The sequence below is a fragment of the Micromys minutus genome (assembly GCF_963924665.1).
Source record: "Micromys minutus genome assembly, chromosome: 8".
Classification (NCBI taxonomy): Eukaryota; Metazoa; Chordata; class Mammalia; order Rodentia; family Muridae; genus Micromys; species Micromys minutus.
The window spans coordinates 29,122,451-29,194,539 of record NC_137977.1 but is presented as its reverse complement, the minus strand read 5'-3'; the positions used below and the strand labels follow the sequence as shown (position 1 = coordinate 29,194,539).

General features: G+C 39.6%; 2 protein-coding genes across 6 annotated transcripts; one reads left to right on the top strand and one right to left on the bottom strand.

The window, feature by feature from the left end:
• Positions 1-17,509: 17,509 nt before the first annotated feature.
• Positions 17,510-18,766, top strand: GPR151 (G protein-coupled receptor 151; the record flags this gene model as incomplete). The annotated part of the gene is made up of 1 exon (XM_080920062.1): positions 17,510-18,766. The coding sequence occupies one exon, from the start codon at positions 17,510-17,512 to the stop codon at positions 18,764-18,766; it is 1,257 nt and encodes a 418-aa protein (XP_080776188.1).
• Positions 18,767-21,486: 2,720 nt separating this feature from the next.
• On the bottom strand, positions 21,487-70,004 carry TCERG1 (transcription elongation regulator 1). Of its 5 annotated transcripts, none has more exons than XM_080919942.1 (23): positions 69,936-70,004; positions 63,349-63,574; positions 61,737-61,889; positions 60,477-60,906; positions 54,131-54,373; positions 50,082-50,144; positions 48,855-49,055; positions 48,271-48,383; positions 47,371-47,459; positions 42,008-42,168; positions 40,587-40,643; positions 40,376-40,442; positions 39,360-39,410; positions 37,872-38,007; positions 37,009-37,098; positions 34,675-34,793; positions 32,425-32,575; positions 28,870-29,034; positions 28,278-28,460; positions 25,888-26,067; positions 25,181-25,264; positions 23,685-23,785; positions 21,487-22,508 (listed from the first exon to the last, which is right to left on the bottom strand). In XM_080919942.1, the coding sequence occupies exons 1-23, from the start codon at positions 69,992-69,994 to the stop codon at positions 22,307-22,309; spliced, it is 3,324 nt and encodes a 1,107-aa protein (XP_080776068.1). In that variant the 5' UTR covers positions 69,995-70,004; the 3' UTR covers positions 21,487-22,306. The 5 variants fall into 5 exon arrangements, 4 of the variants coding, with proteins under 4 accessions (XP_080776068.1, XP_080776066.1, XP_080776069.1 ...); XR_013975101.1 differs by lacking the exon at positions 39,360-39,410 and adding an exon at positions 22,772-22,865 and having other exon boundaries at positions 22,409-22,508; XM_080919940.1 differs by lacking the exon at positions 39,360-39,410.
• Positions 70,005-72,089: the final 2,085 nt, after the last annotated feature.

Below are 72,089 nucleotides of genomic sequence, written 5' to 3'. Positions count from 1 at the left end.
GTGAGTTCTCACACCTTCCCCTTTCATTCTTCTTTATTACCTGCCTGGTCCCTGGGGACGATTTGCCAGCATGGCCTTCAAGAACCCTGCAGCATCTCTGTCCAGATGAGTTCCTTTGCAGCGTATGGCTTGAACTCCAATTGAAGAGAGCCCCCACCTGGCCAACTGTAAAATAGCACCCTGGAGGGCCCGCTGTTGTTATTTATATTCTGGCAGACAGGACAGTTAAGAGTGCTTTTCTATTCAGGATACCACAGCGCTGTGTTCGAGGTAATTAGTTTGGCTCTAAAATTAGCAGTTACATAAATGTTAATGAACAGCTGTTCCCAATAAACAGGATAAATTGAAATTAATAATTGCCGTATTCATTTAACAAATGAATTACCCACTTTTTAAATACACTGACATAGCACGTGGGATCGGCTGCCAAGGGGATCACACTAAAAATGTATTTTAGTGACAAAGAAGGGCAACCTGGGAGCTGAATGGGCATGTGCCCGGCCCACCTGCTCTTATCCCTTTAACTATAAAAAATAAATAACTGATTGTGCCCAAAACACCTTAAGAGAAATGGAATTTGAGTTTTCCCCAGGGTAGGATGAAGCAATGCTAAAAAAGTATTTTTTAATAGATGATTGATGACCTCACACCGTTTACAGCCTATTTTTTATTTGGGATATTATTTTTTAATTTAAGAACTTTATTTTAAAAAACAAAGATAAATGTACAAATTTTAAGCATTTTTGCATAAAAGTATACGAATACATTTTTGTCATTGCTTGGCTTTTTTTAATAAGATTTGATAGTGTGCATTAAGATCTTACTAGTTACAATGAGCATAAAGTACATGTAAAACAGGATGTAACCTGGAATTAGTCAAGGTTTTCTTGGTGTGTAAAGATTAAGCATAATGGTTTTTTCTTTTCTTTTTCTTCTTGAACTTCACATAGTCTGTGAGTTGTTTCTGGGGTGTTCAGAGCTTTCTGGGGTTAGCATCCTACTATCAGTGACTGCATATTATGTCTGTTCTTTTGTGACTGGGTTATCTCACTCAGAATGATATTCTCTAGATGCACCTATTTTCTTAAGAATTTCATAAGGTCATTGTTTCTGATAGCTGAGTAGTACTCCATTGTGTAAATGTACCACAATTTTTGTATCCATTCATCTACTGAAGGATATCTGGGTTCTTTCCAGCTTCTGGCTATTATAAATAGGGCTACTATGAACATTATGGTGCATGTGTCTTTGTTGTATGTTGGAGCGTCTCTGGGGTAAATGGGGATATTATTTTTAATGGATATTTAAGACACCAACCTATGAAGTATTCCTGAGGCAAGACACTACTAGAAAAGCTAAATGGTCAAGACCGGGGGAACGGCATGAACGTTAGAGGGGCATATGGTGGGGGCCAGACTCTGAGAACAGGAGAAAGAAAAAAGACTCCAAGGAACCATGCAGTAAAATATAAAAAAATAAAATAAATCTTAAACCTTCCACAATCCCATGCCTTGAGCCACCGCCAAAGCAACATCCTCCCCTTGTACAGCTTACACGTTCATGTTCTTGTACAAGTCTGCAGGTGATGTCAAGGGACAAGAGGACAACCGGAGAGTCACTGGCAGCTTTACTACAGAGCCAGAGACATTTGTAAGGACAACTTCCAAGAACAATTTTAGCTGGCACCCGGATGTGATTCTAAGCCTGCTGTGAGATGTCACAGGAGACCATTCTGGAAAAGAGACAAATGTAAAGATACTTAGTGGGATAGAAAGTAGCTTATTCCAGCAAGAGGCTCAACATAGTACAAGCCTAGCAACATTATAGCAACAGTATCTGGGTTTGCTTTTAAAAGCTGGCAGTGCATGCCAAGCCAAATAAAAGTGGAAGGAAGATAAATTAGGAAGCTCTTACAGATTGTGGCTTCCTAGTAAATTGTCTCTGCCCAGACAGGGGACCCTCCCACCCTAGGATTTCCAATAGCATTTGATGTTGATCGTGAAAGGCACCGTCATTACTGATTAGGTGAAGCCCTACATACCCCTCCAGGGAAGACCTGAACCTTGAAGGTAATGTGTAGACCAAATCTATAACAACTTAGCCCTTCTCCATTGGCTCTTTGGTCTCTTTGTCCCCATTATTACTTGGGACAATACAGAGTTACCAAGATGCTTTGCATATGGAAAGATCCAGTATTTGTCATAAACCTTGATAATCTATGATATTTCAGATTAGTGGACAGATCCAGGTCCCAACTTTAACATTTTCTACTTCAGCAACCTAGAACATTTACTTAACCACCTTTATGTATCAGGTTTTCACGTCTGGATACAGAAAGAATACTTCACCTGAACAAATTATACCTCTATAACATGCATGCTGGGTAACAGTGAGTGAAACAGAACTATGCATACGTATGTTAAGATCAAAACACACATTAAACTGGGGAGGGGAGTTGTAAAATCATATTTTATATAACAAAACAATACTGTGCCCTTCTATGCACATTTTCACGATGGCTTCACGTCTCTATTTAACAATAGGTAGATTATTTGTAGGAATTATTTAGTGCTCAGCATCTCTTGAAGCTACGTGTGGCTTTTTATTACTAAATTCTGCTAAATGAGATGTAATCAGGGGTGTACACAAGTGAGAGTCTTGTTCCTTTGTTTGTCTGGTTGGTTGGGTTTTGGTTTTCTGTGTTTTGTTTTTTCTGCTGTATCTGGTCTGGTGAACAAGAAGAATGGCAAGATCTTTTATCATCATATTGGAGATGCTTTATCATCATATTGGAGCAGATGACCTACAGGATGGAGCCAACAGATAAAGACTGACAACCCGGACCTGCATTCCTTATAACAAGATGAAGCTACCATCTAACCGTGGACCTCCTGTTTGCACATGCTCCTTACATCTGGCAGAAACTTCTAATTTGCTTGAACTGTTGTTTGAGATTTCCTCCACTCCTGCAGCCACATGTAAACATAAGTAACAGAGTAGGTAAATCTCTCAGTCTGCAAGGATACACACTCATCATGCCTAACCCTAACCCATTAAAACCCTAAGACAATTTGAGTCCCTAGTCTTAAATGCCATTCTACTATTTTAGAACGACCGGGCCCTAATTTGTCCCACTAATTCAAAGCATCCACTATGTGTCCCTCCCCCCCCCCCACATCATTTGATGGCCTCACCTCACATCCCATGAAGAAAGCACAAGCCATATAGCAATTCTCATATTTTGTCACTTCCCCCACATAGATCCCTTTTGATGTTCAATCTCCTTTCCTACATCTGCTTTTTTGTCACAGAACGGCTATACTCTCTTGTTTGAGGCTGGACCACACACACATGGCCCAAATCCCCTTTCTTTTCTTTTCCCCAAAGTTTTCCTGGGATTAAATCCCAACCATTTGAGGTCTGAGGGTGTACCCTAAATCAGAGAAACACGTTCTCCTGGATGCCTTGATAAAGAACATGGGAGAACGAAGCTTTTGCTCTTTGCCTGCTGGCCCTCACTCTGGATTCACTGCCTGCTGGCCCTCACTCTGGATTCACTGCCTGCTGGCCCTCGCTCTGGATTCACTGCCTGCTGGCCCTCACTCTGGACTCACTGCCTGCTGGCCCTCACTCTGGATTCACTGCCTGCTGGCCCTCGCTCTGGATTCACTGCCTGCTGGCCCTCGCTCTGGATTCACTGCCTGCTGGCCCTCGCTCTGGATTCACTGCCTGCTGGCCCTCACTCTGGATTCACTGCCTGCTGGCCCTCGCTCTGATTCACTGCCTGCTGGCCCTCACTCTGGATTCACTGCCTGCTGGCCCTCACTCTGGATTCACTGCCTGCTGGCCCTCACTCTGGATTCACTGGCATTAGAATGTACTCCAACATATACTAAAGTCGTCCTGAAACATCCAGCCTAATGGACTAAACTACTGGATTCTTAAATGTTGTTAGTAGACGGCCATTTTTTGGAGTGGGTAGACTACAGCCACTCTAATAAATACACACACACACACACACACACATACACACACACACACACACACACACACACACACACACTCACACACATACACCACACACACACACACACACACACACTCACACACTCACACACACCACACACACACACACACACACACACACACACACACACACACACACATCCTATCACCTCTATTTCCCTAGAGACCTGACTAATATACCTTCCCAGTCTCTCTCTACCCATTTAACGAGAATATTTTAAAAGTCAACTTTACGGGCTAGAGAAATGACTCAACAGTTAAGATAATTTGATGCTCTTTCAAAGGACCCAATAGCAGTTTCCAGAACCCACACTGGGAAGCGACAGGTGTCTGCAGCTCCAGCTCCAGAGTATCCAGAATCATCTTCTAGAGCACATATAGCACATATACACAAACACATTTAAAAAAATAAAATATATCTTTATATTTCAACTCTATGCTGGGTATAGTGGTACGCACCTGTTATCCTTGCACTTGAGAGGTAGAGGAAGGAAAATCAGGAGTCCTAGGCTAGCCTGGGCTACATGAGACCATGTCATTAAAAGTCAAAAACACAGAATGAAAAAAGAAAGAAAAAAAAACAATAGCTTTATGTTTAACAAGAAAATTGCTGAGTTAGTTCAGCTCTTACGTTGCCTGGTTTATCAGAGGTCTCTCTTCCTTTTCCTTGATTGTCTCCAAGCAAAACATAACCCAAGTCAACAACACCCGCATCAGCGGTGTCCTATTCCATACCAGCCTGTGACAGCTCAAGCTTCACCCAAAACCCTGTTGGTATCCCTGGAATAGGTTTGTCCCAAAGCTCTTAGGACAGGGAAGACAAAAAGGTCTGCAGAGAAGAGAAGTGGTCATGATAAACTGGAAGACATACCTTCCCCCTCCTCCTCCCAGATTCTCTCCACCCACCTAACTCTACTCACCTTTATTTCTTAAAAAAACGGAAACAAAACAGGAAACTTATATACACACACACCCCACAAACCCACACAGAAACCAAAATATACAAGTGTAGTGATTTAAATTCGTATGCCCCCAGGCATGGCCCGCAGGGAGTGGCACTATTAGCAGGTGTGGCCGTGTTGGGGGAAGTGTGTCACTGTAGGGGGGCTACACTCAGTGGGGTACACAGTCTCCTGCTGCTTCCTGTGGAATAAGATGTAAAACTCTCGGCTCCTTCTCCAGCGCCATGTCTCGCTGGGCACTGCCATGACAATAATGACCAAACCTCTCCATCTGTAAGCCAGCCGTAATTGAATGCTTTATAAGCGTTGTCAGAGTCACGGTGCTACTTCGTTACAATGAAACCCAAAGACTAGGAGCAAAAGACCAGTAGACCAATCGGAGACAAAAAGTTTACAAATCTACCACTGAGTTCATTTTGTGTTGGGCCTGGTGAGTAGGCCCTGGAGTGTGGTTAAAATACCCAGTGAGACTCCACTGGAGAAAAGTAAGTTTTCCTTTGCCAGTAGGTACCAATTAGACATAGTTTCTAGGTTAGTGGTGGGAGCCTGAGTCCTCTTCCCCCTTTCAGTGCCGAGACCCCCTCAGGCTTGAACCTGTGCAAGGCAAGTCTTATGTGTGCTGTCAAGGTCTCTATAAATTCACAGGTGTCTGAGGGGGGCACGGTTCCCTTGGAGTCATCTGCTACTTCCTACAACTTATCTACCTTGTCTTCCACAAACCCCTGAGGGGTGGGTTTGATGAAGACATTCCATTTAGAACTGAGTGAGTCTTCAGGCTAATATTTGAGTCACGGAGGAGATGGGGAGCGAAGGAAGAAATATGGAGGCAAGAAAGACTCCATCAAACCTGCGTGTTGGCCCGCTTGCACCGTGGAAATACAGACAGAACTTTCAGGGGTGACATGGTCATGGTTGAAAGCAAGCTCATGGAAGATGCAGAGGTTCACTGTAGTCCCCGGATCAAAAGTCAAGCAAGCAGGTTGAGAGTGTGCACACTGGGAAACAGGAGTGTATAAGTTAAAGCCCCTGACAACGGCTGGCTGCTGTGTGCAATCCCTGTCACACAGTGACACTTACAACTGCCCACAAAATAACATGTTCTTGATAAAAGGTTCTTATCCAACAGGCAGGCTAGATTACTAGATAAATCCATCATCATCTTGAAATTTCAATCTCGGTGGTGATGAGGTTACTTCCCCTCCCCCAAACTGCTGAAACGCTACTGCCTTTGTCTTCTGTATCCTCGTCCTCTCTGTGAAATATTCCATTCTGAAGAGACAAATGACTTGAAAGGGCCACATGGCAGAGAACAGGACTTCGGTACATTATATACACATGCAAAGGCCATTATTTTAGAAAACTTCAGATATACTAATAAATGTATAGAAACTGATTTTTTATGAAGGAACAAATTCAGGCCATATGCAACATCTCCAAGGAGGGTCTAGATCTTGGCAGACCACAGGACAAACTCAACACACTAGCATAGTTTTGTTTTTATTCTTAGCCTTAGAATGATGCTTTTTTAAAAGTTAAGAAATGCTTTTGAATTTGATAATCAGAGATACTTTGATGTTTTCTTCTCTCTCTCTTTTTTGAAGATTTATTTACTTATTTCATGTATGTGAGTACACTGTAGCTGTCGTCAGACACACCAAAAGAAGGCATCAGTTCCCCATTACAGATGGCTGTGAGCCACCATGTGGTTGCTAGGAATTGAACTCAGGACCTCTGGAAGAACAGTCAGTGCTCTTAACCACTGAGCCATCGCTCCAGACCAATGTCTTTCTCTCTTAATGTGTCAGAAGTACCAGCAACTACATGCTTCCTTCCCACAGACAACCATGAGCTCAGGCCCAGGGGAGGCTGATGTTCTTGTTTGTTTGTTTGGTTGGTTGATTGGTTGTGTCCACCAGTGGGAGGCACTCATATATGGAAGAGTGGACCACTGGAAAGTCTTCTGTACCCAGTCAGACTTCATTTGCTCTCACCTCCACCCCATCAGGGAGTCAGTCTTCCTGAACCCCCGTTTCCCTTGTGAGGCTGATCTTCTTAGGCTGGCAGCACCTCCTATCACAAGGATGCTTGCACAGCATCGGCCTTATCCTCAGCAAGGAGCAGAATTTACTCTCCTCCCCTCCACCGGCCAAATCCCTGCAACTGCAGAAAAGTGCCCAAGTACTCGGGCCTGGAAGCAGCAGATCTTTGCTACTGGGGAAAATTCATCTCAGTTCCTAACCTTTTTCCAGAAGCAGCTGACACAGATCCAAAAGATGCAAATGGGAATTTGACAGACCACCATTTTCCGAAAATGAAAAGGAGTGCTGAATGCTAACTTCTCTCACACTCCGCTATACATATATGAATCAAAATTGCTTGCAAATTTCGCTTTTCCCCTAAACGTTTAAAATATTAAATCATTTCATCGCCATGTTTCTAAATATGATGAAAACATTTTTTGAGATAAGGTCTTACTATGTAGCCCTGGCTGGCCTGGAACTCTGTACATAGACCAGATTGGCCTTGAACTCAGAGACCTACCTGCCTCTGCCTCTGAGTACTAGAACTAAAGGCATGTACCATCATAGCTAGCTGACTAAAATATATTAAGACAATCAGATAGGCACAAGAATTATCCTGTATTTATCTGGGATTGCAATATTAGACTCCTTTTCCCAACATGGTTCTCATGGTATCCATGGTGGGGGCAAAGAAGATAAGAGAGAGGGGTGATGGGAGAGGAAAAGAAGAGAGAAGGGGAGGGGAAAGGAAGGGGGAGAGGAGAGGAAGAGAGAGCGAGAGAGAAAAAAGAAGAGAGAAAAAGGAAGGAAGAGAAAGGAGGGGAGAGGAAGGAAGGGAGAGAAAGGAGGAAGGAAGAAGAGAGAAGACTGGGAAACAAGGAAGAGGAAACAGACAGCAACCAGCAGCACTCAGGACAGCTTCCATCACTGAGTTTCTGCAAAGAAAACGGCCCGTGATCAAGAAGTCACCACCTCATGAGCACTCCCAATCTGCCTGCAGAGATTTTATAACCACAACAATTCTGTTCGTGTTGACCAGCGTATCTTGGCAGCTACATCCCTGCTCTGTTTTTTGATCCCCATTTCCCCCATCTAGTTGCAGGAGCAGCCCAGATGAAATGCACCATGCACATTTTCTGCAGTTCAACTGGAAAACAATGCTTGCCAACTGCACCCAAGCAAAGCATTGTTCTTCTTACACACATCCTGCCTCAGTCATTTCAAACACAACTCAGAACCCCAGCAGAGTTCTCACCCACTAAGCAATTCATGCAAAAATTAGAAATGGTTTGTGTTTATGCACGTCTTTACAGTGAAAACGTCTGTAGTCTTTTGAATGTTCTCAGTTTAAAGGCAGACCCCTTGGGCCCTTCCAGGGAAGTTGTGAAATAAAACTATTTCCTAGTAGTAGCAAAATTATCTCTGCTTTTTTCATATCTCTCCTGTATATGCAGTAAAATTTCTACAGGTTGCATGATCTGTGCTCTTACAACAGAAGATGCGGTAGACAGGCTTTGTAAACATTTACAAGGACGCAAAACCAGTTGACTCCTCCATATTTTGTCTATTTGTCCTTAATATTTGTCCTCTATATGAAAATCTATTTTTTACTTAAAAAATCATTACTTGGGTTAAATTGTAATGGGTAGGTTGTTATTGTTTATTGGTTGGTTTGTTTTGGATTTTCAAGATGGGGTTTCTCTGTTTTGCCTTGGCTGTCCTGGAATCACTCTATAGAGTAGGCTAGCCTTGAACTCAGAGAACACCTTCCTCTGCCTGCCGAGTCATTGGAAACAACCAGCTTGGTTTTGTTGTTTTGTTTTGTTTTGCTTAATTTTTAAAAACTGTGTATTCATACATGTCTGAGCATTCACTGTGCAGTGCCCTCAGAAGCCAGAAGAGGGTGCCCGTGCCCTGCAACTGAAGCTACAGGTGAGTCGCCTCCCTTAGGTGTTAAGTGAATTCAGATGTTCTAGAGCAGCACACACTCTTAACCGCTGAGCATCTCTCCAGCCCTTTGGGTTACTTTCTAACGAACCCACACCTCCAGCTTTGGCCTCCAATCAAATATTAGGAAATCTAACCTAAGCCAAGTGTAGAGGCATAGAGACAGAGGATCCAGGGCAGAAAGCCAGCTACATACCAAGTTTAAGGTTGTAAGAGACCCTGCCTCAGGAAACAAGAAAACCAAAAGCCTTCGTTTTTCACAAGGACCCAAACACAGCACCAGCCTAGAAGCCCCACAAACAGGCAAAATATTGCAGGTTTTCTCTCATATACAGAATCTAAATTTCACCGTATTAATTCGTATGTTTGTGTATGAAGTGAAAGGGGGGAGGGGACCAGTGAAGACAGAGACACTATAGAGTGGAGGCCAGTGCACACGTTATGTGCCACAGAAATAGTGTCATTTATTACTGTCTATGCTAGCTGAAGGAAAAACTATTGGGAAGGACATTGATTATATTAAGCACTAATTAAAATACCAAATTAAGGAAGTGAAAAATACTTCACGTTTGTCCAGGATGTAATAATTCCCCATTAAACCTTGAAGACAATGGTGGGCTGGTTGTCCGCCAGTGGTTCCAGATGCTAACACTCACCGCTCGCAGTTACAAAAACCGAGGCGCACATGTTAATTTCCCATAGCTGGGAAGTAGGGACAGAGCCTGACCCAATGCTGAGTCGAGAATCCATGCAGCAAGGCAGCAAGCGCTTCGGCAGTGCTGCACCACAGTGAACGCCTGCGCTGATCAAATTTGGGTTCTTAACTCGGGAGATCTGTCTGGGATCTGTCTAAGCAGCTGGCACGCTAGGCTGCTCCTCACCCTCGAACCATAGCTGGAGATTGTACACCTCTCCTCATGGATGTTGTGAATCTTCTTTAAAACATGTAAAAGGCATGGAAGGGATGTGGGTTTGGGGGTTTCCCGGGTGATGGTGAGGTGGGAGTGTGGGAGTGTGGGGGTGTTCGCCACACTTGTCGCGGTTGACTCAAGAAGCCAGAGGAGAGCTTTTGGAAGGTCATTCCTTTCCTTCACCGTGTGGGCCTCGTTTTTTAACCCATGTGTTCATTCTCCTGTTTATAAATATTCAAATATTCTCACGATAATTAAAAAGTTCAATAGCTCTATTCATGTCCCATTCAATAGCCCTTTGTCCTCCCTCTGGACCCCTACTTAAAGCTGCCTTCTGTCCCAGCTCGGCAGTAGTATTTTAAATTGACACAAGGGGGCGCCGCTCACTAATCTCAGGCGTCGCTGCAGCGCTGTCTGGGATGCTGGTCGATTGTGTAATTGCTTGAACAAAGTAACAGTGGGTGGAAGCTGGAAAAAACAACAACAGGGAGAATGCTACGTGAGTCCTGCCAAGAATCTCGGGCTGCACGCCCTGTTTCGCCGCTATCTTTTTTTTCCTCCATCTTTAGAAATGGCAGAATCATTGAGATCGCGTGACAAGGCGGAAAGAAAAGCTACAGCAAGCCCTTAACGCCAGAGCGTTGATGTCAGAACATCATTTGCAGTCTGAGGACAGCGATGCTGCTTTCTAGAAACAATTGCTGTTTCTGTGCAAACAATATACCCAGTACTGCTGTGGAGGGTTTGGCTTACTTCAGTAACATGAAATGCTTGAAGAATACACACATCTTCCCTGGCCACCTCTTGTCCCTCACATTTAGGAAAGAGAACACTGGCCGTTTGTGCAAACTGTACGACAGTATGGACAGCATTAAAAGTCACTTATGTGAGTGTGGTGGTCTGCATCTGTTGTCCCAGTACTTGGGAGATAGAGAGTGAAGACTCTGTTAAAGGTAACCCTCAGCTACATAGCAAGTTTGAGGTTACCTATCTTTAAAAAAAAATAAAAAATAAAAGTAACCTATGACATAATAGGAAGAGAAAAGGAAAATATGGGGACATGAGGGAAAAGGGACCTTCACCCTTCAGTCTGTCTGAGCCGTCAGCTAAGAAGCAAAAATTCCAGCACGATTATGAACATTTGCTGTGAAGATCACAGACACAGAGTCATTTTATGTATGGATATATTAAAATAGCAATGAAGCAGGCCTTTCTGAGAGAGGATTGTCACTATTGTGATGAATCACCACCAAAAGCAACTTGGAGAAGAAACGAGCTAAGGTGGCTTACAGATCCTCACTCACCACCCTTTGAGGGAAGCCAAGAAGGAACTCAAAATGGGTAGGAGCCTGGAGCAGGAGCTGATGCGCAGACCACAGAAGGGCCCTGCTTACTGGCTTGTAAGAATACTTTCTTATAGGATCAGCCCAGAGTGGTCCATTCACTATGGACTGGGCTTTCCCCCATTACTCACTCATTTTAAGAAAATGATGGCAGGGCAGTGGTGTCCCAGCACTAGGGAGGCAGAAGCAGGTGGATCTGGAGGCCAGCCTGGTCTACAGAGTGAGTTCCAGAATAACCAGGGCTACACAGAGAAACCCTGTCTCAGAATAGATAGATAGATAGATAGATAGATAGATAGATAGATAGATAGATAGATAGGCAGGCAGACAGACAGACAGACAGATAGATATCAGGCAGGCGGGCAGAAAGACAGATGAAAAGAAAGAAAGAAAAGAAGAAGTCCTATAAGCTTGCCTAAAGCTCAGCCTCCTCTCAGATGACTCTCACTTGTGTCAAGCTGACATAAAATTAGCAGCATAGCTAACCCCTTGTCAAGTCAACCTAATACACAAGCACATCATCGTTAAGTCACAACCTGTCCTCTCTTGCTCATCTCCACCATCACATTTCAATAAAGACATCATGATACAGAACATTTTACAAATATAAAAAGTCCCAGCTGTACAAAGCCAAACACTTTTAAAAGCTGTCTCTTTAAAAATATCGTTTCTCTTAAAATCCAAAGTCTCTGTAAAATTCTTGAATCTCTTAAAGTCTCTTAACTGTACTCCTGTAAAATCAAAAATACTTTCTTACTTCAAGAAGGAAGAGCCAGGGCAGAATCAAAATTAAAACAATCCTCACAGTGTAAATAACTCAATGGTCAGTATCTGGGATTCATTCATAATCTTCTGGGCTCCTCCAAAGGGCTTGAATCATTTCTCTGGCTCCGCCCTCTGCCACACACAGAGCTTATCGTTCAGTCTGTGGCAGGCTCCACCCTACCACTGTTACTGATCTTGGTAGTTATCCCATGGTACTGGCATCTCCAAAAATGCTGGGGTCTTGATGGCAACTAGCCTCAACTTTTCTCTACACCCCCTTGAATCATCGGCCTTCAACTTCTACTTAGGCTGCACCTTCTCCAGTGGCTTACTGTGGCCTCTCACAGTGCCAAACCTCAGCTGTTTTCTATGACTCTTCATGCCTTCAAAACAGATTCCAACTGGGTGACTCTTACCCTACTGAGATCATAGGCCAGTGCAAGGTACAACCTTGGCCACCTATGGAACACAGCTGTACACAAACTCTGAGGAAATACTTTCCAGACCTACACCTCAGTGATACCGGTTTCTTCTTAATTATTGTTCATCTCTTAGCTCCAGCTGACCAGTGAAATAAAGGCTTTCCTTCAGTGTTTCTGGCCTCTTGTTAATCACAGCAAATTCTTTAGTCCCAGCTAACCAGAGCCACTGATTCTTGACTCAAAATAGTCAACAGCCCTCACGAGAGTCTATGTGTCTCTCAAACTTCTCTCTGGAGCTTCAGAAGCAAAATGTCTATTGTCTGCATTTGTTCTCAACATTAGTATCTTCCAAGAACAGCTCACCAAGCTTTAAACACTCCATGGCAATGTTAGCCCAAAGTTCCAAAGTTCTTCCACAAATCTTCCCAACCACAGCATGGCCAGGTCTCCCTCAGTAACATCTATTGTCCTGTCTCCAGCTTCTATCCAGTTTTGATGCTATGACCTATGATGAGATACCTTGACCAAAAGCAACTTGGAGAGAGAATACTTTCTTTGACTCACACAGTCCATTGAGAAAAACAAAAGAGCAGGAACCAGGAGGCAGGAGCTGACACAGAGGCCATGAGGGGTTCTGCTTACTGGTCAGCTCCCCATGGCTTACTTACCCTACTTTCTTATGCTGTCCAGGACCACCTGCCCAGAGGTGGTACCACCCCATGGGATAGGCCTTCTGTCAATCATCAATGAAGAAAATGTACCACTAGTTTGCCCACAAGCTTATTTAGTAGAGGCATTTTCTCCATTGAGGTTCCCTCTTCCAAAATAACACTATCCTGTGCCATGTTGGCATAAAACTGGCAAGCACAGGGCTTCTTCCTTTCCCAATGCACAAGCAACTGTTGACAGTAAAGCCACCCAACTTCCCTGCTTCCTTCTGATCTAAACCTTTGCCTTACTGATTACATTCATGTCTGGTGGCCTTCAGGGAGTGACGTGTGACCTATTTTAGTTTCCTTAGCAACCTTTTGAAGATAACTTCAAACTCTCCCAAATGGTCTCTGTGGCTCTTTGTAAAGACAGCGAGATGCCCCTGAGAAGCCCACACCCATGATCTCAGCTCTGTCTTGTTTTCTCCCCAGGAGTCTTCATTTCCTGAAACCCTGTGCTTCAAAGCCCTGTTTCAAAGTGTCTTTTAATAACCTTCAGATCTACTTCCTGCTGATTTGTCCTGAAATTTCCTTCTGCATGGAAGCTAAGGATCTGGTTTGACCTGAGTCAGGGTCCCTGATTCAAGGAACCTGTCAGGCTTGTAGGGGACAGCTGTGTCTCTGTCCCTGCCACTTCCCGCAGTACATCTTTGGATCCCTTCAAAATCATATATGGGTGTAAATGTATTTGAAAATATGCAAATATAGATATCTGGAAGGCAGGTCTCACCTTTCCCACAGAGCCTCTTCTGATAGACCCAGGTATTCTCCTGTCTCAGAGAATTTAAAACTGTCTTTTTCTTTGTATTGTATCTTTAAAACATTTCTTTTTGAGACAGGTTTCATCTATCTCAGGCTAGAACTTCTGCCTCGGGCTCCTAAGTGCTGGGATTCTAGGATTTACCACCAGGTCCAGCCGCTTTTCCAGATTCTATGATTCATTCGGCCCATTAGAGTCTCAGAGGGACTGAGGGCTGCAACAGTAGATGAATGAAACTTTAAAACAGGGGCGATGGCTCCACATCAACACTTGCTTCATGTTGTCTAGACACACACAGAGACACACATACACACCTGCTTCATACTGTCTAGACACAGACACACACACACACACCTGCTTCATACTGTCTAGACACAGAGACACACACACACATCTGCTTTATATTGTCTAGACACAGACACACACACACACACACACACATGCTTCATGTTGTCTAGACCCCCACACACACCTACTTCGTGTTGCCTAGAAACACACACACACATATACACACATATGCTTCATATTGTCTAAAGCCACACACACCTCCTTTATGTTGCCTAGACACACACACATAAACACACTTGCTTCATGTCTAGACCCCCCACACACCTGCTGCATGGTGCCTAGACACACACACATACACACATTTGCTTCATGTCTAGACCCCCATACACCTGCTGCATGTTGACTAGACCAACTCCCCACCCCCAGATCTGCAAATTTGATCTGGGAAAGAAAAAAATAGCCTCAGTTCAGCAACTAAGCAGTTTTGTAACTATAAGCAGGTCATCAGGTCTGAAGCACTTTGGCTTCTTCCTCCTCCTTCTCTTCATCCCCTTCTTTCTTTCTCCTCCTCTTCCTCTTTCTCCTCCTTTTCCTCCTCCTGCTCTTCTTAAAGGTTATTACAGCCTCCCCTAATTAAAAAGTTGCAAGATAAAAATTGGAGATATTTCTATCTCTTGGTCGATTGGGATAGAACAGTGCACACAGAGGAAGGATGTCAGCGGAAACTGTCGGACTTTGTCCGTTTCAGCGCACCCTTGCATAGGTAGGTATTTCAGAATTTGTTTTATTTCAGTGTACTCAGCAGAAAGAGTGTGGAACACTTTGTTCCCGGGTGGAAACATTGAGCAGGAGTTTCTACAGTTTTCCTTCTCTATGAGAGTAGTAGCTGTTTATTTCCTTCTGGTACATTTTGTTATTCACGATGTTGAAAAATAGTGTTAGCAATGTAAAGGAATGCCAATCAGTAAGAATAGTTCTGAAAAATTATATATTCATGAGGTGGCCACAGGCAGAGACGGCAGAAGTGCCACATCTTCCTACTGAGCATAGGGTTTAGAGTCATTTTGAGGTCCTGAGAAACCTCATCAGTTGGTATCCATAGTCTGTATAAGGCCAATGGTATCTGTAAGTCATAAATAAAATGCACAGTCAAGTCTCAAAGAAGGCAGGGAGCTTCTCTTCCTGTGCCACCAAGAAACCAAGGTAGTGAACACTCGACACTTTGAGTTAGTTATGTCTAGGAATGCTGGAAATGTGTGTCAAGATGCCATGTGCCCCACAGGGTTTCGTAACCATGGAAACAGCTCCAGTTTGTCGAAGAGATCACCACACAGGTGGTCACTGTAGCTAGAAAGAATAGGAGAATGTAGCATCACTAAATCTGAAATTACACAATGACTGAATGCTATAACATGCAAACTATAACTCAAAGGAAAATGGGCAACAGTTATTGTACAATTGTGACTCTCTCTCTCTCTCTCTCTCTCTGTGTGTGTGTGTGTGTGTGTGTGTGTGTGTGTGTGTGTGCTTGAGACAGGGCTTGCTATCAGGGCTGACAAGATGGCTCAGTATTTTAAAAAGTTACACCCCAAGCCTCAGTCTGACCCTCAGAACTCCCATAAAGATGAAAGTAGAGAGCCAACCAGGAAGTTGTTGTCTGACCTTCACACATGCTCCATAGAACTCAGTACCCACCACCACACTAAGGGTAAAAACTAAACTACATTTTGAAATTTACCTTAAAAATACAAATAGAAACATTTTTAAAGGGGACAGTGAGAGGTCTCAGTGAGTAAACCGCTCTCTGCACAAGCCTGAAAACCTGAGTTTAATCCATAGAAGTCACATTAATGTGAAGGGAGAAAACTCCACAAAGTTACCCTCTGAACTCCACACTTGTACCATCACACACACAAATAAACACACATAAACATACATATACACACACTACACACATGCATACACACATCATAAACACCACGAAACACACACATATACACACACATAAACACATCACATACATATACATACCACACACATGCATACACACATCATACACACCACTCAACACACACATATACACACACATACACACATCACATACATATGCACACACATCATACAAAGACATCGTACACATACATACCTGCATATCATGCACATACATACATGCATATCATATAGACACACACAGGGTGAAATCCTCAGTAACAACAGAAACGGCAGGCATGCACATGGAATGAGGTCTGCATGGAGCTGTTGAATGGAGCACACACTAGATGCGTATCATCAGACATACTCAAGAGGGACAGTTCTTCCTGCTCCCACCTGCCGCTGCCCTATAGGCCTTGGACATTCTAGTAAATCATTCTCAGGATAAACTGTACTCTACTGGTTATTCAAGTCTCAGCGACACTGGCTCTAATCCCTGCCCCTGTCCACACTGCCTGAGGAATTTCATGTATCTGACTTGCTCTTCTCCCAACCTCTTTGTTATTGTGCTTTAAGCAACAGAGGCATGTGTGTCACAGTGCCATAAAATTTGGCCATGTCATCACCATTCATTGACGTCTTATTAGTTTACAAACCAGTTCAGAGTCCCGAAAGTACCTCAAGAAAACTCATAATAAGCGTAAGTCATCCATAATCAGATCTAAAGATGCTTTTCCAACCTTCTCACTATCCAGCTGTGCTCCCTATCCGCCAGTTGTTCGTGGAACTGATGTGGTAGCGAGGGTTGGGAAGAGGAATGCTCCTGTCTGCAAAGAGAACAGAGGCAGCACTGGTTTTTAAAGTGTGGTCTCCCAGAGGCAGCAGAAGCACCTCTCGGGAACTTGGAGAACAGACTCTTAGGCCCTGTCTACACAGACTACATTAAGCTATCAGGAGATCCTGATGCATGTAAAAACTCAAGGACTTGGATTAGCTGTAGTCACTGAATTAGACTGGCCTTGTCTGTACTTAAGATATCCAGTCAAGATCTTAGAAATAACTGATAAGATCCTGCCTACCCTCACTCCAGGGGACCATCCATACTGACTTGTTTCTTCTCATTTATCATTTATGGGGATGTGTTATCACTTTATGGGGCTGGTACTTAGTATTAGACTTGCTAATGAATCCTTCCAACACACTCCCGCTGCCTGTCATTCCATGCAGCTACAGGTATATTGTGTGCAGCACAAAAAAAGCTCAGCAGCCAACTTCCCACCGTCAGCCAACCAGCAAAGAGAGGGTCCAGGGGTGTCTCCAGTGTGGATGACGACAGAGGGTTTTTTTCTTATGCAAAAGAGCCAGAGAGAGAGAGAGGAGCCTAAACATCTGCAGGGAGGAGCTGGATGGGCAAAGAAGGCAATGCTGGCAGCTGCCTTTGCTGACTCCAGTTCCAGCAACATGAATGAGTCATTCGCTCACCTACACTTTGCAGGAGGCTACCTGCCATCTGACTCCAAGGACTGGAGGACCGTCATTCCGTCTCTCTTGGTGACTGTGTGCCTGGTGGGCCTCATCGGAAACCTATGTGTGATTGGCATTCTCCTGCATGGTATTTGGAAAGGAAAGCCATCCACGATCCACTCCCTGATTCTGAATCTCAGCCTGGCTGACATCTCTCTCCTGCTCTTCTCTGCACCTGTCCGAGCTACAGCGTACTTCAAAGGTGTCTGGGATCTAGGCTGGTTTGTCTGCAAGTCCTCTGACTGGTTCATCCACATGTGCATGGCAGCCAAAAGCTTGACATGTGTTGTAGTAGCCAAAGTGTGCTTCATGAATGCAAGTGACCCAGGGAAGCGAGTGAGTATCCACACCTGCACCATCTGGTCAGTGCTGGTGGCCATCTGGGGTGTAGCCGGCCTACTTTCCCTGCCAGAGTGGTTCTTTAGCACCACCAGACATCACGCAGGTGTGGAAATGTGCCTCATGGATGTGCCAGCTGTGGCAGAAGAATTCATGTCAGTGTTCGGTAAGCTCTACCCTCTGCTGGTGTTTTGCCTTCCTTTACTTCTGGCTGGCTTTTATTTCTGGCGAGCTTATAACCAATGTAAAAAACGATGTACGAAAACCAAGAATCTTAGAAACCAGATGCGTTCGAGGCAACTCACAGTGATGCTGCTAAGCACCGCAATCACCTCTGCTCTTTTGTGGCTCCCCGGGTGGATAGCCTGGCTGTGGGTATGGCATCTGAAGGCTGGAGGTCCAAAGCCACCACAGGGTTTTATAGCCCTGTCTCAAGTCCTGATGTTTTCCACCTCCACAGCAAACCCTCTCATTTTTCTAATGATGTCTGAAGAATCCAAGGAAGGCTTGAAAGGCATATGGAAATGGATGAAAACCAAAAAGCCTGCAGTTACCTCCGAGGTTCAGGAGGTCCCAGCTGGAAACACAGAGACCCTTCCTGGTAAGGCTCCATCTCCAGAGACCCAAACATGCATTCCAGACACAGACAGATGTGACTCTCCTGACTCCGGCAAAGAGAAAACTGACAAGGTGGTGGCTCCCATCCTCCCTGATGTCGAGCAGTTTTGGCACGAGAGGGATGCTGTCCCTTCGGCACAAGACAATGACCCTATACCCTGGGAACATGAAGGCCAGGAGACAAAGGGCTGCAATTAGCAGACTTAGGTTTCAAAGAAAATTGTTATTATTGTATTTGCTTGTACTGCTGCTTAGCAATATTGGTAACATAACCGCCAATAGAAATTGCAAAAGATTGCTTTTCTTCTACATTTTCAAACCATAGAATCTGGTAAGTAGAATGGCATGTAGTAACTATGCTTCAGAATTAGCCTGTTAATGTAAAGAAAATTATTTCAGTGATTTAGGGCTCACAGTGACTCTCCCCGGGAACCCCTAAACAGCCTTGTACCGCGCTGGCTGGAGTAGTTCATCAGACTGAGCCCAAGCACTGTTTCCTCCTGAAACCGCTGCTCAGCGTACCGGCAAGTTATACCTCACCTAAGCATAACTCAAAACCTACATCTCCTTTGGCTTCTTAAAACTGTAAACTTCACTTGTAAGCTCTCTTTGCTTGCTTAATAAATGTTAACTTACTTGACAAAAAGTTTACATAATTTTTCTGAGTAAAATTCACAGAACAATGAATACCTCCTTCTATTCTGCACTAATTTCAAAGCACAGCTATATGTGGGCCACATCTGAGTAAATTCAAGTCTTACAATATAAAAGCTGTTTCAATCTTTAAGAATCCACCTGAATAAATGGGTGTTTTAGTCAGCGTCTGAGAATATTAGTAATCTAACGTGGCATTCTATGCTCTAATGGAGAACTGTAAAAACATTTTCTACAAGCTCAAGTGTATTCTCCTTGATCTCTGTTTCCTCAAGACAGACTAAGTGGAAGCTAAGGATACAGATATCAAGTATTGATTAAAGAATGATGGGGACCTTTCTGGTATCATTGAACCTAAACATCCTCATCTTTCTAAAATATTACCAGGGTTCCATGGTATAAAAACAAATCAAGCATAAGAAGGTATGGGGAAAGCACACAGACAAAGAGAAAGCTAACAGACGGCCAATGTGGGATTTAGGTAAGAACAGAATAATCACAAGGACAATGCAGAGCAACCAGCATGAAATACGAGCATTTTGAGTTCCTAGATGTGGAAAATTTGACAGCAGAATGTAGCACACCCAGTAAAATGTGACCACACATTTCTCTCCCCTGAACATAAAAGGCATTATATACACTCATGATTCTTAACTGCTTCATTAATGGTATTCTGGGAATTCCCACTGCTCACCCAGGTGAAAAATGCCTCTAACAAAGAAATGGAGAAGATTGGAGGATATTCTGTATAGTACAAAGAACCGTCACTTATGATGCTCAGTCTTGGCACTAGTTTACTTTTAAGAGATTGTGGTTTTCTTTTTAACAGAGCAAGACAAAGCTGCCTTCTTGTTCACTTGTTTTGCTAGAAATTGCATTTGAAGCTCTCACATTTAAATAAATTGTTTAGCCCCATATAACTGCTTGGTTGAATCTAGTTACATGAGGGGTTGCCACTGAACCTGAAAATCAGAAAATCAGAGGAGGCAAGCTTTTGTTTTATATATACATAAAGTACAGTGTACGCTTCAAGTATATGACAGCGTGTAAAGATAAAAGCAATGCTTTAGTTCTGATTAGAGACTTAATGCTGCTTGTGTCTGGAGTCATCATCTCAAAACCATCACTCAGAACAAGAAGGCTTTATGAGGTGGCCTGATGACAATACCCCAGGTTTCTAGGTAAGCTGCAGATACTGGAACAACATAAAATGAGTCATTCATTAAGAACATGAGAGTCCTGATCTAACTGATCGCCTTAGAACTGTGCAAGGGAAAGGTTGACTCACTCTTATGAACAATCCACACAGACAACTGAGGTCAAAGTGGGAAGGAGATCTCCATTCTCTGCACTCTTTGCTGCTACAGGATGCATTAAGCATACAGATGCTACCATGTGGAACTCAGAATAATAAAAGGCTTTAGGGAGGTCAGAAAGCTTCTGATTTGACTCCTTTAAAAAAGTAAATTTCTAAGAGAGGGTGGAAGGATAAATATTGCCAACGTTCACAGCGTTCAACCCTCGAATGTGGCATTAATGCCGGCTAACATGTCATGTAATTTCTATGACACCTAAAAGATTTATACTAATTAGTATGTATATAGATGTTATTTGTAACAAATGCAGGCTCTGTTGCCATCCTTGGGTGGGGGACAAAGGGGAAGATAACTAACATTTGTACCTTCTCACGCGCCTTATTTATGTGGCACTTTGCTCCTGGCCACCTGTAAGAACAATCTAGGATTTACACATGTTCACATCCCACGCAATGGGGAGGGTGTAAAGCCAGGAAAACTTCACTGAACATCAAAGGTCAGTTCACGGAGTGACATATGACAGGTACAAAGAATGTCCGGAAGGTACAAACCTTTGATGTGTCAGAAAGACAGAAGTAAGAAAACAAAAGAATTACAATAGTATTGCTATTAGGTAACAGGCAGCATTAAAAGACTGACTATACACACAAACTAACATATACACACATACAGGCACACAAAAGGGAGAATAAGCTTTCTACAAAATTTGTCTTTTATATTAGAAATGCAGTATTATAGTCAAGCCTTTAAAAACTATATTTCAAGATTTAGTTATCTCAAATATCACATGCTTTTCCAAAAAACAAAACAAAAACCAATGAAACAACCAAGCAAGCAAACAAACAAACAAACAAAAAAAAACAGGTCTAAGAGTTTTTTAAAAATATATTGTGTAATAATAATAATCATTTACAATCCACATATATAAAAGGGTTGGTTTATTTAAGTAGTTCAAATACATAAATTCAACATTCAAACATCTTAAAATTAAACTTTATAGAAACAAAAGTTCAAACATTCCAACAGGAGTAGTTTACAGGGAACACCCAGAAAGGGAGTTTTGTTGTCTAATTGAGAATATTGGTAGAGATCATTCAGTAAAGAATAAAGAATGTTTAAAACCAGGATTCCATTCTGGCCGACATGTTAGTTATGAGTGTGGTTCATACCTGAGAAGAAATTACTAAATACATCTTCTCCTGGGCTAAACAAGACTTGGCCTATAACTCAAGGGGAATCAAAGCACATACGTGAACAAACACAACTAAACTGTTCTTTAGAGACAAAGGTAAAAGTATGTCCATTATAATTTCAGTCTCTGGAAGAATTCAATTCAGTGTTTTCTTTTTTCTTTTACCCGCTTAAAAAACAAAATCAAAAACAAACTCCAACTTCAGTTTTCCTGGAGTCTGTGGTATTTCCAAGCTCTACCACAAATTCTCCTGTCTTGCTGAGTAACACTGCTAGTAAGAACATCACCAAAGTTACTGGCTTCCACACCGTATGAAAGGATAATCTTTAGCTTCAAGGTCTTAATTTACTAGAGACGGCCTAGGTTTGAGTATGTATGTCAGTCATGCCACACAGATAAAAGCATTAAATATTTTCAAAGTGTTCTGTTCAGAGACTGCCCGCAATTGCTTCTCCTTCTGTTCGTCAGGTGGCTTTGCAATAGGTTGACTAATGCACATATATATGTAAAAACCTGAAAATTTGGCTCATGCAAGCATTTTCCATTAACAGCGTCCCCTTGGAAAGGTGTTCAGAACTATTTTGTTGATCGTCTAGTGGGCTCTGATGCTGTGGGAGGTGGAGGTGGGCCTCGGCGGTCCAGGTCATCAACATAGGCCACGATTAGTTTCCTCCTCTCCTCTGGTACACAGTCCAGCACCAGATACCGTTTGTCATTCTGCAAGATCTTTTCTACATCTTTCAGGTGCTGATCAGATTCTTGGATTAGCTTTTTGGATCTGAAATTAAAAAAAAGCACAAGAGTTACTGACTGCTGTTCACTGGTCTTTCAGAAATGAGCTGGAAATGTCCATCTAGTTCCTAATTGTGTTTCCACTTTTTTAAAGAAAAATTTCACTGCAGCAGTCACCTTTGTAAATCGCCTCAGCAAAGACTCCAGGGAGTGAAAGGGCCTCAGAAGCTGAATTACCCTCCCACCCCTACTGGTGGTCCCTCCAGATCAGGGCTGAGGGTGGGTAGGTAAATCTTGCCCGTGCTGTACCTGTTCTGTGGATGAACAGAGGACTTCAGTCTGCGGGGCTGCCAATCCCAGCATCTTTCACAAGCTTTCACTTTCACATCTTTCACTAAATTAACTATAAAAATGTAGAAAGAAGTCTTACTTCACATCTAATTTAAAAGCCCAAGCTGATGCAAAACATTAAGGATCCTGACCAAAAAATCCAAATGACAAAACGCCTACGAAGCACACCCTCAGCACTATCTATCCTCCCGTGCACACCCTTCCTTCCTTCCTTCCTTCCTTCCTTCCTTCCTTCTTCCTTCCTTCCTCAAAGCCGTCTTTAAAAGGAGGAAATGCTGGTGCATGCGCAGAGCTGGTCTCCTGCACAGGCTGCAGTCCTGTGGTGAAGATTACAGGTGGTGATGGACTATGGGGTGTGCCACACCAAAACCTTTTTTAAGGGGTCTTGATTTCTAATCTTTTAAAAAAATAACTGTACACAGCAAACTTCTTTCCTGATGGAGGAAAATTGTTTTTCTGCCTTAAGAAAATGAATTCAGGCATTCATGTCTAACCCTACTCAGCAGTCTTCAGAGGAGGCAAAGATACGTTACAGTGAAGATTCAGTTTAAAGTCTCTCTGTGAACTACAATTCTTAAAGAGTCGAGGGTCCTCAAAAGAAAAAAAAAAAGAAAGAAAAAAAAAGCAGTGAAGTAAAAATAAAAGTGTATTTTAAAAACTGGATGTACATAACACAAAATGAGAATTGACATCTGGGCCCTTTCTTAAAAAAAATACTGTGGAATGGCCTGTATCTGCCCTTGAGGAAAGCTGACATCTTCTGACTCCTAAAATTAACAATGTCAACATGTGTGTGAGTGAAAGTATGCTCTGCCATTAGAGTACAGGCTAGGAGACAAGAGCTGCAAGTGGGGCACCGGGCTGCACCTACCTGTATGTAATGAATTTGGTCTCTTTCAAAAGTGTCCTGAAGTCAGCTTTGGCAGTGATGTATTTGTCTCTGATGTATTCTTCAAACTCCCTTTGCTTCTTCTGCAGGGATGGGAAAAAATATGATTAAAAGGAAAGCCCACAAATTCTAAAAGCCGCAAACCCTGGAATCCTATAATAAAATTCAATAGAAAAAGACAAGGCAAGGATATGTCCTTTCTGTAAAACTTACTGTAGTGTATATCATGCAAAGTACATCTTTTAGGAAAAAGAAAGAAAGAATATGAAATATTCTAGCTGAATAGAAAGCTTGTCATATGCACTCCTCTGCTCAGTGGTCTATAGTGTCCTTAGGAGGGAAGCGCAATAGAAAGGAGAAACTAAGGATCAGGCACCTACTTCCTATAGAGTCTGTATCTTCCAACACAAAGATAGCAATGAGACATAAGGTGTGGACATACAAAGCAAGTACAAACATACTGAGCAGTTAGCTTTCTGGTAAAAAAATGGCAATGACTCTTGCCTATACAGACTTTGCTATCAATTCCCTGGAAGTCAGGTACATTAGAGACTGACAGGGGTCCCGAGCTATCAGTCTATCTATCATCCCTTCCCACTCATACAGACTTTATAGTCCACACATTAAAAATTCAACTAAGTAGAGTTGAGCAAGGCCTAAGAGAGGCGGTTTTATGGGCTTTTCAATGTCAGACCTAGAGATGCCCATCAGGGACAAAATAACAAGTGAAAGCCAAAGGGACAGAACAGATTATAGTAAGCTATTATTTGGTATTATTCTCTATATATCAGGTAGATTTGTTTTCTACACAGAAGTCAGAGTACAAGAACTGGACTGTACTTTTAAAATTCCATGCATTAAGAGATCCTGCTACTCTAAAGTCTCCTCTCCAGCGTGACTTAATAGGATGGTGCTTTGAAAGCTTAGGAACAATCGCCAGCTGAAACGGACTACAGTTTCATTCAATTGCTAAAATCCTTAAATACAAACTCAACACTTAAAAGTCTAAGCTTTAGATTACTACTTCCTTACTACTACAAGGAGCACAATTTTTAAAAATATGTTCTTAAAAGCAAGACATGATGCATGTCTTTAATCCCAGTACTAAAAAGGCAGAGATAGGGGGATATGTGTGAGTTCAAAACTAGTCTGGTCTACAAATCAAGTTCCAGAACAGCCAGGGCACTTACAGAGAAAACCCTGTCCTGAAAAACAAAACAAACAAAATGTACTTAAAATCCTGGTTTGCATTTAATATATTTTAATGTAATTCACTTAAAAATGACCAGCCTCTTGGTTGGTCAAGCCACTAGTGATGATTATGCACCTATGAATATTCAGACATCAAAACATAGTAGTGCACGTATGTATGTACCTAACTCTGTAGGCTAAGGCAGGAGGTTTATTAGGAGGACAACCAACACTACTAAGTTTCACGTCTGCCTAAACTCGACAGGAAATTGCACAAACCCTCTTACCCTGTCACTGGAGGAGAACTTAATGCACCGAGGATCTTCCTTAATTATTTTTTTCACTTCTTTCCATGTGGATGTTAAGGTAATCTTTGAAAAAAAAAAAACAAGTGAAGAAAAGACATAAATACAATGACCTTTTTTGCTGGGAGTCAAACTGCAGCACATACGGTACATAGTATTACACACTGACCTGCAATCTCTTGTAATGCCCAAGCGTAACTGGACTAGTTAGGGACAGGGAGCAGCTTTAATGCAATTTCTTTTTGCTGGCTTGCCACAAGTTATTTTCATGGCCATACTTTCAAGGTGGCCTAAGACAATCACCTGCAAACCCTGTATTTACATGGGCAAACATCATAACTTCTGAAGAAACCATCACCGAAAAGAGCAAATAAAGAGGAACAAAACCTGGATAACAAAACATACAAACTGCCAGAGAAGGGGCTTTAGCACCACACTGCAAACCGAGGGGGAGGAGAGCCCACTGATAATGCACAGCTAAGGGCATTCACCAAAGCAGCTGCAAAAAGAACTAAGTCCTGACCAGGGAGAATATCCTGACATGTTTAAACGGGGGGGAAAAAAATCAGAAGAGGATGTCATAAAACCTAAGAATTCAAATAACAGGTCTAAACAAAACACTAAAAATCATGTATTTTACATCAAACTAAAAATGAAGAGTCCAGAGACAGGGACAATAAGAGACTCACCGCAGAAGTTTCATCCAGAAGCTGCCTAAAGTGCTCCCTTTTCTTTTTGGTAAGTGCTTCAATATGTTCATTAAAAAGTTTCTCTTTCTCCTCTCTTTCCAATAAGGACCCAGATTCCCAGCGGTGGTCTTTCCGGAGGGTCCTTCTAGTATCAGACCAGGACACATCTGAAGAACGTACCTAAAATAATAATAATAAAAAAGGAACCAAGTGGATTTTGCATATTTCACAATAAGAAGCTCAGCACTGTAGTCAGGAGGTAGTCAAATTCAAACACTAAAAAGTATTTCCTAAAATCCTAAAACATAGACTCCTTCAGCTAGACTACATCATAAATAAATCCTAATGTTAAAAGACAAGACCATTCTAAGTATAACTTTCAGTAAGTAAAGGAGATTTTATAGGATAACAACTAGGCAATGTTTATTTTCAGTATCTTAGGCAATAGGCAGTGGTAATACCATTTTAGTTCAGAAGTCTCCTACAATCTACAGTCATCCGTTACTTGATGAAATAACTCCTCAGGCTTGGGGAAGTTGACGAAGAGCTGCAGATTATCTTCCATCAGTTACAACCCGTAAGAGGTTTACACTGTACTTTATATCTCTAAATGCTGTGTCATTTCAAAGTAATGCTAATTTTGTCTTCTTCCAGCACTAAATACCTCCTCCCCAAACATAGTACAACAAACCTTGTTCTGTAAGATGATTCAATAAGTAAAAGGCACTTGCAGCCAGGTTTAATGACCTACCTGATCATAGTTACAAGAGCCCACGTGGTAGGAGAACAACTCCTGAAAGTTGTCCTCTGAAAGTCTACACATACTGCACAGCCCAAGGGCACACACACACTCTTACATAAATAAATGAACGAATGAATGAAAGTACTTTTTATAAACCTAGACTGTATATGAGGAATGTAATTCAATGCAGTAAAGACCAGTCATGATGAGTTCTAGTTCCAAAAGTGAGAAGTTGAACATTTTCTTCTATGACATGAGGTATTATGATATCCACCCTCAGCCCTCCTCATCTAAACAGGGGAGTTTATAATGTCTCTAGTTGCTGATGGCTTGATCTTAAATATAAAAAAACAAAGACTCCACCTAAACACTATTAGAAACAACAACTTTAGTAAAGTTAGAAAGGGTATAAAAATCACCACATAAATGTAAGATTTCACAAGCAATCAGAATGTAAAGAATGTGAGAACACTCTCACAAGCTCATGACAGTATCAACCCTACCTCCCAAAAGATATATAAATTTAAGCAAGGAATAAATTATTTGTATGCTAAAAGCTATTAAACACTGATAAAAACTTAATAATGTACAATATGAATGATATTCTGTGCTCATTGATTAGAGAAACAGCTCTTAAAGAGCCAAGGCAATCTTGAACACAAAGAACAAAGACAGAAACATCACATTATCTGATTTCAAAATAATAATGCTAACTTAGAAAAAAAGACAAAGCACATCACAGATTTGGCTGGCAACTAAAGAAAAGAAAAAATACAAATACATAATTTCTCTAACATTTAACAAACATCTAAATATGTGCTTGTCATTGGAACTACAATTATTTGTATTTTCCATAGGACAATGTGGTAAGTATTACTGCACTGTATGCTGAACACCAGGGTGTGGCTGCAGGCACCGTCAAAGGGAGGTTCAGTGTGCACTCAGGACTGAGACCCTGTGTCACCTCGGTGGGAAGGTGAGTGGTTGCCACAGACAGAAGGATGGTTCCATGTTCAACAAAGCTGCACACCAAGGACTGAGGAGAACAAGGCTCACAGATAAGGTGCAGCAAGGACCGAATAGTCTTTACTTTATCTAAGACGCTAAACTAGGGTGGGTGGCAAGAGAATCAGCACCTGACGCCAGCCAAGTCAACAAAGGAAAATCTATCTCAGAGCAAACGAACAAAGGAATTGACTTTTAAAAGAAGAATAAGTTGCGCATAACTGCTGGGTGTATGGAGAACCTTCACCTCATTCAAGTAAACAAGACAAAATAAGGTTTGCTGTTCCCCCAAACCACTGCAACTGTAATTAAAACAAAAGACTTAGGATGCAGAGTTCCCCAACCCCCAAAGCAGCAGAAAGAAGAAAAAAAACAAAACAAACAAAAAAAAAACCAAACTTAAAGTCTCAAGAGTCATCTGTCAGTAAGCTCCAGTCCTCACACCAGCTACAGTGTAATGAGTGATCATCACAATATGACCCTAATGCAGCAGCTGTTTTCAACCCTTGGGTGAGAATCCACTTACACCTAGAACTCAATTTTTAAATGCTCTAGAAATAACAAGTTATGCCATAATTAATTTACAGAACAGAGGTAAATAAAATGGACTTCCAAAGTCCAGTACTCAGAGGAAGAAATGTACCATGTCAGACAGAAGAGCCTTGAAATTCTGGATAGCTTCTTCTCGTTTGTGCTGCTCCCTCTCTCGATCGATCTCTTTAGTTTGCTCAGAACGTGCCTTTTGAACTTCTCTTTCACGTTCTCGAAGGCTTGCCTCAATACGGGCTTGTCTTTCCAGCTCCTTTTCTTTTTCTGAGTCTAAATTCTGTAAAAATAAAATCACATTATCCTCTGTTACAACTTCATTAAGATTTTTCTCACAAGCTAGGAGATAGTGGCATACACCTTTAATCCCAGCACTTGAGGTAGATAAATCTGAGCTCAGGGCCACTGTGGTCTACAGAGTGAGTTCCAGGTCAGCCAGGGCTATAGTAAATCCCTGGTTTGAAAACCAAAACAAAATAATTTTTTCCATAAAGTATCTTATCAAAAGCATTCAAGTAGAATTTTTCTCCAGAACATTTCAAAATGTCCTTCCAGTCAGCCGTGAGACTCATAATTTCATTTTCTTAATCAACCATGAGAAAAACTCTAGCCCCAGCATCAAAGCAACATTCTTAAACAGCATTAAGCAACGTAATATAGGTTAGAACATCAGCAAGCATAACAGTTACCTTAGCTATTTTCTCTATGTACTGTTTGAAAAGGTCTTCTCTCATTGATGAACTATCCACAGCTTTGTATCGTGGGTCACTTTCTACTTTGTCTTTTACTTTGCTCCATCGAGACTGACTGTCCAAGTGATGATTAGATAACAGTTCAAAAAAATCTGATTTAATCTAAAACAAGTGAGAACAAGATGATGCACTATGAGAAATTGTCCATGATTTAAGTAATTAACAATCGAATAACCTATTGTACCAGAGACAGTACTACACACACATCAGCACTGTAGCTGCTGAGCTCACTCAAACTGAGCTGCACAGTGTTACTGCGAGCCACACTTATGAAGTGGCAGTACAATACTCTATTATGACAATGTATCAATGGCTTATTTTATAAAACCTGAATGAATAATTTTTGCTCATTAAAATTCAGAAATCACTGAACACATATAGCAAGTCCTTATGCCTTGTTTAATGTCTAAAATAAAAGGATAAAAAACTTGTTACAGGGCAGTGATGGTGTACACTTTTAGTCACAGCACTCAGGAGGCAGAGGCAGGAAGATCTCTTGAGAGTTTGAGGCCAGCCAAAGCTACACAAAGAAACCCTATTTCAAAAACCAAATCCCCAAAACAAATCAACAAAAAACAACTTATATTTCCTTTTAGAAATACAATATTTATACCTACCTTAATAAGAAAACTAGTAATTCTGTAATTAAAACCATTAGTTTAAAAAAGCATTTGTGTCTATGATTTTTAGCTAGTTAAGTATACATGCCTCCATTTATTCTGCTATAAAGCTCAAGGTACTCATATTTATCAAGTACTACCATCACACTTAGTGTCAAAGGCCCTAAGTCACACTAAACCTAGAGCTCCAGTTAACAAAGGAAATGTAGAGATGCTTGTTTCATGACTCTCCACTGGGTTTTAAATGCTCATCATCCGAATTATTATGTTACTGCTACACCACAAGACACCCAAAGTCAGTTCAACAAAAGACTCTGGCCAAGTGTCCCTTCACCACTGGGATTAAATATTCTACCTTACTGCCTGACCAAAGAATGAGAAATTAAGAATGAATTAGAATGTGTGTGGCACAAGAACTGTGCTTCCTACCCATTCCCATTATTACTTCCTCTCAGAACTGTGCTTTCCCCCTCAGACAATTATGGGGGATTATGTATGTTGTTTTTGAAATGATTTTGAAAATCATGTAAAGTTCTAAGACAAAGAATTTCTGCTTCAGAAAAAAAATTAAAAACCAGAGGAGCCAATCAGGTATAGATTTTTCTGTTATTAAACTTGAACCTTAATTTGGATTAATAAAAAATGGTCAAAAACCCAGTTTTTCAAGTAGCAAGCTATTAGATGTAACATCATAATTTTTGTATTCACCTTGCTAACTTTGTATCTAATAAATATCAATCCTAGGTGTGTCTGGTAACTAGAAGGCAAAACTTACACTAAATAACACATGTACTCTATGTGAAAAGACTCTAAGGCATGGGAGTTTATATTAACTAACTATATATATATTGTTTAATGTGTAATACATAAATGAGTACTTGAAATAACCTCTTATATCACGACACATGCAAAAGCAGCTAAGCATGAGAAGTAGTCAATTCCTGAATAAAAGGAAAAAAATAAAATTCATCATCACTTAATCCACAGCCCTTCTGTTTTCTATCCTTACCACAGCAAAAATACTTACACTGCCTGACACAAAATTTAAAAAAAAAGAAACAAAAAAATGCCATGTTTCTAACTCTTACTGCCACAGTGTCAAATGTGCCGTATAAAGAATGAAGTATTTACAGTGAGTAAGCTGAAGTAACAAAAGTTTTAATATTGGCTTTTAAAAGCAACATGCACATAAGCCAAGTAAAAGCAAACCAACTCTAGGGAGGTGGTTTTTACAAAAGGGAAGTTGGGACAGAAGCAACCTTACTATCTAGTCAATTACCTCTGCAACTGTGGCCAGTCTCACCAGTAACAAGGTCACAGTTATTGTCTAATTTTTTGAAGCATAAAGTAAGCAGAAACAATACAGAGAGTAGTAACAGTTTCATTAATCGAATACTTCACAAAATTTGAACAAGAGATCTATTATATTTAACCCTTATAAATTCACCCTTATCTATCAACTTTGTACTCTTTAAATTGCTCAATCTCCTGTTTCTTATAAGCCAGAAAATAAAGACATCTGGGGAAAAAAGTAAGACTAGTAAGTACCAGAACTGCAGGATGCTAAAGCAACAGTCAATGTAGCAAATCTTTAACACCATGTGCACCAGTGATGAGCAGCTCCTAAATTGACTGATTGGCCAGATAGAAAACTGCAAGGACTACTTATTATAAAATTAATGAGTTATCTCAAACATGTTTAGAAAATTAAGTCATAAATAATTCAATTTGTGTAAGTGCAATGATCACTTACTTGGTTTTCTTTGATCAAATACGTTATTCTAAAAGTCAAAAGTAGGGGATAGAAAAGATGGTTTAGCAGTTAAGAGAACTGGTCTTCTAAAGGACCAGAGTTCAATTCCCAGCACTCCTATAACAGCTCACATTGAACTTCTGACACTCTCACACAGACACACATGCAGGCAAAACACCAATGGACATACAATAAGAACTAAATCATATCTTTAAAAATTTTAAGTCAAAAGAAGCAATTTATGTGATTTTAAATGAATATATGAAATACGTGATATTTTTTGTTCACGATTGTTCTGCATGTTTAAAAACAGAATCATTTTAAGTCACCTGTAAAACAATTTTATAAAAGTTTACTTTGAAGCCATCAGATAATCAGAGTTCTGCTATTACTGTCAAAAGCTGTTTCATCTAATACCCTTACTATCTTAATTGAAAGAGGCTTCTTAACAATGAGCCTTAAGATTACTTCCCTAACAAGGTTTCTTAATAGAATTTGTAACATTTTAGCTTCCCACAGTAAGTAGCAATTTTGAATGTCAAGAATGATTAGACTCCAGAAACTGCTTCCCTATCACAAAGCACACCGGAACACTCAGGAGAGTGACTATTTTGATGGCTCACACACCACTGGTGTCATCTCCCCACTGTTCTGCCTCCACAGTGGTGAGCTCTCTGTTCCTGACATTGCTATCAAATGACATTTCAGATGCATTAATCTTTAATAGCTGACCTTTAATTCTGATAAGCAATAATTTATATGTAAGATACGTTTACTTAAAGGCGAAACTTACTAAAGTGATATTTTTATAGAATACAAAGATTAAGAAGTTCTCTGAAGCTCAAATGTTAACATCTATAAAGACTTCTGAAATCTTAACATACTTATCTCAGAGCATGCAAAAACCCAGTTCCAGGTTTACAAGGCACTTTATTTATCAGCATTTAAAGTAATTGTATAGTTTGCTGAAGTTTCTAAAATGAGCGTTATGAAAAGAAAGTGGTAAGTGATTAAATGTGTATCAACAATTGTGCAAACCCAACTGCACACTCCTACAAACAAGCCTAGGAAAGACTTCAGTGGACCAGTCAGCCCACTAGAACTAAACGCCTTCCTTACCTTCTCACCTCTCGTCTTCGAATCTTCTTTTTCTTTCTTCCTTGCAGCTGCCACAAATTCATTAAACAACGCTTCTCTGTCTTTCATCTTTTCGATTGCTTTGAATCTTGAATCTTTAGCATGTTTGGCAGCAAATTCACTAAAAGTAGCTCTGTAAGAAAATGGTCGGCATGCTAACTTTAACTGACTATTTCTGTTTCTAAAATAAGCATCAAGGAATATACCATTTTCCTAGCAAGAATATATGCCAGACATATGGGTCCCAAATTCAAACACATGATATTTTGTTCACGATACACCAAGCACTGTTTTATAATTTCAAACTAGAAAAATAATGCTTTCACAATATTTTAGTTTAAAACCAAAATTTTAAAGAATTTATTCAGATATGTGTGATACATAAAATAGCTAGTATCTTTTATTCTACTAGACTACAATGAACTTTTAAGCATTAAATTCCTATGAAGTTTTTGGGGGTAGTGATTTTGCTTTGTTTGTGCAAATTTATTTCTCAATTTTCAAAAGCACTATTTTAAAATGGCAGGTGGGGGAAATAGGTCGATAAATGGTATAGACTAGAGAAGTCTATTTTGACCATAAAAAATACATTTGAGGTTTTCATTATAAGAATGAAGCTTTCATTAGTTTACATGCATAAATATGTTATTTTATGTTTTCATTCTTTCCTTCTTGGAACCTACAGCATTCTAGTACTGAAGAATCTTTTTTTTTTTAAACATTGGTCTTCTCCAAAATAATTCAAAATTCTCTCACATTTAAAGTATTCTTGTTTTCTTTATTTACTTAATAAAAGTGTTATTTCTCACACCTCAGACATCTTACCATTCCCCCACAAAATAACCTTCAGTGAACAGCTACAAGTACTTTGACAATTTATCATACAGGAGGGAGCCAAGATACAGTAGGCTTTAATCAAATCTGTAAGAGCATCACTACTGCTGCTTTTAGCCTTCTCATTATTCCCTGACCAATGAGGGGTTTGTTTGGTTGTTTTTTTTGGTCAGTTTATCTTTTTGCTATTATTGTGTGCATGTGCATGATGTGTGGGTACAGGTGGAGGTCAGAGGAAATCTCTGTGGAATCAGTTCTCCTCCTCTGTATTATGTGGGCCGTAGGGCTCAAACTCGGGTTGCCAGGCTTGTGTAGTGAGCACTTTTACCTAGTGAGCCACCTAATCAACCATCAATAAGAAGTTTTAGTCAATATCATTTTACTAAATCATTTGAAGCCATGCTATAGACACTAGATTTAACCTATGAGCACGTCAGCATACAGTTCCTGAGGGTAAAGTCCTGACCCTCCATAGCCACAACAGTCCAGAGAAATATTAATCTAACCTATCCACAGACAAACGGTCTCATACTGCAGAATGGTTCATGTAATCCAGTTTTAACTATGACCTATTATGAAAGAGCCCAAGCCTGTGTGTACTATGAAATTCTAACCCCAAAATGTTACACTCTCCACAACCACAAATACTCATTAGTTTTCTGTACTTTGTAATACTAAAACATTTCTTTTCACACTGAAAACTTAAAAAATTTACATTAAATATACTTTGATATCACTTTTCCGTAGAGTTGTTTGTACAAAAAAAAATTGCTCACCTAGAATAACCTCTACTGGAAGTGCCATTTAATCCAGAGACCTATGATTCTCCTCTCACTGTGGAACCCCCCATGGAGCTGGAGCTGAGTGTGTAATGCCAGCCTAACAGGGAGCTCCCAGTTCTAGTCTATTTTGTTTTGTTTTGTTTTTTTTAAATATGCCTGTGTGCCTTTTCCCCCCATATAATATATTCCACTCTCCACTGGGTTCCAATCTTATTGCCTTAAAAATTAAACAGATATACACTTCCACAGTCAGGCATGGTAGTACAAACCTAGATACACATCCTTGGGAGGCCCAGCAGTCTGAAACCATCTTAGGCAAAATAGTAAGAGACACTGTCTCAGAAACAAAAAGGAAATAAAAGCAGACAGAATTCATCCCCCAGGCAATATCATTCAGTTATAAGCAAACCATGGACAATGAATTCTTCCCGTCTATACTATTCTGATAGCATGGTAATACTGAGCAATAGTGGACTGAGGCAAGCTCCTGTCACTACCTCATTTGCTTGTGTTACTTTATAAACCACGTATAACCCGATTACCTACACCACTGCTGCACATCCACACGAGTTCAGGGAGAAATCCACACTGAGATATGACTGCAGTAAACACATACCTTGGATTAAACTTTGCTTCTTCCATCATTTTTTTGAAATCTTCCTTGGCTTGCATTATTTTGTTTTTCTTTTCCCTTCGTTCTTCCTCTGCTCTGGTCTTGACATACTGATCAAACACCTATCAAAAATAAAAAAGCATTTGATAACTCAGTTTTTTTAATAGAAAAATTCAAAAGCTCCATGTAAACTGTAATAGGAACTGCATAGTATAAATAACAGTAGATTATCTCTACCAAGTCACTCTGAAGCTTCACCAAAACAGTACAAGCACATGGCTCTTCACTTAGCCTTCCGAGCAAAAGAACAAAGAAAAACTAAGAAAAGCCCTGTGGTCTGTTACTTTTTCTCCAATGATATAATACATATTTCAAATTTAAAAACATAAAAGCTAAGCCACAGTCCTCTTGAACTCATTTTAGAAAAGTAACACAGAACCCATAATTTAATTCTCCCTCAATATTTCAATCTATGCTACATTATTTTCCTCTACTTGGTATTTTACAGCTATCAGTTAACTGAAATATAAATTTCTGGTCTATAAAATGTCTGTAAAGCTTAATTTGAACAGTCATACATTGTTTTACGTATTTTTTATGGAGACTACAGTAAAACAGAAGATTCAGAGTCACAACTGACAGCATGTGGACCACCAAACCCCGTATCACGTGACCCTTAAGACGTTTACTGATCCCTGTTAAAAAGGGCAAAACAAATATCTCATGACATAATTTCTATATGCAGCATGCCAGACTAAGTACCTCAGAATTGAGGCAATTCTCAGAACTATGGGGGACTCAAAACCTCAATTAGGCTAATCTAAATAATCCCTCGTAAGGACTTCCAGAGGCTTGTCTTCCTGGGTGACCCGTGGAAAAGTCTCCGACCATGGTAGCCTGTACAGGTGTCAAGCCACTTTTTGGTGCTTCACTCTCCACCATGAGGCAAGAGTCCAAAGGCATTTGACAGAGGCCTACACTGCAAAATCAGTGTGTATACCAGAAAACAAAGTTCAAAATGAGAGAAAAAAAATACTTCAGCAACTTACAAAACCATGGCTATAAAAGAAAACCTTAAGAAAAAAAAAATCTTAGACTGCTAAGGGAGTAAGTAAAACTGAACTGAACAAGCTGACAATGGCAAAAAAAAAAAAAAAAAGTCAAGAGAAAGTACCAGGAACTTAAGGATGAGTGCAGGGGATCTACATCTAGTTCACCTCATGTGAGGTCAGGGTCCAATATCCAATACTCCCCCCCACACACACAGGAAACGGTGCAAGGGAAAGACTGGAGATGAATCCAGAATCCAGAGCCCAGAAAGGTCTAGAGTGCTCAACCCTAAATGTATGGCATGCCTCCCAACACGGTTCAGAGGACACTGGAAGAGGGGTACCACTACTATCAAAGCAGAGGCTGGGGAGTCTTACAGAAGCTGGGACTGCCTCAAAAAGACCTGTATAAGATCAACCCAGTGTAAGGTCACCACAGACAGACTAAGTAGCTCCATTAAAATGAAATTTTAGCAACTGCAGACTGCCAAGTAGAAAGGCCACCAAGTTGCCTGTGTCCCAGGAAATGGCACGAATGGAGGCTGGAGAGCACCAAACTGGGGATGGCATGAGCAAGAAGGGAAACATGGCAAGAGAGGGTACTGGAAGGTCTGGGGTAGATAGGATCATAATACATTGTACACAAGTATGAAATTCTCAAGAAATAACAATAACAACAACCAAAGTAATGAAAGAGAATTTTCCAGAACTTCAAGATAGCAGTTTTCACATTGTACAATGCAGTCTTCTACTGGAATGTTATCTCACTGGAACATCAGATTGTTCTACTGTAAGTAGCAAAAGCACAGACACTACAAATATTCTCTCTTCACTGAAGTAGGTCTGCATGCAAAATGACAGCACTGCTGAGAATTACTCCAATCGTTACCCTATAAATATTCAAAACGGATGGCACTGTTACCAAAAGGAACTTCACAGCTTAAGTGTGCCGGTGAGGACAGGACTCAATACTCACCATTACAAAAGCCACTGTCCAGATGGTTCAGTTTTTTACATAATTACATAAACTACAAGTATACAGCTTTAGCACAAGAAGCAATTACCATGAGGTGATACTATCCTGAACCATAGAAGAATGAAAAGTTAGTAACAAGGTAACTACTTCATGCAACTCTAGTTCAGCAGAAACCCTGAAGAGACCTCATTTCCCTACAATTCTGAGATAAGCACTTCAACAAATACTTAGTTGTTGGCATGCATGAGAAACAATGCCAAGTACTACACCTTCACAGTATTTATATACTTATACTGTTCTAGTTCCTTATACCTGTTTTCTTTCTTTAGGATTGAGAAGCAAGTACCGAGGGTCAAATACTATCTTGTGCAACTCCTTCTCCCATGTTGAAAAAGCAGATACCTTTAAAATAAAAAGAAAGCATTGCCTCATAATTAAGATACTTGACTCCAGAAAGGTCACAATTTTGCTTGAAATCTACAGGACATCTGTTTGTAAAGGAGCCATTAAAACCATAGTGAAGTTTCCATCACTAATAAATTATAAGCAGTGGGAGGCTAGCAACAGCAATTTCCACATTAATTGGCTCTGACCATTTCTTTGTTATAAAGAAATAACACACACTTCATTGCTCATTAAAAATAACCACTACTGTGTGACATTTTAAACTTAGTACATCAGAAAAAGCCTTGAAGATTTGCATTTTGATTTCACATACTAACTGCAATCTTATGATTTTAAAATGTTACAATTTACTTATTCAAATACATTTGTGAATACACCCAAAAGGTTTCTCAGTTAAGCTTCTAATATTATAAGTATCAGTTATTTCACCAAAAGTCATTCTGAAGATATTGGAAGAATCATATATACCTTACCTATCCGAAGTATTCCGCAATTCTGTAATGTTAATACTCATATGTGTTACCAAAATTATATGGCCCAATAAATGTTAAATGCTAGTTATACTTTAAAGAACAGTAAAATGCCATTTAGTTTAATATATAATAAGCCAAGTAAAAGGCCACTTCAAAAAGTGTACAGTAATTTAACAGGTTCCCTTATCTTTCCCACCCCATTTAATGAGCACTAACCTTAGATTTGACCTTTTAGCAAGACATATTTATATTACTTATATAAAACAGAAATATCTCCCCCAAAGATTGTTTTCTGACCCCTCTCTCTAGCAGCATGTCCTTGAACTGCTTCATTCGAGCCTCCAGAGGGACAATGGCCCTTTCTCGGGCAGCTTTAATTTCAGCTTCCATGGCAGCTTCTTTCTCTGAATCAATGTCTTTATTATCATCTCTCCTATAAAAAAATAAATCATAAGGCAATATTATTACAATGAATCCAAATCTCACTAAGTTCTTTTAAAAAAAAAAAAAATCAGTGAAATTTTCAAGGTGCTAGAAGCAGTATATTTTGACATAACAAACCTGTCCGGAGGATTTCAAATAAATTATACAGTATAACTTTCATTCTAATACTAATAAAATTATAATGCATTTCTAATGTTACAATGGCTATATTGGTTAAAGGGAAAAAAAATATATATATATATATCTGTAATGTGCTCTCTCTTACTTTAGCTGCTGTATAAAGTGAACTAAAAAGGCTTTTTTGGCACTGCTTACAAAACTATGTTAGAATCAAATAGAACAAAATATATTCTTAGTTCTTAAAATAATAATTAAAAAATTAACATTTCCAATTATTTTATTATTAATTCAGAAAATATTTTAAGATTCACTAAAAATTGTGAAAAGGTTTTAATAATTTCAAATATTTAAGAGTAAAATAAAATAACTTAAAAAAATACTGTGGCCAAGTATAGATAGTATGTGAGATAAATATCTTACCTAACAGACATTCTCACTCACTTTCTGCTGACAAGCTGATTTAAGCTGAAGGGCAGGTCTCAGGGAACATGGGCACAAGAGTCGTTAGAAGGGAGTACTAGGAATTAGGATGGCTCAGCAATGACTTGGCCTACTTCTTGTTATTTTGTCTTTTTCCCAGGGTCTTGTGCTTGCTAGGCGAACACTCTACCACTGAGCTAAATCCCAGACCTGACTTAGCCTACTTCATGTTCATCCAAAACTGCACCTTAGGGCTAAGGGCAGGCCTACTGCTTGTGCGTACACAAGGAGACATAAAGAGAAAATCATGCTATCTCTCAAAACATACACACTATTTTTAAAAATATTTGCATAACTAACCTAAGAAATAAATCCAATGTACTCAAATGTATTTGAACAAATCTTCCTTCTTAAACATGATCAACTAAGCACAAAAAAACTAATAAAATTGGTTTATATTCCTGACATGTTACTGGAAAGTCAAAAGGTAATTCAAGAGCGTAAGTAATAATGAGAGGTAATTAGCATTTGGGGATGGCTCAAAAGAAATAGAAAACACAATCCATGCCCTGCAGGATCTTAGTGAAATAGTCTGTGACCTAAGACATGCACGAAATAAACAGGTACAGTAATTTGCAGAAGGAACTACTTAAATAGTTAAAGAAGTTCAAAGACAGCTGCACAATATAAGAACAACCTTTACAGAACTATACTAAATGTCACAACACAAACTATCATTATCTATCTCGATAAAATTAAAGGAAAACTTAAGCCAGAAAATACAGGCTTTTAGCTTTGTACCTAAATAGAGAAGCTCGGGCAATCCACATAAAGGACTTCTTTGACATTCTCCTGATAAAAGCAGTTAAAAACCTTACAGAAATGTCTATAAGAACAAACAATTAAAAACAACCTAAAAGTTTAACATCACAAAAATATCAAAAATTATGGTACATAAACAGAATGAATACAATCATTTACAATTAAGACAAATGTCTTCTTCTACAATTTTTAAGAACAACAAAAAAATTAGATAACCACAACTAGTAAAAATACAGTTGATTAAGGAAATACAAGGCCAACTATGCAAATGAGAATAGCTGCCTCAGTAAGATTTTAATTTAACATTGTTGCCAATAAACAAGTAGGTATTTGAAAGAAACCTCTCTTTACAAGAGTTGTCTACTCATTTCTCAGCACAATCAGGGCACAGTCAGTCTCTCCTCTTTCAGTCAGGACTATTAATGACCTAATAATGACCTTAAACTTTATTTGCTGAAAAACAGTAATCCCATTCACATACACCCTAAACTCTAACCTTACTCTCCCTTAGAAGAGTCAGATCACATCTTGCCCACACTGATACTCCTAACCTCCTCCCAGTACTAACTAATGAGTCCACTCCTTACCCAGGAATGACCAGTCTCTAGGAACAAGCAAGTCGTAAGATAAACACATAAGGAAAAGGGTTCATTTAATAACATCACTTGAATGGAGTTTTTATGAGTTGACATAAGAGAAATTTTATTTAATAACCTCTAGACCTATTAAAATCAATAGAAAATCAATCAAATAATTAAAGCCTAAATTTCAGCTAGCTTCACAGTATCTATTTGTATGACCAAGTCTTCTGAACTTAACAGAAAGAACACCATCTCTACACTATAAAACAAAGCTAATTAATATCAGGTCCAAGAAAGTAATTATGACTGATGTTTTCTAATCATACAGATACTACCCACTACCTTCCAGTCACAAACTGATAAGTCTCACCAACTGTGAATCTACCTGGAAATGCACAAACATGTATAACTTACTTCCGCTTTTTTGCTTTAATAGGCTCATCTTCATTCATTTCTTCCATTAATTCTTGTTCTTCTTTAACTGTAAGATAAAAATTCATTAAGACGCTGAATAAAGCATATGCTGGCATTAGTGAATTTCCAGCCATTGATTCTTTTGCTAATCACTGCTGGAACATTCACTTCAATTCATGAAAAAGATGCCATTTACAGTCATGTCACTCACTTGCACTCATCGAGAACTGCCACTTTTGGATGGACAACATTGTCGGAGTTGGGTGCCCTAGCAAAGACATTTCAAACACTGTTATCAACAGTTACACACACATAGTCACAAGCTTTTTTTAAAATGTAGCTTGAATATCTACCAGTTACTCGTTAATCAAACACAAAGTTACATATGACAATTCTATGTTTTTATTTATCATCCCTTCAAAATGTAGTATCAATTTGGTTTCATGATTCTTGTCCAGCTTTACCTTTGAAATGCTCAAGTAAGACTTCCTAGTTTTAGCTTTACAAATAAATAGAACTTACAATTCATAACTCACAGAACATTTTTTTAGAATGAATGCTTATGTAAAAACTTTTACTCAAATTTAAAGAAAATGTTCCCCCCAAAAAAAGCCCAAAAGCAAATCACATGCTTTCTCGGTACTGTTTACTATGATTATAAAGCATCATCATATATCATACAAAGCAAGTATTACTCAAATTTAAAAAAATGACGCCCAAGCAGCAGATAGGCAGTTAGACTAGTCTGCAAAGTATTTAAGAGCACAAAGGTCAGAATCATGTCTATATGTTCCCATGCCTTTCTCACCTTAAAGACATATCAAGATTTGTTACATTAGAAATGTTAAATGATTTATTTACCATATTTCTATTTTATATATGAATGAGTTCCACTAAAATCTTAAACACTGAATAAACATATTAAAAACCGAGTAAAATTGCCATCAAGAATTATACAACAAAAAAATTATACATAAAATACTTGTACCCAATGTTCTGAAATACTATCAGAAGAGGCAGTAGATTTTAAAATGTCGTAAAAGCTAAGGATTTCTATATTCAAGAAGAAAGCTATTATCTAGTTCAAAGGATTTTTCTTTTTCTGGTTGACAGGGTCTTACTATATATGTAGCCTTACTGGTTTAGAACTCAATATGAAAACCAGACTGGACTGGATTCAGAGATTGACCTGCCTCTAAGTACTAAGATTAAAAGTGTATGGCACCAACACACCTACAGAATTAATTTTTTATACTTTTATAAAATTTTGCATTTTATACACAATAAATATTTTAGAAAATATAATATTCTGCATAGTTTGATTACTGTAAACTGTATCACTAGAACCAAACGAGATAAAAGGCTATCTAAGGGTTGCAGTAGCATTAACAAGCATCAAGCTAAGGGCACCAATTCTAGCATCTCAGACTAACTGAAAATATTATCAACAAAGTTAAAAATGTTTTACAAAATAAAACTACATCCAAATTCTTTACATTTTTATTTCTTATTGTACCCAAACCAGAATAACAGTCTATTTTTTAAAATTAAATATTTCAAATGGCCTTTAGACTATCCATCAAGTAGTGAGAGGGGGTTAAATTCAAGATGAATTCCTATTTTAAAACTTACTTAGCTTCTTCATGTCTTCCAATCCTTTTTTATGAGGGGGCTCTTGAATAATTTTGTCAACATCTGCCCTTCCAATCAAATCATCAGGCCGGTCCCACATAGAGAGACGAGTGGTGGGATTGTAGAAGAAGACCCTCTCATCGCCAGTCCAAACAACACACCTAGAGATAATATGAAACACCATTTTCCTGTGTTACAAAACATACTCTGATAGCCAAGTCTTTAATGTTAACTCTTAAGAGGGCAAAAGGACAAACAGTAAAAAAAGGATAGGTCGTAATTAATAATGGCTTTCACAATAGCTTTCAGAACAAATGAGAGATAAATGACTACAGAAATGCAAATTCATTTGTGGATGGAGTTTAAAATGCCTAGGAAGTGATTTCATTATACCCAATCTAATACAGCACTAAATAACTCTATAGCTTAAAAAGCAAACCACAGTACCTAATAAGTTATTACTTCTTAAATCAACCAACATTACATATTAAATGCAAACAAGACCTAAAGGACTACACTAGAATCTCATAAACCACTGCAGTTCACTAGTCCTACTTTTACAATTAGAAAACTAAAGGTATAACAAAAAACAAGTGTATGAAAATGATTTTAATATATAAAATGATTTAAATATAAAAGTACAGTGAGTCAAAATTTACAGAAGCAACTGTAAGGGAAGAAAATGGCCATTCCTGACCCTTCACAAGTTCAGAAAATCAAAAATTAACCAACACTGTCAAGCTCAAAGTAGTAACCTAAATACTAAAATGAACAAAGGATCCTAGGTTGAAATAGTTAAAGAATCCAATGCAAAATACGTTTTATGAGATTAAATGCACACACACGAAATTAATCAAAAGATAGCAGTTTTCAGAATAAAAAAACAATTTAAAGGATAAACAGAAAAATTAGAAACTTAAAATAACGGATACTACGATTAGAAAGATGGCCCTGCAATTAAGAACACAGGGTGCTCCTGCATAGGCACCTGATTCAATGCCAGCACCCACAAGGCAGCTCATACTCTACTCCTTTCTCAGTGCACCCAATGATTTCTTCTGGCCTCCCTGGGCACATGGTACATAGACATACAGGAAGGTAAAACACACACACACACACACATAAAATAAAATAAATACTCCCAAAGGCATAATAGACAGACATTTCTCAGTTTGCTATATTTAGTACAGCTCAGTAAACACCATAAAAAAATAACTCCAAGAACACCAAAAGGAGCAGCCATAAATAAAAAAATAAAGGTCAAGAAATCCTAACAGCAACTAGGGATTGGGGAGGGGAATGGCAAAATTTATAAGGTAACTTTATTCCTTAGCAAGAGCCCCACAGGGCAAAATACAGAGAAACATCTTTAAAGTTCTGGAAAAAAAGAATTACCAACCAGAACTTCACATCCTGCAGAACCAAAAGGGGAACTAAGAGGTTCCAACCCAGAAGACCAGTTTAATAAGAATGTTCTTCATCCTGAAATAACTCAACAAACCCCACATCTTTAGCAATAAATAAAACACAACAAATGGTAATTTTTTTTTCTTCTTAGATTCTTTGCAATTCTGCCTTTTGTAATTTTAATGCAGGTAGCACTGATGTGTAGGATAGCTAGGACATTAAGTCAGTTTAAAGGACCTGCCCATCAGCAGATTTAATGCATACAATAATATGTTTATTAATTTAAAACAAAATGGAGATTAGGTATGGATACTATAATTCCTAAAGTAACAACTGATGACAAGAGATGTCCTCAAAAAACCAATAAACTAAGCAGAATGCTAAATTAAATAAACTGTAATTATGATAGATGAAAAGACTAGAGAAGACAAACAGTAATTAATTATATTCCAAATCCAACACTATTAAAACTTACATTAACTGTTAACAGGCTGAAATGAAACTATTATGCTTGAAAAACATCAATAAGAGCAAAAACTGACAGCAGATATAAACATTACACTATAAGCTGTTTTTAAGAAACACTTTAAATATAAAACCATAGTAATGTTGAAATATAAAAATATAAAGCCATAGTAAACAGAAAAATAGAGCTGGGTATGCTGGTACACACATTTAATCCCAGCACCAGATGTTAAATCTCAAACCCTGAGACATATCAAAGAAGACCTGGCCACCAGGTTTTCCCAGGAGCTGGGCTGCCCCTTCCCTGTATAATCTTTGTTATCTGGCTTTTTCAACTACCCTTAAACACCCCCCCCCAACCCGGTCTGGCCTCTTGGTTTGGCTCTCCCCTCTCCTCTCTTCTCCCATGGCTCAGGGACAGGTCCACTCCAGACTCACCCAGACATCCCTGCCTCAGGCTATGTTCTCCCTTTTATCTACAATAAACTTTCTCTTTCACTACACCTAGGAGCAGTTATGCCCTCTTTTTATTTCTTTTGTTTTCTCTCTTTTTTATTCACAAAAGGTAGAGAAAGGTGGACCCCTGTGAGTTCAAAGTCAGCCTGGCCTATAAATTGCCAGGCCAGAGCTATGTGGAGACCGTGCCTCAAAAAATAAAATAACTGAAGAATATACACCACCAAAGTAAAAAAAAAAAAAAAAAAAAAAAAAAAAAAAGCTGGGCTTTAATTATAAATAAACAAGCTTCGAGACAAAGACTATGATGAAAGTATTTAATACATTAAACCCACAGGAACAGGACTCATGGTGGAATACTTGGGAAGTGGAAGATCAGGAAGGAGCTCATGGTCTTGCTCAGCTATAACAAGTTCAAGGTCAGCCTGACTTGAAAAACACAAAAAGCCACAGACTTAGGAATGGAAAACAGAGACCTTCATTACTCTCCTTACTCTCCACAACAGTACAGGACTATTAAAATAACTACAGCTGGGACCCTTTACAGTTCCTCATGTTGTCGTGACCTAACCACAAAATTATGTCACTATTCCATCTGTAATTTTGCTGTTATAAATCATAATGTAAATTTCTGATATAAAGGATATCTGATATGCAACCCCAAGAGGGTCACAACCCACAGGTTGAGAGCCAGTGAAGGGATTCATTAGACTGTCGATGTGCATGATGTAAAAGAATCTGAGCGGTGGTGGGGAAGCCACAGGCCTAGCAGGTTTACACTCCTCACTAATTGTTTTGCTTTTTAAATCTGCCCTGCTGAGGATATGAGATTGGGAAGACATCTTCAGCCCTCCTCCACTTTCAAACCATACCCCTCCTTAATAAAAAAGAAATTCACTACATAACTTAGGACAATGAAGAAAAACCTAAAGATAAAAATCATAAGGGCTAGAGAGATGACTCAGAGATTAAAAGCACTGATTGCCCTTCCACAAGTCCTGAGTTCAATTCCCAGCAACCACATGGAGTCTCACAATCATCTGTAATGAGATCTGATGCCCTCTTCTGGTGTGTCTGAAGACAGCTACAATGTACACATACATAAAAACGTATACAAAATTAAGGCCTTAGAGGAAAGACTAGATCCAAATGTCTAGACATACAAATTACAACTGGTCCAGAACAGGAAAAAAAAAAGCAATAATTACACAAAGAACGTAAAGCTACTCTATGGTCAGGTCCATATGTGAAGCATGAAAACCCAAACAGAATAAGGTGTGAAGCTGTTCAACAGTTCTTCATGAACACAGAGAAATCAAACTTAGGAGGAACCTGTGCATTAAATACAGACTATCTTCATATCTGACTATATCAGATACATATTTTACATAATTACTTTTAAATAAATTTATCAAGTCAGTGAAATACATACACAGAAAACTATACCTAGGGTCTTTAATACACATTTTTACTACAACCCTTAGTGATATTCCCTACACATAAAAATAACTAGAGGAACAGTTTAAACAGCCTTAGCAATTATAACAGAGGTAATGTTAGGGCTGATATTGTGACCTGTGTAAGAAATTCAAGTCATTTTTGCAGAAAAAAACAGAAATTCAAAGATGTGAGATGATGTAGTTCAGAAAAATGGCAGTGTAAGCCTCACTGGCACAAAACAGCAGTAAGTGTTAACTGCACCTTTATATGTGTCCTCCACCTAAATCCACCACAATCGTTTAAACTAGTCAGAATTCAATAGCAGCACTATCCCTGTATCCCTACACATGCAACTTCTCATAAAGGAACTACATCTCCTTGAAAACCAAGTCGCTAACTGTAAATATACCAGACAAGCCTCAACATCTTGTCACAACAGAAAAAACACAAATATGAAAGAATCATCACAAGATCAGGAATAAATCTTATTTATAAGAGCCAGAAATAGGACAATGGGCTATCAGTGAAGGTAATCCCTCCACTAGACAGAAACATAAAGACTATTTATGATTTAAATCAACTATTCTGGAACTGGCTAAGTCCTTTCTAATACAATCTGTCCCTCCCTTTAAGATGGCAATGCTGAGGAGAATATTTCTCCACAGATATTTCAGTTAATAAAGTAAGAAATAGTTGACACAAGGACATAGCACTGTCAACCTTAATAATTTATAGGATCTAGTCTAGGGATCTGCCACCTTGCACTAAAAACATGCTGGGCATGTAACTTCTATACATAGGGAGATGTGCATGGTAAGATGTTGAACACAACTGCCATTTGCCTACTACAAGCTATTAACAGTCTGCAAGTTTTAACAACCAAAAAAGTCCCCAGCATTTTGAAGTTATGTCCAGAGGAGTAAAATTACTGCTGATTGAAAACCACTGATTTAAGTATCAATAACTGATCTGATCATCAGTACCAGCTACTAACATCACTCATACACACGAACTAGAAGCCTTCTGAAGAAACTCAAAAGATTAAACTTCTATCTGATCACACACACTCACCATTTGCTTGTTATTTTGTGGGAAATCCAGAAACAAAGGTACCTATTCAACATTAGCTCACAAACATGGTTTTAAAACACAGATGTAGGGCCACTACTGGGGAAATAAACGGGGATTAGAGGGAGCAAAGAGGGACCAGGACAACAGTAGCAAAACAAGGCAAAGCTTCAAGAGCAAACAAGTCAGTCTATGTGCAGTGGGTAAGGGTTAAATAATCAGAGAAGTAATAGAAGAGACACTAATGTGGCAGAGGAAGAAAGGAAAAACCAAGCCCAAAGAGAAAAGATAAATAGATTACTCCATAATTGAAGAAAAAAGTTGTATTTACAGTTCTGTAATAATCACAGCAAAAACCCACATATGCATGTTTATACTTTCTAAACATCCCAATAAGAATCAAAATATCCAATAGTTAAAAAATGTATCTGACCTATACGTTTACAAATCTCTTTTCTTCCTACAGAAATGTCATTTAAACAATCAAGTATAATAAAAAAAATAAAATCGGTCAGTTAAATACATACCATGGAGTACCAGGAATGGGAGTAGTAGCTACTGGCTTTGCCTTTTGGGCAGCCTTTTCTTCTTCAGTCATCTCTTCTTCTTTGGGCTCCTAAAGAAAGTAATATTGTATCTAATTAATAGCACAAGACAAATAAGAACTAACTTATCATTACAGATACTCAAATAAAAACCAACCCAAGATAGCTGGTAAGAATTCCAAAAGAAGATTAGCAATTTCTCAAAAGCCCTACGTCCTTGCTACTTTAAGAGATGAATCACACATCAGCAGAAACAAGCAGTAACAGTGGACCCTATGCACTTACAACAGCAGTAACTAGAGTAGAGAAATTAGAAGACCTCTTCCTTTAACACTGTTTCTTTCCTCTGCTAACTTCTGCAGCACTGAAACATTGTCATCATTGTCATCTTAGAGAATAAAAGCAACTCCCAAGAATTAGACTCAAGTGTTACAAAAAGAGCATGCCACAGAGACAGGACAGTGAATAGGGCAGATGAAGTACACCCAACTAGTAAGATGTACAACTTCACTCATTCTCAGTTCCCATAAAAAGCGATTCATAACTGCCTATAACTAAAGCTCCAGTGGATCTGATACTCTATCCTGGCCTCCAGGGGTACCCACAAACACATGCAATGAAAACGCACATACACCTTAAGATTTAAAAAAAATGAATAACTTTAAAAAAATACACAAAATTAATGAAACTTTCAAAGAAAAAGTATTAAAAACAAAACTACCTTTAAAAAATATTAATGAAACTTCCATAGGAAAAAAATTAGAACTTCAAACTTTCAGAGGTCAAATTTACAACTATTTTAATATAGGGCAAATACATGTTCAGTTCTGCATAAACACTGCAACCCCCCCCCCCCCTGTTTAGCATGCCTTGGCCCTTTACCTCCTTAATCTCCTTTATAGGTTCTTCCTTAGGATCTTCCTCCTCTGTCTCCATTGGCAATGGCTCTTCAGATGCCTCCTTGATTGGTTCTTTAATCTTCTCATCTAATTTTTCTGTTAAAAAACTAAGATGATGTCATTCAACAGTTTTTCTGTAATTTTTAAAAGAATTTCTAAGGAAATGAGCAGTTGAGATGTTTCTAAACATTAACCATAAATATAAAATGTGCTTCTTGGTACTGTCGCTAATAACTAGAAAGCTCTTTACCCCATTGATTTCGAGAGAAAATATTCTTAAGTCACCTATATCATGTGCAGCAACCATCCATAAAATACTGAACTATGTTGAGAAGCAGGGACTCACAACATTGAATACTGAGTCTGCCACATACTAGGCTCCAAAAACTTAAATGTTGTTGGTCAGTATCATAAACCTCCATAACAACAATATAACACTATAGCTGAAAAGTGTGTTAATATACATCAACATTTTAAAACTATCTTTTAGCTTACGAAGTATGAATTTCAAATAGCATTCTACTTACTATGGCTCATACTATGCCCTGAGTCACAGAACAACTATACCTTTTTCCTTCAGTTCTTGGGGCTTTTCCCATGTTGATTCTAGTGTTCTATTATTATAATAGTACGTCTTCCCATCTGCTGTTTTATATTCAGTCCACTCAGAAACTGCTGTTGCTCCAGCTAAGGTAGCAGGTGAAGCTGCAATAGCAACCTGGGGATGTATCATGGGTACTATAGGAGGGGCCATTCCTGGTAATACACCTAAAAAAAACAATAAAAAGTTAGATCTCAGTACTAAAATGTAATAAAAAATAAAACCACAAGCCAGATCATCCTAGTAAATATTAATAAATACTTAGAACAGAACAATATGTAAAAGGTGACGTAAGTACTGACTCTACTGCCCTGAATTTTTGGTTCTAATGACTAAACTCAAATGAATAAAAAATTGGATCCGAGAAAAACTAGCAGTCAAAGTTCAGGACACTCTATGACAATATCTACCATGATATATTAAGAATAGAAATACACTTTTTAAGTTCTAAAATTCTAAAGAAATGATAACAGTCACTGAGTGTAATTCCTAGCCCAAAATTATTTCCAACTTCTAAATTACTTAACAGGGTCAGAATAAAAATTCTTAGTTTTAAAGCAAAACAACTATTACCAACTCCAAATGAGAAATATGTGGACTATCAGATGACCCTTTTTCTTAAAAAGGCTGAATATTTTTAAAAGACAAGACACGATTTTTGTTTTTTATAATGCTAAATAAATACTGTTAATATAAGGATATAAGAATCCAAATAGAAAAACAAAATCCTATCTATGGTCTAGGTTCCAGGTAGTCTTACTTTGGTAACTTTAAAACGCAAATGTGCACTATGTACAAATATCACACACACAGTCACTTGCATGCAAGCGTAATCACATCATTTTACACATGGAAATGACATTTTATATTTAACTTAAAAACATACATCAAAAATAAAATTAAATGTTATGAATATGAGAATGAAGTTGTTTACACTTATTACATAAATTAAGATATATAAAGTGATCTGACCTCATTTGCTTTTGTGAACCAAAGAAGCTAATACTACAAGAAACTGGGAAATTAAGTGTTGGCCAAATATGACAACTGCATTTAAACTGCTCATTAAAAAGAAAAATATTTTTAAGCTCCACTCACTAGGGAAAAAAAATAAATAAATAAAAGGATAAACAACAACATTCACTACCATGCCAACTTACAGACAAAACAAACTAAGATGGTTTTAAAATTACCGGTCTTGGTGGTAGCGACTGTCTTTACATACGGGCAGCTGACTATTTGCATCATTGCTACACCTGTAAAATGGATAAGCAAGCATTGGTTGGAAAGCTGCCATTGTATGTCGGCTACCACTGGGATTCAGGGAAATAACTTACCACTACAATTTAGAATCTATTTCCTATGTGAATGACCAAGAATGGAGTAAAATGGTTGTTTGACATTTTGTGGGAAGTAGTGCCAAATCAAGTGATACTATTTCTAGCTACAATGCCAGTCACCTACCAGCTCTTGTGTGAAGGAGCCTCAACATTTAAATTCAACAAAAGAAACCCCCTTTGTTACACACTAATAAATTCTTGTGTGGGACCTTCTCCCATCGGATAATCAACCCCAGCTGCGGATGCTTACTTGCCAGTAAAAGGCACTGCACACAGCACTGTCTGACAAGATATTTTTGCTATGCTGATGCTTATTTGAAACCACATGCTGGGGCTGAATGATATTGTACAACTATGCAAAAACAGAAAGGAAAAGACAGAGTAGAGGGGCAGGGGGAATAAGAAAAAAATTAAGAAATAAAATGAGTTCAAATATTCCACTCCAGTAACAGTTAAAACGAAAGCATAGATGGAGAGAGTGGCGAGCATTCAACTACTGTCAAAATCTGTTTAGTGCCTGCCACATGGAACAGCACAAACATGGAGCACTGCAGAGGCAGGCCAAAACTACACTTGTCCCCTCTGATGTTCTCAGTCACTGTCTATTGTCACTGAGGCTGGCTTTAAAAACAAATATTATGTGCAGTTTGAGAAGGAAGAAGACTCCTCATGATGTAATAGAATGATGATAAAAGGTGAAAAGAAAAGCTGGAAAACTGAGGAAATTCAAAACTAAATATGAATTTTAAAATGTTTTAAAATAAAAATCTGAAGAATCATAGGGGAAGTAATTTCTACTGTTCTGTACCTGAAAAAAAACTCTATATAGCAAATTTTAAAAATGTTAAATACTGTATTAAAAATAAACTTTCCCACTTAAGGATGGGGGAAAAAGTCCTGACTCAGAAAGTAAAATCAAAATTAAAACTCTGCGTTTTCAAATAATTTAAATGATGTTCACACACACGTACAAAAGCACCAAATTCTGAAGTGCCTTAATTTCATTACCATTTCACATAAAGACTAACAATAAACTTCCTACTAACTTTAAACCAAAGTAAAATCCCTGAGTTATAAAAGTATGCTGAGTAAAGAAAGCTGTGTGCATTGTTTTATTTCCCTAATATTGGAACAAAGCAAATGAAAAAAAAAATTCATCTCATAAAAGAAGTTTCAGGCTTCAAGTTTCAGTTAATATAAATACTGCCATCTACAGGATCACCAAACCTATTAAACCATCACTTACTTCCCTTGGGATAAAACTTTCTTCCAAAATCTAGTCCCTTAAACTATCCTCCAAAAAATTGTCATTATGTAACTTTAGATGAATCAAGTATCTTCATATTCAGACATGACTGCCAATGATTTAAAAAAAAATCAAATGAGCAATTTAAGAATCTTTACATAACTATGTTTCTTCTCAACCTAAACAGGTAAATCTAAGGCTTTCCCTGAAGATATTACAAGCATATATAAATACTCACAAATGACCACATACCTAAAATACTAACCTTTTTTAAAAGGGGAAGTTTTTGTCCAATTTTCCTACAAATTATGCTGTCCTCAAAATATGCTCTATTAGAGAATTAGGAAATTAGAAAATTCCACTTAGCATTTTGGATTCTGATGTCAATGACAGTAATGCAAGTAAGATTTCAGTTTTAGAAGCAGATACCTCTAATCCTAATCTGTTAGCACCCTCAAATTCTACCTCCTTTAGTTCATCTAAATCTTCCACTACTTTCCTCCATCTTACTCGGCTCCTAGTCATCGTTACTACAACCAGACAATGCTATTACAAACAGAATTTCAAGCTACAAAATAAGTAACACAGATAAATCCTTCCAATTCACCTTGACAGAGTTGAAACAAAGGGGAAAGGCAGGATCTAATTGTACATAACCATACAAAATGCGGAAGAGAAAATGTGTTTTTGTCCTTTCACTAAAACATCTTGTAGAATTTAGTGAAAAGGTTAGTGAAGACGAGTATCAAATCAAAAATGCTTCAGTACCAACAAATGTTACTATTTCTATAAGACACCTCCCAAAGAATGTCGGTAGCTTGGACAAGCCAACTGCTACCCAGGTGAAGATTTCTTGAGTTTGGAGTACAGCTCAGGAGTATTAACACCTGCCTACCCTGCACAAGTCCCTGAGTTCAATCCCCAGAAACACACACCCACCCAAACGTACGCACACACACAGGACAGAAAGATCAGTTTTCTTCCAGTTAACCTACAAAATATCACTAGTGGCTGCCATTAAGTGTCTTTTACTGCCTAATTTCACAAGAATCATCTTTATTGTGTGGTCACCATCACCTACTCAAAATTTTTAGACAGTATAAAAATGAGGAATTTGACAAAATTCCTAGTAAAAGCATATAGAACAAAGTGAACATCCTTTCAGAAGACAATAATCTTTCAAAATATCTTTACAGCATCATCATGCCACCTCTCAGTCTGCTCTCTACTAATTAAGAGCTCAGCATCTTCATCCAGAACCTAAAACTGGCCTTGACGCTGTCCTTCACTATAAAACGGACTATCATTTCAAGGCTTGAAGACTAGACAAGTAAATTCTAGGTTAGGCTGGGCTACACAGACAGACAATAATAATAATAACAACAACAATCATATAGTTTTTTTTTTTTAAAAAAAGGTTTTGACAAGTGTCAAACTATTCTGCACTTGTTACTTTCCTACAAAAATAAGATGCAGAGGAAAGTACTCAGACTGCCTTAAATATAACTCAAGAAAAAAAAATCATTAGTACTAAACAACTTATTTTTCTTATTTTTAAATAACTAGAGATTCAAACCTTCACAAAGAGGGCATTTTTCTCCCTAGCCCTTAGGTACCACTATATCAATAGCATATAAAGGATCTTTTAATCCAATAAAAAACACCAGTCATTAAACTTTGGTTCCAGCAAATTTTTAATATTTAAATGTATTCAAACCACACTCTTTTTACATAAAACCTTATACAATAAGTGGCAGTAGCCTTAGGAAAAGTGTGAAAGTTAGCAACAGAAGACAGAGTCCTCTTCATCCTTACCACAAGCTAGCCTTGTATAACTTGTCTATAGTAACAATATTTTCAGCTATAACACATAAGGAATGAATCATGGATCAAGGATTCATTTGACAACAGCAGATATACTCAAATTAGGATGCCCAACAATACCATTGTGTATCCTCTAATGGAAAACTTCTCCACAGATCTTTTAACTTGTTCTCTACTCTTCATAATTCCCTGTACAATAACACACAAATCTGTCCAAAGAAACTTAAATAATACAGGTTATAATTTACTTCATAAATAGTGTAAAGAAACCTTCTCATTTCTGTCTCAATCTGTTCACAATTGCGCGACTCTCATTCTTCCCAGATCTTGGTACCTATATCTGGAGGGCAGCAGATCAAATCCTAACACTTTAAGTGACATTGGACAAAAAAATAATTAAGCCTGTCTACAAACCTACCGCCTAAGATGGTTGCAAAACTTAAGATTGAATGCATACAATGTGTTGGAATGATATAGTGTACATTAACCTGTGCTAGCTGTTATAGCTTATAATTTATCAACTTCATAAAGTCAATCTCTTTTATTAAAAAAAAATCACATTTAGAACATATTTACAAACAAAAAGATAATTTAGTTTATTGAGGCTATTATCCAAAATAAGTGTATTTTAAATGTGACTAATCTTAAGACATGTAAACAACAACAAAAAAGGACATTCACTAAAACAAAAGAAAAAAATATCGCAGTTAGCCATGAATCTTTCAAAACCATTTAAACAGGTGAGATTCAAGGCAATTTCAAATGCAACAGACACATGAGAACAAACTGACAATGAGAAACAGCTAGAACATCAAGTGTGACCTGCGTTTACCTGGAAGTGGGATTGGCATGCCAGGAAGGGGCACACGGAACGGAGGCACCATTACTGGTGGGAACGCAGGGATCGCTGCTGCCGGCTGAGGTACAGAGTGGGGAACAGCAGGTGGTAACGTCTGTGGATGCGGCTGGGGTACAGTTTGCACAGGTGTGGCTGTAGGAGCAGGAGCTGAAACACTAACTGTAGGCGTGGCAACTGAAACAGCAGAACTTGGAGTCTGGTCTTGTGTTGTGGGTGCTGATGAAAGAGAAAACAACATGTATCATTCCTCATGACCCTTCTCACTATAATCTTCCGTCCTCACCCACCCACTCACTCACTCAGTATCGAAGGGCCCATCATCTCATGCACTGCAAGAAATATGGCACAAAAATCCATCTATGAGATGCTTAAAAATAGTTACATGAAATTTAAACAAACACTAGGGTGCAAAATGGAATGGAGTAAATGTGCAGGAGTGTAACCAAGACTTAGTCTGTTCAGACAGAGGGAGGATACAGAAATTTTTACATTGAGATATTAAACCTCAACAAGTCAAGATTTCAAAGAAAGAGAAGCCCAAAGAGGAAATAAGCAAATACTGAAAGAAGCATGAGTAAAGCAAAGGAGAGAGAGCACCAGTGCTCACAACTCCTGAGACATGAGGCACACATCAAGTCTGAAGTAAGGGTCAGCAAGTCTCTGCTGAGCAGGGGAAGAGCAGCCCTTACTCAGAGGAAACGGGGTAGGAAACTACGTTAGTGCATGTGACAGTGTGTTCCCACATAATGGCAAGATTCCGTAACTGTGAAGGAGGGTGTGTGTGATGAGCGAAGCGGGTGTACACAGGAAGAAGAGATCAGTTACATTCCTGGAACTGTCTAAGCAAGAACAGAATGAGAAAGGACATGCACACAACTCATGTCTGCATCGGAATAAATGGAACAGAAAACACCTTGATTATTTCAAATCTTAAGAAAACATTTCTGGTGCTTCTTATAGTGTGAACGATTGAATGTAAAATTCAGGATAATTTGGGTTCTGCTAATATTGTTAATTATCAAAAATAAAACACTTCATCTCTAGAAGTCACATTTAAAGTAGAAATGATCAAAAATAAAATCTATACTTAACATTCTTAAAGGTTTTAGCGCTCATTTAATAAAACCTAATTTATTTATAATTCACCTAGTTCCAAATAAAGTCCACTGTGATAATTCACTAGCTTTTCAGTGATTTTTTTTAAAAGAAAGCTAAGTGTTAAACTGTACCTGTATCAGACTAAGAGTAAAGCTGCCAAATTACTAACAGTAATCTCAATCTTTAAGCAACTTCCATTTTTAACAAAAGCACAGTGTTGAATACAAACCACCCATTGTACTGTCCACCTGAAAACAAAACTGTCCACTACCATCTTCCAGCTTCTAATGAAAACCACTGGAAAGATGTGAGTGATTTTGTACTTGTTAATGAGGAACTCACCTTGGCTAAATAGACAGCAGGGCCAAACAAGTATCTTCAGGGGCCCAGGAATGAATTGTTGGTCTAGCATAGACCTAGTCTTAGGGTACAGTATCATATTAATATAATTTATAACAGTGTGAAAAAGACAAAGTACATGCAACATTTGCCCAATCCCATACATACACCATTCAGCAATTGTAGACCACTAAACTGGCTGAAGATATATTTATTCTTCCTGATTTCCCTGAGAAGTTGACATCATGATCAGTTCCCATAAACTCACAAAACAAAAGCTTATGCTCAACTTCAAGTAAAAAAAAATGGTCTGAACATTTAACCCATTTAACCACATAACTATATTATAGTTCACAGAACTAAATTTTAGAATATTAATTGTGTTCAGATTAATAAAACTATAGTCCAAAGGACCAATGCCAGGAAAATGAATAAAATTTCAAGTGGAAAAGATTACAACCAAGAATATGGCAAAAAGTATTCACTCAACTCACTCCTACTTTACACAACAGGGTATTCTGCCCTTGCTTAAGGATAATGAATCAAAGGAAAAAGGCAATAAAGAGTCACAGGAGAACCAGAGAGCGATACCAAGACAGTGAGTTAAGTTCCTATGAGTTCCGTGTACTCAAGTAACTGCTAAAGCGGTACACACTGCAATCCACACTGTTTAACCCAGTAAAAGATTCTAAAACAGTCATTCTAAAGTGACTATGTACAAGTGGAAATACAGTAAAACTAGAACCACAGTACCAGAATATTCAGGCATCCAGTATAAAAACTGGTACTCAAAAGCAATAAAGAACATGACTTTATTATGCTTAAAAGTCTGTTAAACAGCAGGAAGGGGAGGGGCATTCACTGACGAGGGTTTTATGTACAGAAATGGAACACACATAGGGCAAGTGAAATAGCTACATAACCATGTGTGTCCCTTAAAAAAGTACCACCCATTCCAAGCCATCAAAGAAAGAAGAGCCTCCGCACTGTGCTACACTGCCTTTAGGACTGCTCTCATCACCACCACCACCACATACTCCATCAATCTGGCAGGTATCTGCCATGATACTCAAGCATAAAAAAACCGTAAGCTAAAGATTACAATCCAGATAGGTAGCACAATTTCCCTTCTATTTACATCTTACACTTGTAAAACATCTAGTACTAAATAATATCTAAAAACCGTCTCCAGCTGAATTCAGAGTGCTTGCCTGAAATGCATAAGGCCCTGGCTTCAATCACCAGTACTGGGGGCAGGAGGGAGACACATACATATATCTGTATACATTCATTACATGTACCTTACTTCTTTAATTGGCTTTTATCAATAAGGTAAATTCAAATTTTAATTTCTTCATCATATTTCTTCAATATGTATTCCTTATACTACTGATTCCCAAATCTCTGAAGCTACCAATCATTAAAGTATAAGGAAATCTAGAAAGTGAAATGCATTAACAATGATCACATCAAGATCATCTCAATAGCTCTGGGCTCAGTCAAAAGTCAAAGTCTGCAGAGTAATACTACCACTGTCTCAAGAGTCCGCCGTGTTAGGACCACATGACCAAGGCAATTCTCAAAAAGAAAACATTCAGTTGGGGCTAGCTTAGTTTCAGAGGTTCAGTCCATCATTGCAAGAAGCATGGAGTCATGCAGGCCTCCACAGAGGAGCTGAGTTCCACATCTTGACCTCAGGCAGCAGAAAGAGACTGTCTTCCACAGGCAGCCAAGAGAAAACTGACTCCACACCGGGTCTAACTTGAGCTTATATATGTGAAACCTCAAAGCCCACCTCTCCACGATGACACTTCCAACAAGGCCACACATATTTCAACAAAGCCACACTTCCTAGTTGTACCACTCCTTATTGGCCATTCAAACACATGAATCTATGGAGACCACATTCCACTTCCTGGACCCCGTAGGCTTGTAGCCATAACATAATGTGAAATACATTTAGTCCAACTTCAAAAGTCCCCATAGTCTATACAGTCTCTTAACTGTAATACCCTGTAAAATCAAAAGGCAGATCACATACTTCCAATATATCATGGTATAAGGTATGCATCCCCATGCCTGATATACAACTCCTTTCAGCTTTGTTGACTGCAACACAATTCTTTCTCTTGGGTTGATTCCACTCCCTGTTAGCAAATTTCCTCAGAAGGTATCCCTCACCTCTACCATCTCTAACATCTTAAGGTTGCCAAGGCAACTTCAACTTCACAGCTTCTTGATTCAATGTCTGCAATCCACACATGATCTCTTGGGTTCCTCCAAAGGTCACTTCTTCAGCTCTACCTCTGTAGCACTCCCGGCTCTGGCTGACTCCATTCCATTGCTGCTGCTGTTCTTGGCAGTCATCCCATGGTACTGGCATCTCCAATATGCTGGGGTCTTCTGCTGCAACTAGACTTCTCCAATAGCCTCTCACAGACTCTCTTCATGGTGCCAAGCCTCAACTTCTTTGCCTGACTCCCTTCAGTCTTAGGCCTTTAAATGCCACTGAGGCTGCACCTTCACCGTCCATGAGTGCTCTCAGTGCCAAGCCTCATGGATTCTCCATGACCCCTTTATACTTTCAAAACAGCACCATCTGGGTGATTCTTACACATTACCAAGTCTGGCTGCCAGCACAAGATCTCCCTCTGGAACAGAGCTTATTGTGCTCTCAGAAAACATTTCCCAGATTTCTCCTCAGTGATGCTAGTCTTTTATCACCACTAATTTCTTAGCTCCAGCTAACCAGCATCAATTGTCCCAGTAACCCTTCTAGCCTTGATTCTCAAGTTCTGCTTGCAGGGGCAGGAACATGGTCCCCTTGTTCTATTACATCTTCACCAGCTTTCTATTTTCAATGATTTTCTTTACTGCCTAAGCTTGGCTGTCCTGGAACTTGCTCTGTAGATGGACGTTGAACTCAGAGATCTGTCTGCTGAGCATTGGAATTAAAGGCATGTACTACCATGCCTGGACCTAAGCTTTTAATTTGTTTTCACAAGATCTTTATACGTAAGGCCACTATGGTATGCCCTCCATTTCTGGACAGTAATTCATTCGCGATATAGTAGAGTTGACAACTGAGAAGAATAGCCATCACAATCCATCCTTTGTCAGTCGGACACACAATCATATCTCCTATGTCCAAATGAAAACAATAATAACACATAACATGATTTAACTGTACCTCATACAACTGCAAACTCAAACAATAAACTTAGCTAGGTGGAATCTTGTCCCAAGGTCACTACTTCTTTAATTCCATTTAACATCCTTGAACACAGGACTTAGCTCCATTCCACCTACAGTTAGTTACCCCTCTAACCTTTGAACCAGACATTTGGTATTTTCCTTTTCAGGTTGCTACATCTGATCAAAATGCTCTTCATAACAATGATCTATCTACAGGATAGTCTATGCTAAGTTGTTTTGAGATTTCCCTTGCCAACCAATGCAATTAAATCTAAATCTCTTCATCTTAGCATCAGCAGACTCTTCAAAGGAACACAAAAGCAGCCACATTCTTCACCAAAATAAAACAAGAACAATTTCTAGGCAACACACTAAAATTTTCTTCTGAAACCTCTAGAGCCAGACCTCAAAATTCCAATTTACCCTCAGTACAACTCTCTCCCATATTTCTACTAGTATGGCCCATTGAGCCCCACTTAAAGCATTCCACTGTTTTACTAATCCAAAGTCCCCAAATCTACAGTTCTCCAAACATAATCACAGTCAGGCCTACCAAAGAAATCCCGCCAGTCTTCGTATCAACTTGTCTTTGGGTCTCATTGCTGCGAAGGGACAAGAAGTTCAAGGCAGTTCTTAAAGGAAAAGATTTAACTGGGGCTGGCTTACAGTTTCAGAGGTTCAGTCCATTATCATCATGGCAAGAAGTATGGCAGTGTGTAGGCAGACATGGTGCTGGAGGAGTTCAGGGTTCTACCATCTGGATCCAAAGGCAACAGAAGGGAGGACTGTCTTCCATAGGCAGCCAGGAGGAAACTGATTCCACACTGGATTTAACTTGAGCTTATATAGGAGACCTTAAAAGTTCACCTCCACGGTGACACTTCCTCTACCAAGGTCACACCTAATATAACAAGGCCACACCCCCTAATAGTGCCACTGTCTATGGGCCAAGCATTCAAACACATGAATCTATAGGAACCATCCCTATTCTAACCACCAATATACAGAATAATTGTTTAAAAAGCAAGAACCTACATCTCTTCAACCCTTAAATCTGGCATTTATACAATCTCATTTTATTTTTTTAAAGTTCTAAGTATTGGGACTGTGATTAGATGCTTGAAAATTCTTTCCTTTCTTAGTGTTTTTAAGGCAATATATACAGCATTTATATATAACTTACTCTAGGACCCACTTTCTCTAAAAGAGGTTTACAGAAAAACTCAAAGTATTCTGACTTCAGTATCACCCAGAAGTAACATTTGAAGAACATTCCAGGACATCTGCCTGATTTTTAAAGCCATCCATGTCCTGGGCTTGCTCTTAGTCTTTTGAGCAATATTCGCCCTGCCTCAGTACTTCCCTAACAATCCCATAAACTACATCAGTCCTCTTCTATAAAATAGGACCCAACACACTTAATTTTGTAATTCTCAAAGTATTTGTCACTAGTGTTGGTTAATTAAAGTAACTGTACTTCTACAGCTTAACTTTCAAACTATACTTGGGAAAAAATTTCCTCTTCTCATACAAATGTCTTATTTTCTCTAACTCAAAAATTTTAATGTCAAAATATATTTTAAGTACCATCAAGGGTAATACCAGAAATGTCAGAGCCATTTTAGAATACTGTATTTATTTCGTTTTCACACCCCTAAATACAAACACACACTAGGCCAGTACTTACTTGATACTGTCTGTGCCACTGAAGTAGCAGTTGTCGTGGTAGCTGTGGTGGAGGATGGGGTAGATGTCGGTGTTGACGTGGACACTGCAGGTGCTGGGCTACTGGTGGTAGGGGCAGGAGCGCCTACTGCTTGTGCTTGGACTTGGGCCTGAGCCTGAGCCTGAGCCTGGGCCTGAGCCTGAGCTTGTGCTTGCGCTTGTGCCTGGGCCTGAGCCTGGGCCTGAGCCTGGGCCTGGGCCTGGGCCTGAGCCTGAGCCTGAGCCTGGGCTTGTGCCTGGGCCTGGGCTTGTGCCTGAGCCTGGGCCTGGGCCTGGGCCTGAACCTGTGCTTGGGCTGCAAGCATAGGCGTTAGTTCTGATTGCTGAATAACCTTAACTCCATCTGGCTTAGTCCATGCAGATTCACGAGTCCGAGCATTATAATAATAAACCTGCAGAAGACGAAAAACATGATAATCACAAAATCTAGTATTAAAAATGTTAATATATTTTGTCTTACAATATTTTAAAGTCTTAGAAAAAGTTTAAAAATATTCAAATTATAAGTCTGTTTCTACAAACAGAAGAGAAAAGTCAATGTCACATTTTGTGCAGGAAGTTAACAAAAAGAAAGCCTGACACTCTTTATGAGAAAGCCTTGCTGACAAAATTGACCTCTGCCTAACATGTAAGATCTATACCAGAGAAGATTACTACCACTCTCCCAAGTAAGAACGCACACTGTGCCAAGCCATGTATACAAATGATGCCCCTTACGCTCACAGTCTGTTTTCTTTCTGGGAATATGAAATTTTAGTATACACTAAACAGTACTTTATGACCAACCTCTAATGAAAACCCCACCAAAACCATATAGGTTCATGTGAGTTCATTGGTAGAAAACACTTCCCATGTGTGGTTACCATTCTTTTCTGAAGAAATTAATCCTGCAGTCTCATTCCTTCCGAGGACTCTGGGGGAGTATCTGTCTATTTTCCTTCTTATGATCTCATGCCCCTTCTCTGTGCTTTGTATCCTCTCACTATCATTTCAGCTCAGTTCAACTATGTGTTGACCCTGCTAATGTTTCCCAAGCCTAAAGATGGTCTTGAGAATCTGTGACACCATTTAAAATACAGACCTCCATGTGACCTTTAACACAGGTCCTCCCAGAGTCATAACCTTAACACTGCCTGAGGCACAGGGTACCACAACCTCAATCTACCAGAGCTTCACTACTTAGCCACCATAAAAACAAGCTGAATTAAGTTCTCTACTTTACCTTCCCATCTGGAGTTTTATTTTCTACCCATATCTCCTCAGTGGGAGGCAGTGCTGGAGCACCAGGAGCAGTCCCTGGAGGCATTCCTGGTGGGAACATCATACCCGGAGGAGGAGGCATAGCTCCCATGGGAGGAGGCATGAAAGGTGGTCTCTGTGAAGTCACAAAAACAATTACTGTCAATCATAAACTACTTTATTTCCTTCAAGTTATATTAAATTATACCTCTACATAAAAGTAAAAAACTGTAAAATCAAACAGGTATCTATTCAAATACACTACTTATTAAAAAATAATTAATCTGTAATAAAATTGATTAATAACAAAAATGTCAAAATACTGGCAGGAGCTAATTCTAGATTATACCATCATGGGTACACTTTATGTTCATGCTTCCACTTAAAAGACAAGCTTAGCCAAGTACAGTGGTGCATGTCAACAATCCCAGCTCCCAGAGGCTAGAGCAGTACAGCTACATGTTCAAGGCCAGTCTGGAGCACCTGGTGGACTCAAGTCCAGCCTACGCTAAACAGTAGTTTCCTATCAAATTAAAAGGAAGAATAAAAGGGAAGCACCTCTTTGTACATCACAAGTTTTTACTTAGAAAAGTATCGTAATCTTTTTCTAATAGTAAAATACTTGACAGAAAAACTATTATCTAAATCTATTTTCATTTTCCAAATTTGAACCTAGACATCATTTCTAGAAATGATAATTACTAAAGAATATATTATTTATCTACACCTATTAGATACTTGCTAGCAATATAAACCATGAAAGATAAATATCCTCCAATCAGCATATTAAAATCTGAAAGTCTTTTTCCCATACAGAAAACAGGTTTCAGAAGATAATCCACAAAATTATTAAGGATATATACAAACTTAGTCTATTAAAGCCAAATTTTCTGAGTAGTTTTTTTCTATCACCACTTAAGTTCCTGATCTGATTCCCATATTAATAACTTAAGGAGCAAGAGCAATATATGCAGACCATCTCCTTAGTAAATTCAAGGTAATTAAAACTTGCAATTCTGCTGGAGTATCTCATACCTACAATCTCAGCACTAAAGAGCTAAGGCAGAATGATCACAGAAAAGTCAAGTCCAGCCACGACTAGAGACTAACAACTTGTCTCAAAAAATTTTAAAACCAGGGAAAAAGAAAGAAAGAAAAATCAGGAACTGAGTCAGTGGTTAAGAATGCTTGCTCCTCTTCCAGGGAACCCAAGTGTGGTTCCCAGTATCCATGTCCAGTGATTTACAACTGCTTGTTAACTCCAGCGTCAGAGGAGATCTAATGCCCTCTTCTGGCCTCTCTGTGTGTGCACACACACAACTTTAAAACATAAAAAAAACATTTAACTGAAATAAATCTTTAGGGGCTAAAGAGACAGCGATTTCCAGCACCCGCACTGTGGCTTACAACCATCTCTCCTCTGGCCTCAATGGGTATCTGGCGCACATGCAGTACAAATATGTACAATGGAAGCAAAACTCATACACATAAAATAAAACAGGAAAGAAAAATCTTTAAACACAAACAGAATCAGAATCTTAAGGCAAAACCTATATATAACCAACCAAAGAATGGCAACCTCTATGATTTTTTACCTGGAGGTGTGGTGGACCCATGGGTGGAGGTATTCCTCCTGGGGGAGGCATTGGTGGCATATTAGGATCAAAAGGAGGCCGTCCAAAGGGGGGCCTGGGTGGTGGTGGAGGGCCTCTCATCATGCCGAAAGGAGGAGGTGGTCTCATGAGAGGTGGCGGGCCTCGCATCACTGCATTTGGTGGGGGAGCTGGGCCTCGGAACCTCAAGGCCTGCTGCTGAGCCATCCTGTGGGAAAGAACAGGGAATAGTCTCAAACTTACAAAAGTAGTTACTCAGTACCGAATTATAAACATTTTCAAAGTGACCAAATGCAAACAAGAGTTGGAAAGCCCTATTTTGCAACCACTTGGTAAAAATGAGGTGAGAATGGCGATATGGGAGAATATTTAGATGAGTTTAAAATACCTTCTCCACACAGTCACAAGATAGAATGAAAAAAAACCACTCTAATCAAAAAATGAAGTAATACCAGGTTAGCATAATTAATGTTGTCTACCTAAGGATAGATGATGGATTAGGTATGACTGAAAGGGACACCCCACAATCCAACCAAGACGATACAACCTCCAATAACGAATACAGAATGCTCCTGGTACAGTCAGAAGACTCAACAGGTAAAGGCACCAATATCAAGCCTTGTGACCAAAATTTTGATTTCCCCCAGACCCATAAGGTAAAAGGAGAATTAAGTCACCCAAGTTACCCTCTGACCTTCATATTTGTGTGATGGTGTATACATAATGAATGTTCTGGAGGGATGTTATGCAGAAACAATGTGTCATATAGAAAAAGTTAAAGGCTAAAGAAGCACAACTCAACATCATCTCTGGTTTATACCAACAGAGGCAGTACCACATAAAAGGTAGCAGGATCTACTGTTAGGAAACAATCAACTTTAAAAGTTGATACCTAGGCTACTTCAATAGTAACAGAAAACAGACAAATATATTTAGAGAAAATGCTCCAACTGTTTGTTTTGAGACAAGGTTTCTTTGTGTAGCCTTGGCTGACCTGAAACTACTTCTATAAACCAGGCTAGCCTCAAACTCATAAAAGGTCAGCCTGACTCTGCATCTCCTGTTGGGATTAAAGGTGTGTGCCACCACTGGCAAGCCCTCTCTTGAGAACCTTAAGAACCATAAGCAGTTCAGAATTAAAGAGCATTCAGCATTCGAATAAAGCAAAAGTCTCTGGGAGGGTGAGGGGGATGGGATTGGTGGGATGGGGATAACACCTGAAATACAAAGAATATCAAAAAAAAGCAAACGTCTCACATTTTATATGATTTTTAAAGTCTGAGGTATCTTTTTTAACAGGGGGTTTCTACATATAGCCCTGGCTGTAACTATGTATGTAGACAAGAATGGCCTCAAACTCACGGATAACTACTCGCATCCACTTCCTCTCTACTCCTAAGCACTGGAATTAAAAGCATGAACTGCCAACATTTTTAGAAGAGGAAAGAGGGCTGATTAAATTGCTCAGCAATAAAGATGTTTGCTGCCCCGACTGATGACCAAAGTTTGATCCCTGGAATCCACATAATAGTACTCCTACAAGTTGCTCTGACTTTCACATATGCACTGTGGCACACAAAAAATATTATGTAAAAATATTTCTTTTATTAGAAGAAAAAAATGCAGTTTAAAACATTTCAAATATTGTGTGTCTGAAGAAAGCCTTCCCTCACTCTTCTGGCCAAACATCTTACTGTATTCTCTCCAGGGCATCTGAACAAACAACTGTCACAACAGCATTATTACCTCTGCCCTAAGTGATCAAAAGAATCATCCTTGAAGTGCTGAGATGCACCAGGAGTATACTATGCTCTTTTCAAATACTGCTACTTAGTAACAGTTCTATGAGGTTATGAGCAGTGTTAATCCCATTTTACAGGTAAGGACTAAGGTATACAGAAGAAAATGCTGTGTCCAACCACTCAGAGATAGTTCAGTGGTAAAACAAGAATTAAAATGCCAGTGTCCAGTAAGCCCCTGCAGAGAGGAATTTTGTTCACTCATAAATCCCCAGTACATTGTAAGGCCTAGGGCCTATTAAATACTCATAAAAGGTGTTTCAAGAGGTGGCTCAGTACTTTAAGAGCAGTGGCTACTCTAACTTGGAAGTGTATCTGGGTTCACTTTCCAGCACTTACATGGCAGCTCACCACTGTCTGCAACACCAGTTTTATTATATCTGACACCCTCAGACATACAGGCAGGCAAAATGTCAAAACACAAAATAAAAATAAATATTCATGGCCAGGCATAGTGGTGCACTCCGCAGACAAAGACAGGTAGATCTGAGTTTGAGGCCAGCCTGGTCTACAGTGAGTTCCAGGAGAGCCAGGACTACACAGAGAAACCCTGTTTGGGACAGGGGGGAATGACAGGATGACAACAGAGGCAGGAGGATCATAAGTTTGAGGTCACTCTAGGAAACCCAAGATCCTTATCTCTAAATAATAAATTTTTTCAAAAGTCAATTAGAGCACCTACCTAGATCTTTGGAGAAACTAAAGTCTGTACATTACACACACAAACCACATCTCCATATTCAAAAACCAGATTAACAATAATATTCTTATATAAATCTGAAAATGATCAGAGTCTAGAGGACTGGTTCAATCATTAAACTATTAACACCTGAGTTTGCTCCCAAAATCCTTAAAAAAATGTCAAGTGTGATGGTGTACTTCATGCTTCAAAGGCAAAGAGAGGAAGATTCCTAGCCCTTGCTGGCACCAATCTAGTCTACCCAGTGAGTTTGAGGTCAATGTGAGAACCTATCTATCTCAAAGGAGGTGCACTTTCACACACACACACACAAACACACAAAATAATTAGTATTACAAGCTTTCCTCATCACTCTGAGTTCTGTGCACCTTTCCTACATTTTCCAGCTCTGCTTAAAACTTCCCTTTATGCTCTGAAAATTTCCATATCAGTTCAATTCGGTTACCATCAAAAGAATTCCATATTAACTTCCAAATTAACTAACTAAAGTGCCTGTCAGGAGAACAAGAGACTATAAACTACTATACCAAGTATATTTAACCAACAAGCCTATGTGGCAAAGGTCCGAGTAGAAGTCAAAAGCAACAACTGTAACTGGGAAGATGTGTCTTCTGCCAGCCAGTATAACTTAAGGAACATCTTTTGGGGGTGGGGAATAGGGGAGGTACAGGTCAGAAGTATCCTGGAATACCTTTAAGGCAAACTTAACCAGGAAAAACATTTGTTTCGGCTTAGTTTAAAAGGTACCTTAGCCCAGCAGTGGTGCACACCTTTATTAAAGTCTGCACTCAAGAGGTAGAAGCAGGTGGATCTCTGAATTCCAGGCCAACCTGGTCTACAGAGCAACCCTGTCTTGATGAGGGAGGGGGAGAGAGAGAAACAGAGACAGGCAGACAGATCTTAATCTTAGATGTCCTTTTGGTCAGTCTTTCCTTCTTCAAAAAAAAAAAATCTAGATTAAGTATTTCTTTAAATTTTCATACTTCCTGAATTGGCCAGCATTTGGCCTCTAGAACCATTAAGCCATACCAGCTCTGTTCTTTTTCAGGCTAGTTACATAATTCCCAAGTCTGAATTACCTACCATGAAAATGAATGAAGGCTTCAAATAAAAGCTACCTCAGATTTCTGTTCAACAAGATAATCCCTGTCAATTTAAGGTAATAGCCAATACACAGTCAGTCATGCTATCATTTTCAATTACTCCTAATGCTTCATAGTGCTTTATATAAGGCGCTTAGTTAACTTTCCAGATTTCTTTTTAAAAATCTGCCACTAATATCCTGCTGCCATAGCTTAAAGTTCCTATTTTCTATGATAATTATTGTAGAACAAGTCCTGAGGCTATACACTGCTTCCAATATTTCCTCACCAAAGTCTGCAGATAAAGCACCTGGAACAGCAACTGACAGAAATACCATGAAAAGTTGTTACTACCCAGCTACTATCAGGCCTCACTTTACCTGGACATGGCGGACATTTCCAGACTCCATTATGCCTGATCGCCAAATACATCAACTATCTTAATTATGTTGCAGCCTTGTGGTCCTTGGTTCCCTCTGCTTGGCATGTTCTTCCCACATCTTTATATGACTGACTCAGCCCGAATCTCAACCTGTTCCTCTAGAGGCTGCCTCACAGGCCCACTGAGTTCTCAAGTACCACAAATGCTGTGAAGCACTCCATCACCTGCCTTTACCAGTCAGTATGCAGCTCCTTTTTGTACACTGAAACTGTACAATATTGTTTTGTAATGATCACGAACCCTGGACACTTCCTAGTTACCAGGATAGTTTACATGGGCACTTTCCATACTCTTAATTTTTACAGCAACCCAAAATAAGTTTAATACTAACTTTTACAAAGGAAAAACTTATTAAGGCAGCTATTCTCTAGTAATGCCAGAGTATTCTCATTTCTGTTCTTACCAGAAGAAATCTATGTCTGAAGTACCTTGTCATAGTATCAGCAGTAAACAAAGGCCCTAGGAAGTAACTCCGAAAGTTATTTCCTCAACCAGAGGTGATGAATAACATTGGATCTCTGAATTTCAAAGCACTTGCCAGCCACTTGAGACTCTACATCCAGCCACTTTAACATTTCTGAGGAAAAGAAGCCTATCTGCATGAAGAAAACTTACCCTGCACCCCACAAAAGACCTAGAAATGCAAATATATTATTCTATGAGTAGCCTATCCAGATAAGCAAACTCCTTATAGAGAAAACCCTTTAGCTGAATGGACTGAAAATGCTACCTACATACACACAGGAGGCAAACAATGAATCATCAATGGGTCTAGGATTTAGTCCAAACCCAGCCAACAAACTCCACAGTGCTTCTTCACACCTTGCAGGCTGATTTCCTCATTTGATGGGGTCGGTTTAGTTTCAAATTTGGACCAACCTCAATGAGACTGGAAAGTCTTTAGGACAAAGGACACCTGCCCAGTAACTGTCATAAGATGCGTAACAGCAGTTAAGACAATAGAGTAACCATTTCTCAATATCGGCTTATTTACCACACATCTACTAAGCATCTTATTTCTCAGGCTCTATGACAGACCCCATTATGAAACATATATGAATGCAAATGCAGAACAAATCGCAGTTTCCACACATAAATAGCCCATTTATCAGAAACTCTCTACAATGTGATCAGGAAAGCAAGGAGAGAGTCACATGTAACCTATGAAATGTTCCACCCTCCTGCCTCGGCTCCCGGAAAGCTGATTTGCAAGTGTGTGCCACCACACACAGCTCCACAAGCACCTACTAAGCCCAGAAGCCAAGACACAAAATACTTGCAGCAGGTCAACTAATTAAAGCTTTATTGGAATCAGTTTTGCAATAAAGTCTAGACTCACTCCTAGCTCCCTAGGACCTCTTGAAATCAAAATCAAAAGTAAACTTTCTATCGCTAATACTGGAACGCCCTGAAAATGTACTCTAGTCATTCACTGAGCATGTATGGGAGTGAAAAATTCAAGATTCATCTCAGAAATAAGACAAAACCTTGTTCCTGCCATAGAAGAAATTTCTATGAGTGACTTTCTGAACCTGAAAGCCATTGTTTTCTTCTAAGCAAGACTAATCTCCATTTCCTTAAAAAATTTCACCCCTAACTCTAGAAAACACTAGTCTTCCTTTTAAACGCTGCAAGGGGCACAATTCAGAATGGGAACTGAGTCTCTGAAATGGCATTTTCCCTTACGGGGGGTGGGGGGAACTGCTCATACATAAAATAAGCCACCTTTTTTTCTCCTGGGGGGAGGGGGGAAATCAAACAAAGAGAGGGCATTTCCCGATCACTGTGATCAAACTTTAATCACGAACGGCAAAGGCACTGAGTGAGGAGACTGAGGAAAAAAGGTCACTGCCTCTGTGGTGCTACAGGACGAGGTCGCGGGCTGGGGATCCGGACAGATCGAGCCACTTCCTGGATTCACAACTCCAACCTTTGCTCGCCCGACGGCCTCACGCCCTCTGAGGAGTCCCCTGGACTACTGGGTAGACGAGCGACCGGCCGGGCACCGCCTGTGGCCTGCGAAACCCGCCTGCAACTCTTCCAACCCCGTGCTGTGAGGATCCGGGGACGGGAGCCTAAGAGAAGCGGCTTCGTGGACCCGCAAAACGGTCAGGGCTGCGAATCTTCACAAAAGAAGATGAATCGGAAACCAGGGCCGGAGGCTAACAGCGGGGCTGGGGAAGGTGGTGCGGGAGGCCGGGCGGCGCGAGGCCGCGGAGGGCGTGAGGGAGGCCGCGGCGGGTCCGGCAACGCCGGCCGGGCGGCGGAGGGGAGCCGGGCCGCCACGGCAAGAGGGCCGCAGCATGAGGATGAGGCGCCGACCAGGCCTCCGGTGCGCAAAGGACGCGGTGCGCAGGAGGCCGCAGCCCAGCCCCGGCCCGGCTCTCATTCAAGCCGCCTTCCCTTCCCCCTTTCGCCAGCCCCACGCGGTCCGGCCCCGGGCCGCCGCGACTCCTGTCCCCATCCGTCCCCTCGGGTTTCTGAAGCCAGCCCAAGCCCCTGGGGCGCCAGCACGCCTAGATGTGAGGGAAGGTGGCACCCTTTACCTCAGCTCCCCCGGGTTGAATCGCTCGCCTTCCCCTCCGTCCCCGCCACGCTCCGCCATTACAGACAGCCGCGTTCATCCACCCGCCGACCCGGCGTTCCCAATTGGTCGGAGGAATCGTCAATCCCACTCACATAAGGTGGGACTAGCCGAAATCCATATGATGATTGGTGAAGGTCGCCATCAATCTCGACGTTAGGGCGGCATTTGCTTTACTATTGGGTAAAGGGCCCGCCGACTTTGAAAGCGGTATTGAGACTGTCAGTTGATTGGCCGCTTGGAGGCTTTATGGGAAATAAGACTTTGGCAAGGAGGAACTAACGGCGCCCTCTTGCGGAAAGAAAAGTTGGGTCCTCCCAAGTTCCGCCCAGCCTAACGTAGCCACGTGTCCGCGCGACTTCCAGGAGTCAGATGTAGACCCATATTAGCCACTAATAGCTCAGGCTGACTCCTTCTGCATTATATGAACCAATCAAAATCCAACTGAGTCACGCCTAAACCAACTACCGGGTAGCTAGGAAAAGCGGTATTTCTCCTCCTCGCAGTTAGCAAGAGGCTTAAATCACTATTCTGTATATGCTTGTTCTTAAATAATTATAAGCATACCTTCCAGCTCACCTAATCAACTGAAGGCTAAGTTTACTGCACTGAAATGAGTAAATTGGAGAGGAGAAACCCCTACAATTTACAGCTTTTCCCCTTCAGTTAGCATTTCTCCTTCAATCTCAAGATGAAGCTGTCTAAATCAACACACTAAAACCGGAAGTAATTATAAATATACTATATTTTTAACTTGTGTGCTATGCAGTATCCTAAACTCTGGCTATGTGTCTTTCATGCTTTGAAACCCACTAACAGGCAAGTAATACAAATAAGCCACAATTTGTGGGTGAGCTTGAGATACATGTTAAATTACTTACTCAATATATGAAGCTAGTAAATGCCCTAAACCCAAGACAGTATGACATCAAAGTCCCACTGTGGTCCAAAGTACTTCTACCAATTCAATAATAGCAGTACTTTCCTAGATTGGTCATTTCATTGGCCTAATTGTGGAATTCAGGACAAGAAAATCTCACTTCCCCCTTGTAAATTTTTTTGTTGTAAATTTTGGGGGTGTTTTGTGTTGGGACGTGGTCTCATTCTGTTGTCCAGGCTAGCCATAAACTCACTACATTGCTTAGCCCATCATCAGATTCTGACAGGAACTCCTTGCCTCGGGCTTTCAAGCGCTGAGGCAGTAAGCACCTGAGCTGGCCAGCAAGCATCTAACCGCATAGTCAGTTACTCTGAAAGCGGCTTCTGGAACATGCCCTTGTCAGGAATAGCATGAAGCAGTATGTGCACTATTTCCACCTACACCCACCTTGCACACTTCCTTAGTCTGTACAAGTTGAGAATTCCACATTCTTACAAGTAGAGTACGGACTGGTGACGGTGAGAATGCTTGCACTCCACCTGCTGCTCTGTCCTAACAGGCTCTCTCTGTGGAGTTTGTGGTAACATGACAATGACACTCAGCACTGTCTAAAAAGAACTGGACACTAGAAACCACACCCTTTTGTAATTTGATGGCAAAACCAAACAAAAGATCTCTACTCCCATTCTGTTCTTTAGGAGCCAGATCCTATGTCCTGAACTACAGCTGAGGACCACTTTCAGAGGGTTGGAAGGAAGTAGTCACACAGCAGCTAGGATTATAGTCACACAGCAGCTAGGATTATAGTCACACAGCAGCTAGGATTATAGTCACACAGCAGCTAGGATTATAGTCACACAGCAGCTAGGATTATAGTCACACAGCAGCTAAGAATATAGTCACACAGCAGCTAGGTACACAGTCACACAGCAGCTAAGTACATAGTCACACAGCAGCTAGGATTATAGTCACTCGGCAGCTAGGATTATAGTCACACAGCAGCTAGGATTATAGTCACACAGCAGCTAGGATTATAGTCACACAGCAGCTAGGAATATAGTCACACAGCAGCTAGGTACACAGTCACACAGCAGCTAGGTACACAGTCACACAGCAGCTAGGTACATAGTCACACAGCAGCTAGGAATATAGTCACACAGCAGCTAGGTACACAGTCACACAGCAGCTAGGTACACAGTCACACAGCAGCTAGGTACACAGTCACACAGCAGCTAG

Excerpts from the sequence above, each read along its gene's own strand:
- TCERG1 (XM_080919942.1), bottom strand. The coding sequence starts at position 69,994 with ATGGCGGAGCGTGGCGGGGACGGAGGGGAAGGCGAGCGATTCAACCCG. Across the intron at positions 28,461-28,869 it reads ACATAGAGAAAATAGCTAAG|AATTTAGACTCAGAAAAAGA; the intron begins GTAACTGTTATG and ends TTATTTTTACAG. Across the intron at positions 26,068-28,277 it reads AGGCTCTTCTGTCTGACATG|GTACGTTCTTCAGATGTGTC; the intron begins GTACATTTCTTC and ends TTATTATTTTAG.